A 72,089-nucleotide genomic window follows, 5' to 3' on the forward strand; every position below is an offset into this window, starting at 1 on the left:
TGCGGGGACTTACGTGGAGATGCGGGTTTTTCGATCAAAATTCACTACCATGTGGAGCGCAAATCATATCATTATGATTTATGATGAAGAGTTTTGTATCTCAAACAAATGTTTCCCTAAGGACTTTTACGATACCTACGTGCACAATATTGCTGACTTAAGGCACACAATAACCGAGGATATGCTACGGTACTGCATGCCTAATTTTCCGTGAATGACCGAACTGTCAATTAATTACGGAATTCAAACTCATGTTGGTATTCTTTAGAGATTTACAAATGAATTTAAATACGTCCAAACTAAGTTTTTGGTCAAAATAATAACCCTCTGTACATCGCGATTTCTCGAAAATCTGTCTTAGAATCCGGTGAATCACGCAAGGTCGCGTCCACTTAGGTTGCATAACACGCGGCGCCGGTGCACACTGTGGTATTTGACCGAAAAACCTGGCCAAAACCTCAATTTTAAATTTTTTTTTTAGCCGAAAACCAATGTGATATTCGAAATCTACACTGTTTTTTAGACTGGTAGACATGTATGTACCATTTTTTGAGTGGCTCAATTTCCCGCGAAGAGACCACGAAGTTACCTATTTCTCAGCGATTATTTTGATATGTTTCGGCGCGCTACTCGTCGATCAGTTTACTTCAACTGTGCGATCATGAGAGGAAAGTTCGGCGATATGCAACACATTCTTAGGGGTATATTCTACACAACTATCCACAGTATTTTCGAAATTTGTTTTTTTAGTGATTTTCACAGGAGGTTGAAAAGTGATGTAAAAGTAAACGTTTTTTTCGAAATTCAGGGGCCGATATCTTTTTTCTCTCAACTGTTCTCAAGCAGTTTGAGGCGGGATGTTATAGTCCAAAGTGGGTATTTTCAGAATTCAGGGATGACAGACTGAGGAAAACTGAGGAAATTGAAATTTTTGACTTTAAAGATGGACTTTTGAGCGATTTTCACAAACATGAATGGGAAAAATTATGTCGATACTAACGACTGAAATTGTATTTTCCCAATAGCTCTGACCCATTTAGTACCAATTGGGTGATATTCGGTCACGCAACCTGTTTCTTTGGCCCCTACGCCCTCGAAAGAGGGATAAAGAAATGTAATTTGAAAGCGGATGGGAGGGTCAATTTAAAGTCTTTCAAAAATGTTTAATCCGTTATCTAACAATCTCTTCGTGCATTATCCTTGGGTATAGACATATTTATGCCATGATTTACTTTGACAGACAAATTTGAGTCCATGCGGCCCCGGTGATGGGGCTTTAAAAGTGGCCCTCTGACACCATGAAATTACGCTGTGAGGCACATTTGAAGCCTCGTAAAAGTGAGAGAGCCCGTAAAGCCTCGTAAAGTGAGTGAGTGCCTCACTTTGAGATGTGGACCATGGGTTAAGAAGGAACCCATCAAAATGAATCATTTTCCCGGGTGCTTCCTGTCCTTACAATGGTTCTTATTATGATAGAACTCATTTTCATCTTATAATTTATCCTCAAATCATCATATGGAGGTCCCGGCACTTTCATACTAGCACTAATTTTGATTCAAAACTGTCAAAAATCTAATATCTAGAATTATTCATATTAATTTTTTTGAGAAATGTAAAATTACTCCTCAATGTGAGAGATCGGCTGTTCCGTCAAAAATTTTGAAGTGACTTACGCTGTTTTTAAAAAAAAACCATTTATGAGGTTATAGAAAGTCCTTATTTCGAAAAGTAGACCATAGGTGAAGGAGAAACTCGTCTAAATGCACCGCTTTAGTTAGATACTTTGCGTCCTTTTAAAGGCTTTTTGGAGGGCTTCTCGCACCCTCTTTAAACTCTCCGCAAAGTGTCATATGATGTGTTAGGTGGTTAAATTATGCATATTATCACTTAAGAAGAAGTACTGATTGTAAAATATTTTTAAAACTCGGCGATATCTGGTGATAAATAGTTTTGGCCACCTTTTCAGGTCCAATACCACAGTGTGCGGCGCAGCGACGAATCGGGTCCAAACGCCTACCAACGGAAAGTGCTTGCCACGGGGGTGCGCTTAAAATTGAGCTCATGGATTTATTTATAATCGCACAAAAATGGTTATGGTATCATTTTACACGTCAGAGAATGATCTTTCTACAAAATACGAGAGGAGGTTTGTTTCTCCACCCGATTGAAAATTATTCATCGTTGTAAATTTTGGAAATATGAACATTTTCTGTTCTTTTGAAAAATACAAGGAAAATTCGGAGGAAAACCGCAAGTATTCCCGTTACTCTAGTTAACTTTCAACATAGCTTCGAAACAAGCCCAAAATAATGAAAATCGGACGAGAATGGGCCGAGATATAGCGCGCGTATGACTTGCGTAAGTAGCACGTTAATTGCCCGTGTTCCGCCGCCGTTTTTACCGCGCGCCGCGTAACGCGACGCTTCACTTAAATTGCTCTAGCGGGTGCAATTTTTGACACATAAAAATTGTTAGGGCATCAAATTGAATGTCAGATAATTTCTCATCGCCGTTACTTAAGGCAAAGAAGCCATTTTCTCGCGTGTTAAATAATTAAACGCTCTTGAAAATTGGGTGAAATTTCAAAATTGCAACATTTTCCTGATGACCACCCTAGTAGCACAACTCCCCTATATTATACTCATAATATACATATATATACATATTTTACAGATGTTTTATACTTATATTATAAATATATATACCTATTTTATACCTATTATCTACCTATATTATAGGTGTAAATATATATTTTATACCTATAAAAGATGTATTAGGAATTTGTAGGCCGGTCCTGCTCCCCACCCCCCTCCCTTCAAAAATTTCCTGGACAATGCCCCCTCCCTAAGCTATGTAAGAGGTGAATGGTCTCAATGGTCCTTACCCCTACTTTTGATCATGATTAAAGGCTTGCGTATTGAACCTGCAGGATGAAAATGTTGTTATTCTATTAGAAGGGTATGCATATGAGCTTTCAAAATATACTTGATGCCATGGGTTTCACTGCAACGGAAGACATTAACTTGTCGAGCTCTGGACATGCAACATAAAATGGATAGGTAAATGATGCAACTCACCTGCGAAGTTCAAAGTGGTTTTAAAAGGCGAAGTAGGCTGATGAATTCAACAACTGCGAAATGAATTTTAACAAAGTCTGCCTGGTTTGAGTTTGGATCAAACGGTCAGATTCTGTTAAAAATCTTATACGAACAGCTGTCCATTGATAAGTAGACATTCACATTTTGATCTGGTGTAATTTCAACATTCTTCATCTTACTTGCCACGGATCATACAATGGAGCAGATCTTAATACAATGAGGATGATGAGTAACTACAGATCCTGATTTACATTACCTACATATGGTACCATTAACCTTGATTTTCTTTGCATTTCCCAATCATTTCTCATTACGTAATCTGACTCTTAAAATTGCAACACTTATCAGCTTTACCTAATTCTAGCCATATTGAAAGTCAATCTCAGCCTACATTTCAATGAAAATCATACTCGCCTGAGTAAAGAAGAAAACAGAAACTGGTTATCGTCAAAGCGATCACTTAATCTGTGTCTTCTCTTAGCTGTGTCCAGGCACATTGAGCAATCTGCTTAAGGTACTTAAGCATTTCATTCTCTTTACCTCTCGGATTGTGAAAATGCTCAAATTGATGTTATTCGTAATGGTTTCTGGGGTGGTTAAACTAGACTGCGAAATACTGCGTTGATTAAATCAAGTATCTTGGCACGTCTCGAATTTTTCGCCCAAAAAAAGAACAGTTGCCCCTGCGCAGGAAGAATCATTCTGAACCAAAATATTGGCAACATTCAGAGAATTTAAAGCAAGATCTTTTTTGAAAAAAAAACCTTGCATTCGATGGAGTTAGCAATAACTGTATTCAATGCAAAGTTCTCTCCAAAAAGGATCCTGCTTTCATTTCTCTGTATTTGGCCGATTTTATGGATTGAATTATTTTTAAGGCTCATGCCCAGGGGCTGTTGTTATTTTTTGGCTAAGAATTCAAAATCTGCCAAGATAATTCACTTGATCATTGCGATATATTGCACGCCAGTTTTAACACCCGAGAATATGACATATCACCTTAATTAAATTTTTCTACTCAAAGAGCTTCCACTTCAAGGAGAAACCACACCGAAATACACTAGATTTAATGTGAGAAAATGACTGAACACAGAACATAACAGACCAATAGATTTACACCCATCATCAAATAGGCATTGATTAACTCTCATCAAGGGCATTACTCGCGGTTATAGGCTTAGAACAAAAGCCATCACAAATTGAGACTAAAGTCAAGTATTGTTCATGTCATCAACCATCAGTACCTATATAGTGCCATCTAGAGTACCCGTATAGGGAGGGTAGCGACAGATCTGAAACTCCGAAAGTCCATCAGGCCTTCACCGATGCCTCCGCGAATAAAGTTAGGGCCCAAAAGGGCAGCCAACCTATGAATTTCGAATGTCCAGAGCGATTTACAAATACAATTGTTACGAACCGTCGTTTAGAAAGCATGTATTTGGCTTACTTTTTGCATAAATTTACTTATTTTTGCGAAAGAACGCTCATTTATGTACATTCTTAGCCATCTTGGTTAGAATTGAAATCTGTAGGCTGGCAGTGAAATTGTGTGTGTTAGAAGTTGCTCAGAAGGGTGGCTGCACTTTGGGGCCCTAAGCCCTCCATGAACCGATCTGTCGCTACTCTCCCCATACAGGTACTCTAGTGCCATCTGACAGCATGAATTAACCTGTTAAGTAGTGCTGATTCAGAACTGAGCAGAGATTGACATTTTTCTCAGCATACGATGGCTCTGTTCTAATGAGCGGGCTTTACTCCCACTGCTTCTGTATCATGTGAATATACTTCAATGAAGCAATTTAAGAGAAGGCGCACCTTAATTTTGGTGCGCAAGCTAAATTTTGATGAATGCCCCATTATCATTTTTAGAATACTTTTGGTAATGCTTCTTGTTCACTGATGCGAACAGAGCCTAGCTTGCAGTGCTGAAAGAATGCGTCAGGCTGCAAGCTGTGCCCAAGTAGCAGTGATCGCGATAAATTGCGATTTAATTGGAGAATGTATCGCGATTTTATCGACGTCGCGATTTATTGCAATATTATCGGGAGAAAAATCGCGATAAATTGCAACAAAATCGCGATATTATCGAACGCGATTTTATAGAGATAAAATTGCAATAAATTGCAATTTTTCATTAACGCATGAATGACGCATATGAAAGATGTTTCTATTCCGCCGCCGCCGTTTTTACCGAGATCCGTTGGTAACTTAACCATCTCATTTTTTTTTATCAATTATTAGTATAATGTTACAAAGACAGACTGGTAAGCTTACCTGAAAACCGGTATTTTTACTGATTTTTTCAGGTAAGAATACCACTTTTATTGGTAATCAATCCCCGGTAACTTTACCATTTTATCTCGGTAATTCTACCACAGTCGATAAAAACTATTGGCGTTTTTCCCAAGGTCCATCGGTAACTTTGCCATCTCACTATTATTGGTAATTTTACAGAGACAGAATGATGAGATTACCAATAGAACCTTATTTCATACCAACCGTATTTCAAGGTATGAAATAAAATAGAGAGGAGGGAAAATTAAAAAAAAAAAAAAAAAAAAAAAAAAAAAAAAAAAAAAAAAAAAAATCCAATGAAAAATCGGTGTCAGTCAACGCAAAGACATAAGTTGTGAGGTTGCGAAGCGCCGATCCATGTATAAGAGGCTTCAATTCGCACACGCAAGTCATATAGCGGTCATAGCATAGTGACAATGTGCTGGCCTTCCACCGTAGCGATTGGGGTTCGAATCCCCGCGGAGGCTCCGGGGATTTTACGCTCGTCTTCGTCAAAGGACCTGACGGCTGAACCTAACGGCAATCGGCTGATAACTTTAACTCCTTTTTTTTGGCGATTTTATCAATCGCTAGGATCATCAACATCTGAGCGATCATCCTCGATCTTATCGCGATAAAATCGCAATTTTTTCGGGCCGATAAAATCGCAATAAAATCGCGAAAAGATCGAGGATAATCGCTCAAATGTTGATGATCCTAGCGATTTTATCGCCGATAAAATCGAGGATAATCGCGACTTTATCGGCGATAAAATCGCGATTTTTCCGTTGAAAAATGCTACTTGGGGTGTTGCTTATAACTGAAATACCTGCTACAGCTCTCTCTTATCTTCCTGCTCTCATTACCTGAATGTGATAACGATTTGATGACATTACCATGAACTAGCTTAAGAGGAACACCATGTACGTGCTTATGCAATAATAACCAAAGAGGAGTTGCTGAAAGTCATACGAACAATGGAATTAGCGCCTGTAGAGAAACATAGATACAGCCATTACTCCTAGAGAGATTGGATAAAAGGTAATAACTGATGCACATGGAAACTCACAGAACCAGAAAATTTTCCTAATCAGATTTCAACGAGTATGATTGTGTTATGTAGGTACCATAGAATAATAAAGCTAACGCTAAGGCGTAGCCTTATTATTCTATGGTAGGTACCACAGATTAGGTTAGGAAGATCAGATGAAGATGTTCACGCCAGAGGCTTCTAAATCACTGAGCACGTAAAGTTGCTTTGACCGGTGTTTTCGAATGAAATAATTGAGAATTACAGAGAAAAAAGACACACACTACAGAACCAAAGAATTCTCGCGGCCTCTGAAGGAGCCAGAATTCTGTTAAATTTTTGTAGTTTGAGGTTGTGATTTTAGTTACGTTGTAATGGCAAGGTAGATTTACACAGGTATGGACAGAACTTAACAACTGGCCTCTGATTGGCTCTCCAGCGGCCCCTTAACGTCAGCCATTTTGATTGTTTTGATTATTTTGATTTATTATGTTCGGTTTATCGTTTGTCAAAATTTTGTGGGATTTTTTGCACAATTTTGATAATGCGATATGAATTTTAACGTTTAAACGCACAAACGTTTGAATGTTAATTTGATTGTAATTTAATTAAAAAACGGGCCCCTTAACCTACGTCACGTAGTCATGTGACACGTACTGAGGCTCACATGACCTCGTGACGTAGGTTAAGGGGCCCGTTTTTTAATTAAATTACAATCAAATTAACATTCAAACGTTTGTGCGTTTAAACGTTAAAATTCATATCGCATTATCAAAATTGTGCAAAAAATCCCACAAAATTTTGACAAACGATAAACCGAACATAATAAATCAAAATAATCAAAACAATCAAAATGGCTGACGTTAAGGGGCCGCTGGAGAGCCAATCAGAGGCCAGTTGTTAAGTTCTGTCCATACCTGTGTAAATCTACCTTGCCTAGTTGCACCACCCGCCACAAGTTCCTACTTATAGGGTGGTGGTAAAATTCATTTTAATTTTGTTATAAAATTTTGATATAACTGGCTGTGCTATTCATGTAATCTGAAGTGAAATAAACATATTATTATATTATTATTATTATTAGAAGCACATAGAATTGAGTTTTAGTCTGAGCTTTAGAGCTCAGCATTTACCCTAGGGTAGCAAACCATTCATCACGAAAAAAACCACAGATCCACAAAATAGTAATGAGACTGGTAAGTATCTATGAACCGAACCACACATTTGTGAAATTACGAATTACATTACACAGGTACTTGATACTACACTTTCAGTATTTACACGCCAACGGCCAAAATTGAGTGTATTGAAAAACCGTTACCGTTGGCCGTTGGTTGAACCGGGTTGGTTGAACTAGAGTACCTATATTAAGAGAGAGTATGGCCACTGGAGTTACCACCTCTGATTGGCTCAGCCATCTTAGGCTGAATGGAGCCCTTAGGACCCAAAAATGGCGGACGCCATGAAGTTAATGTAATGCAAAATGATTCAAAATGTAGTTGTCTTTGCTTATCGTAACGAGAAATTTACCAAAATGCACTATTGCGACTTTTTTCATATTTTTAAGGCTATTCGTGTGCAATTTTTGAGAAAAATGATCTTAGATGTAGTAAGGTTGGCAGCAAGTGCGGTTGGTGATAACCGTCAAAAGTTGGCGCCCCCCCCCCCCCCCCCGTTAATGACCTTCCTCCCATCCACAAAAACCATAACAAAGCACCGCCATTTTTGGGTCCTAAGCCTCTCCATGGGACCCAGTGGCCATACTCTCTCAATATAGGTACTCTAGGTTGAACCGCTGGCTTGAACCATGGCAGCCATCTTGAAGATTTGTTGTGACGTAGAAAGGTACACGGACTGGCGCGCTGTTCAAATTTTCCGCGATCCTATTGACCAATCAGAAGGGTGGCTTCATTTTTAGCTGTGCCGTAGAAATTATAATGAGACAATAAATCGCATTTTTAGTGATGCATGTATATTCATAGATAACCGTCACAGCTGCGCCCGTAGTACGTACGTGCAAAATTCAATTTTAAATTCCTGCAGTGGAAACTAGTAAGACTGTAATACATATTCTAACTCTTGAACCCTGCAAATTTTGGGGACTTTCAGTCTCGCCTCCAAAAAGCTACACTGGAGAACACGTTATTTTTTGGGGGGACGGAGAAAAAAATGGGGGGGGGAGACAACTGAATTTGGAAGAAAAATCTTTTTTTTTTTGGAGGGGGGACATTTTCTCGGGTTATGGAGAGCACAATTATATTAATTCGTCATTTACAGGGAGACATATTTTCTAGGGGTATGGCGGGAGGAATTTTTCCTGGGGTGGGGGAGGGGAGGGGAATTCTCTTAAAGAAAAAGAAAAATTTCCTGGGGGTATTTCCCAAGAAGTCAAAAAAAATCTCCCTCCCCCCACCCCATTTCAAAGTTGAGGAGTATAGCTCGTTAGAAAAACCCTTGCATGGTACCCCTGGGGAAGTGAGAAAAAGGTGTGTAGTACCGATCCCCCCTGCCCTCCAACAATAAAAATCCTTACCGACTACCTACCCTCCCTCCCTCCCCAGAACCCAAGGAATTTCCTGACATTATATTATACATATATTATAAATATATTGTACATATAGTATACATATAATATGCATATAATATGGAATGGCCTTTTCAACCCTCAGCTCAAAATATATTATATATATTTTATACCTACTTATAAAATATATGTATTAAACATATATTATAGAATGCTCTATATTATATGTATATTATATGTATAAATTTTCAGATGTGCTACTAGGGCATTCCCGTGTGCTTTAGGCGAAAAAATTTATGAAATAGACAGAAGTCTATAAAAACATTTTAGCTTCAAAACGAGACCAAGAAAACGAAAATCGGACACGTAATTTCCGAGATATAGCGCGCTGAAAAAACGCTTGGCAGCCATCTTTAACGGCCGCCATCTTGGTTCCTGCACAGACCTTCTCCTTAGTTCTTTGCTCCGCTTTCCACTTTAGCTTATTGAAGTACGATGACATTGACTCACCTATTTAGATCCGGCGAATCACAATCAATGTCAATATATTTTTTAAATTTTTGCAGGACTCCTCAGCTGACAATAACGCATCCCGCACTTTCGGGTCAAAGAATTTAACTGAAATTGATGGTATTGCGCCTCTGGTTCTCATCGGATTACGATGCATACCTCAATATCATTAGGTACTTCCGACTTTCACATTTAAGTTTGCCGAAAGTTTGATAACTGCATCTATCCCCGAAAAATTATCACTAACTTCTACATTTCTTATTTCTAAACTAGTTTTGTAAAAATATTGCTCTAAGTTCACCAACCGTACCTACCGCTAAATCGTAAATTTGCCAGTCATTACTTCAGGTGTGGTTGGGTAACTGGGCAGGGTAACTGGGCCATGTCCTCTGTATTTCTACCCTATTACCTAGTGCTAAAATTGTTTTCACACTCGGTATACCTTCACTATGACGTAAACCATCTAGAACATAACCTCAGAAGTTTTTTTCAGTAAATGGTGAAGTGCCGGAAATTGAACAGCTTTTTTTTCAAAATAACGCCGGATGTGATCCCGGAAAGAGTCTCATATCTCACTCCAAATAAATATTTTATTCAACTTTGACATTTCCTCCTCATGTATGATGTATTTGTGTAATACGTGAACAATTACAACATTTTTGGATGAGAACACTGGCTGCAAAGGGTTGACGCCCAGTCATACCTTGAAAATTTCCCCTCCATATAATTATTTTATTAAGTTTCAATTCATTTTATTTTTGTTGTAAATGCAGTAAAATTCCTCAATATGTCCGACCAATTTGTAAACCTAAATGTCTGTTAAAAAAGAAATTCTCGTTTGAGGGGAGTTGTTTAACTACCAATCTCAATATTCTATTTGTTTACAACTTGGCAACACTGTTACACCTCACATGAGAGCTTATGTATTTTTGCCTCTGTATTTTTATTCTATGGATTAGTACATATTCTTGGGCGTGCTTAGCGTCACCCTAAGCTAAAAATCGGTTTGTTTTATTTCTGTCGAATCCGTTAAATCTCATCACGGCAAGCACGAAAGTCTAGTTGTTTAACATAGGTAAACCCAAAATCCCATGAAAATTTTACTCTTCTTTGGAGTATTTTGATCTTCGAAAATTTGAACACAAATAGATACTAGCCTTTCTGGACGCGCTTTGCGCGTCCGTCACGGCTAGCCAAGAGGCTGCGCCCCCTGGAACCCCGGTCACTCGCCACGCGAGTGATATTCGGCTCGCTTTGCGAACCATTTTTCTGAGTACCTAGTTGGACATTTGGACTGCATTTTGCAATTTGGACCTATAAATTCTGGCTCATCTGAAAAAACATTTATATGCAAAAGGAAACTAATGGCACATACGTTGTTTTTAAACCGGGCCGGAATTAGTTTCTAATTGCAAAATGTTGTCCATTTGATCCCTATGATGTATACATTTCGGAAGCTCTCGAGACAAAAATGATTATGTCAAGAACCTACTTACCGAAGCGTGCCATCATTTGCACATAAATAAATATTTTACGGAGATGAAGCAATGGTGAGGATCGATCATTTCATGAAAAACGCATTTGACTGGGACGTCTGCCCATAGAGTACATAGAGTCGTAATGTAAATGGGAGAGCTGGCGCCATGTTCTGCTCGACGAATTCCGAACCCGGTGTGCGCCGAGTTCGGGTCGCTTTTTCGATACATTTTCGATCCAAAATGGCGGTGTGGAATACGTGGTAATTCCTATCTCCTTTGTTGTTGTTGTTGTTGTTGTTGTTGTTGTCATCGGATGGCCGGGTACCCGTGTATCGCAAACAATCGATTATGTATCGAAAAAGTGACCCAGCGTCACACAGGAGTCTCGGAAGTCGGGACATGGAAAATGCTTAAAAGTGGCGCCAGCTCTCCCAATTACATTACGACTCTATGTACTCTATGCGTCTGCCCCATCGGGTGGAGGAAAGCGACAACCATGGATCTCCTTCCGTGATTTGACTTATTGAAGTAGCAAAAGTTCATCATTACTTCCTAAGAAGATTATTGGTGGCGTAGGGGTCTAAAAAAGTAATTATATCCTCATTTCATTTCCTTTCCCTTTCAATTTTTTCCTTTTTTGTAGCATAAGTGTCCATTTACAATATTATTATTCCTTTAAAAATAGCTTTCCCTAGCAATATTGCATATTTGATGTTTTAAACGGAACCAATTTCTTTTAATGACATTTCTGGCTAAATCATGTTTTTTCAGGGAGGCAGCCTTAGGGTGCGTCAAAAAAAATGAAAGTCTGAAATGTTGCTCCAGGGGCAATCGATGAGTTTGGTAAACAACATGTTTGCAATATTTGGGCCATTAACCATTTTAAATGGTGCATAGGTCAATTTGTGATGAAATTATTATTTGGTTTATTTAGACCTCGATTTCGTACAAAAAATCGAATTTTACGTGAAATCGTGCGTTTACGAGAAATATGCAAAGTAACTGACTTGTGAGGATGAATTTTTACATAGGAGAGCTTTGTAACGATAAAATACATGATAGAACATAACTCGGTAATTTATTTTATTGGTTCAGAATTTGAGGTTTAGAAAGTAGAGATTTACACGAATTTTCGAAAAAATACGTCGAAAGAGGGTTGTAAATGCTGTAGGCAGGTTGAGGATGAATTGTATAGAAACTTCACAGTTTCAAAAAAAGTCAATATTTGCACAATTCCAAAAAGTGCACGGTCGAGAGCGGATCGTGTATACAGTAAGGGGAAAGTGCGGTTTGACGGAAAAATTGCGTAACAAATTTCTATGAAATGTATCAGTAGGTCCCCCTGAATAATTCTAAAAAGTTAAAAATGGCCGACCCGGAATACTAAAAAAGTTAAAATTGAAAATGGCGGCGTATGAGGGGTCGTGACATCGGTTATTTTTAAAATGTATTCTGTCTCTATGTGAGGATCATTTTAGTAATTTTTGGTCGCGATTCATAAATGAAATTCACAAGGCCCTGGCAAAGGGGGGTCTAAATCAAAGATGGCGGCAATGGACGGGCAGAGGTTGCATTTTTTAATATTCACAAAAGGAAAGGAAGTGAATTGTCTTTATTTTATGTATTTATGGCCAAGAAACTTAAATTTGATGTTATAAGTGTATTTAATTAAAGGAAAATAAAGGTAACATACGTTACCGAGGAGAAACGTAAGTATAGAATGGGCTTGCGGAATTTCATTTATGATCTACGACCAAATTACATAGGAAATGATGTCAATGATGAGAAATATGAGCATTTAAAATACGATTTCAGGATCTTTCATTACGGCGCCATTTTCAATTTTAACTTTTTTTGAGGGGTATTCGGGGTGGCCCATTTTTAACTTTTAGGGAAGTTATTAGGTGGGACCTACTGATGACGATTTCATAGGGAAGTTTGTTCGCAATTTTTCCGGTCAACCGACAATTCCATTACTATTAAAGAGGATCTGTTTCGAGGTTGCACTTTTGGAGGATTGTGCAAAATAGTTGGGAACTTTTTTTGAAAGAGGAAGTTTTGATGGACATTTGTTCCTCAACCTTGTACAGTTCATTTACACCCTCTTTCGGATTATTTTGTGAAAAATGCGTTTTAAATCTTACTTTTAAGACTTGGACCTTCTGAGGACAAAAAAAATAAATACGAGTTGAGTTTTTTAGTTCAGGTTTGATTTGTTTATCGGTTACAAAGGGTCTTCTAGTGTAACATTTATCGTACAAGTCGAGTAGTTTCTTTGGATTTTTCGTAAACGCAGATGTAGGTAAAATCGAGTTTTTTGTACGAAATGGGTTAAACAAAAATATCATAATTTCATCCAAAATTGCCTTTGGCCATTTAAAATGGTTGAATTGGCCAAATTTTGGCCAAATGTTTTTTACAAAGTCATCGATTGCGCTGGGGAGCGGAACATTTAGACTTTATTTTTTTGAGCCCCTAATAGGAGCTATTGTCCCTCGCAGACTCTATTGTTGCCAGATAAGTTGCTTTGTCGACACTCTTCCCAGTTCAAGCCCATGTAAAATACTCACATTTATCGCGCAATCTGGCAACCCCACGAGTGAAGTAGAAAAAGGTGGAATCGACTGAAAGTCTGAATCCTACGAAGTTTATATTAATGATGATGATGATACGAACGAAGTATTCAATAATCACTTCTAGTTTATCATTTTCAAGTGACTTCCGCATCTTCCCGCTTTCGCAATGACTTTACACAGAACTGACATTCACCAAATAACAGAACAATTTTACGAAGAGCCCTTCAAGTTTTCAGAGATCATTCATTCACTTCGTTAGCCAGATTCATTGCAGCAACTCTTATAACCTCCAAAAAGTGGTTGATACCTAGGAAATCTCGGAAAATAAACGTGGCAGTTTAAAACAGAAAGATTTAAAGAGAAGACGGTAGCTTTAGAAACGATGTGCACACGAATTTGTGCAAATTACGCGTAAATTCACATGAAATAATGTAGATAAATAAAACCAAGCGCACAGACTTCGGACTGCAACGTGATGAATTCGTAACTGACAAAGGAAAAATGGCGGACCGCGGCTCAGTCAAGCGGGAACTCTCACCGCGCTGACTGTGCCTGATGGTTCGGATGTCTTTGTGACGGCCGGTACAGCTCTGTCAAGATGGTTAGTCCGTCCATCTCAGCCACAGCGACATCCGCCATAAGATTTTTGTTGGCTTGACCTACCTGTGAGGGTATGCTAACATACATTGCTGGTTGCACCACTAAATAATGCAACAGTCGGATTTAATTTAGGCGTATAGGTTAATTAGATTTGTGATTGGTCACATCAATCAACGTGGCTGGTGAATACAACTATTTTTGTTGGTTCTCACAGCTATTTACTCTTCAACCATACCGCATTAGCTGTTAGAGACAACCTATTTTTTTCTATGAACCGGCACAGCATAACCGACACTTGAAAATGTAAAATAAATGATGGTAGGTACAAAAGATGAAACTTGGCAATTCTTGAATTATGAGGTGGCATTATAATGCTGCCTTAAAAGTTTTCTAAGCTCTTCTGGAGACTTCTTTTTACTTTAATAATATTAAATTGAGGATTTGTGAAGTGTATTGAGAAATTAGTGCTACTTACACACCTAAAAATCACTATGGTTTTCATAAAAATTAAAGTTTTCACCGTAAAGAAAACTGACTTATCAGTGATGGTGCTGTCGAGAAGACTTTGGCGAACAATTTGGTGACAGCCTTGAAACTCCTGACTTCATCGGGCGAGATAAACACTGCACTTAATACAACTGCAAAAATTTGTTGGCAAATGCGGCGACGTCTCTTTCTAATGACTTTTCTTGCTTAATAATAAACATTTCAGTTCAAACTGGCAATTTTCTTGAACATTAGGGTCTCCTTTCAGCAAATATCGGCAAAGAATTCGTGATCAGTACTGATTTATTACCACAAATTGCTCTTTTGCTTCAAAATCGGGGTTGGCGACACGTAACCGACCGGACATTTTCGGCCTTTGAAGTCTCATACAGGGTGGGCCAGAAGTTTCAGGACTGTCGGCTAACTTTTGAACAGTTTGAGATAGAAAAATGAAACTTTGAGAATGTTCCTATCTCAAAAGGGACCATCTTTTTTTTTTGGGGGGGGGGGGTCAAAATTTTGGTCCCCCTAAGGGAGGGGGCGGGAGGCCCCCAACTTTTTTTTCAAATAGGAACCCCTATCTTGCGATACCTCATTCGAAAGACCATAAAAACCGAAGAATTTTCGCGCAAACCGCAGATCAATATCTTAATTTTTGACCAAGTTATGATAGGGTCAAAGGTCAAATTTGACATTTTTTGAAAAAATCACAACTCCGGCTCAAATTATCGTAAAGAAAAAAATAAAACGAGAAAATTTACCAAATTGTGTTCGCTTTTTTGTAAAAATTGCAGAAATCACTTCGAACAAACTTTAAGGGGGGGGGGGGGGTTCGGACCCCCAAATACGTCAACTCAAAGGTCATTCAATTTTCCCGCGAAATAAGCCACTTTCCCCTAGTTTTGCCTCCACATTATCTCAGTAAGGTCAAAATCAGTTCAACATTACGTTGGCAAGTCCCCAAATTTCAGGAAAAGTTAAAAAAACGCAATTTAAGAGGTCAAATTTAATTACCTTAAATTGCGTTATTTTAACTTTTCCTGAAATTTGGGGACTTGCCAACGTAATGTTGAACTGATTTTGACCTTACTGAGATAATGTGGAGGCAAGACTAGGGGAAATTGGCTAATTTCGCGGGAAAATTGAATGACCTTTTAATTGACGTATTTGGGGGTTCGACCCCCCCCCCCCCCTTCAAATTACTTTGAAGTGATTTCTGCAATTTTTACAAAAAAGCGAACAGTTTGGTAAATTTTCTCGTTTTATTTTTTTTCTTTACAATAATTTGAACCGGAGTTGTCATTTTTTTCAAAATAGGTCAAATTTGACCGTTGACCCTATCATAACTTGGTCAAAAATAAAGATATTGATCTGCGGTTTGCGCGAAAATTCTTCGTTTTTAATGGTCTTTTGAATGAGGTATCACAAGATAGGGGTTCCTATTTGAAAAAAAAGTTGGGGGCCCCCCGCTCCTCCCTTAGGGGGACCAAAATTTTGACACCTCCCCCCCCTAAAAGATGGTCCCTTTTGAGATAGGAACATTCCGAAAGTTTCATTTTTCTATCTCGAACCGTTCAAAAGTCAGCCGACCGTCCTGGAACTTCTGGCCCACTCTGTATTACTATAAATATAATAATAATTTATCATATTCTTTAGCATAGATAAGTTCAGGGACATCATTCCTCTTGATTTATCAACCTAGTTTTCAATCGTTTCTGCCCTATGTCGTTTATAACCCACGGCGACACCGGCGACACGACTCTTTTGTCAAGAATTACCCAAGCAATGTATGAGGCAGACCTAAAAAATGATAGAAAATACAAAAATTAAAAACTGTACTTTTTATTGTGGTGATGGAGTTTCAAACTCTATTGCCGCAATCACACGCTGAATATGGGAGCTGAATGTGGCTTGAATGTGGAAGTCATCGGCCCGATGCCTGAATTTTGCGCGTGATGCGCAAAATTCAGCAACAATTCTCAGCGACCATCGGATAATGTCGGATTTGTCTGAACTACTGGAATAGATTTGATACACGTTTGGATGAAAATAACTCGAATTAGTGAAATTTCAGCTGTTGAGCGCTGAATATTGACTGCCACATTCAGTCGCCAAATTCAGCGTGTGATTGCGGCATGCACCACGACGATCACCACAGTAGAAAGTATAGTTTTAAATTTATGTATTTTGTATCACTTTTTAGGTCTGTTTCATACATTTCATGGGAAATATATAACAGGTCATTTAGAGTCTTTGATATACTCCGTCGGTGATGGACTCTGATTACCAATTCAAATAGGTCCATTGGATGTAATTTGCAGGAGTTACACAGGTTTCAAGTTTGACAATGGGAAGTTCACAAATTTAATTAAAAAACTAAGTTTTAAATTTGTATTTAAAAAAAAACGGAAGAATGCAAAATTTGGGCTTACATCTAGTCAGAATACCATAAAATGAAATTGAACATGAAACACTTGCTTCAATGAAAATTTTGACTTTCGAACCTTCATAAAAATGATCCTTACAACAGTTTCAAAATGCCACTTAAAATGTGGAATTTTCTTATTGATCCTGTTTAGAATGCGGAGAAAAGAGAGACTTTGGCTGCCAGCCGTGTAAAATTGAATGTAATTTAAAAAACAATTAAAGCCATATGAAGTATGTACTTCATATGGGTATGTACTTCATAGGGTATGTACCCTAAGCTACAAAATGGTGTGATTTTCTTTGTTTTTAAAATGAAGTTTATTTACTGAAATCCACGGAAATTCTGGCGCGAGACGACCTTAAAAACCAACGAAAAAAGGAGGTCATGTTCACAAACACTTCGCCCGCGGTCTGCTGCCGTCCGATCCGGTCTGGAATAGATTGATTTAGTGCATGGCTACGTCATTTGATGTATTATCGAACTCTTGGTTCTAATGTACCTAAACAAACACAGAACCTCGTTTCAGACTCGCGCCTTTTGCGCCATGGTGGTAAAAATGCCTCCAAGTGTTTCTTACAATCGAAATTTCTCGTGTTTAATGACGTGTTGACTGATTTATGACCGGTCAATGACTAAATTTCTATAAATGAACACGATTGGCTCATGAAGAATTTGTAAATAAGGTTATGTTACTCCGTTTTTTGCTTTTTTTTTCCTTTTTCTTTTTGGCGCTTATACGTAGTATACCGCACCTTTGCGATCGTTTTGACTAGAGAACCTGTATAACGAGAGTATGGACAGATGTGAAACTCCGGAAATCCATCAGGCCTTCACCGATGCTTCTGCGAATAAAGTTAGGGCCCAGAAATGCAGCCAACCTATGAATTTCAATTATCCAGAACGATTTACTAATACTATTGTTACGAACCGTCGTTTATTAAGCACTTGTTTGACTCAGTTTTTGCATAAATTTAGGTACTCAATTTTGCGGAAGAATGCTCATTTATGTACATTCTTGGCCATCTCGGTTAGAATTGGAACCTGCAGACTGGCAGTGAAATTTTGTGCGTTAGAAGTTGGTTAGAAGGGTGGCTGCACTTTTGGGCCCTAAGCCCTCCATGAAGCGATCTGTCCATACTCTCGCTATACAGGTACTCTAGTTTTGACCTCCTACTCGATACAATGTATCGAGTGCCTGAGTTGCTAGCCGGAAAGTGACAGAAGGGCTTGTTCTGAATCTTGGAGCTTGTAAAAAAGTTACTACGTAATGCTTCAAACTTTTAGGTTGATCGCTTTTCGTCATTCTCTGTATTTTCTATATATTTTTATATGTATTTTCTCTATATTTTGTTTCTTTACTTATAAAACCGTGCCACGATTATTTAAAAATATACAGCCGTTCAGCCGCCCTCGAATTTGAATATCACTCCTCCATTTTGTTTAAAACCGTGGCTCCGAAGATTTGTACACCGTATTTCTTGAAAATGATGGCGCTTCTGTTGTGAAAGGGAGAATATAGCTGTATGTGCAATCTATGATGAGCCTCGAGACTCTTTAGACCATGTGTTAACCGTGGCCCATACAGAAATCTATTCCCCTACAGTGCCAAACGGCTGCAGTGTCGTCCTGATCCAGGCCTGCCTCGCCTTGTCGCTCCAACTAGAGAACAAAAGGCGACCCTGGCTCCCAAGTAGCAAGGATACATATAGATGGACATAAAATCGTAGGAATGTTGCTATATTATATTTGCCATGCGTATTGCCTACTCCCTCATTTGAAGGCGCGGAAATTATTGTTATATTGTTGCTATGATGTAGCAATAAATTCCGATTATTGGTTGTGTCACCTGTTGCCAATCTGCTAATTGCAAGGCGCAAAAATTATCGCAATAATCTTGCTATTAAGTATGATGAAAAACTCCCACGTGTTCCCCCCCCGTAACTTGTTTTCAAATCTCTAGCATGAATGCAGGAATGTATCGCAACAATTTGATGAAACAACCATTTTTCCTCAATTTAGTCTTCTCGAAATAGCTCAAACTCGATAAACCTGAAACTTTAAAAATTTAAATGCTTTTTTAAAAGGTTTGAATTTCCAGTCAATCGAAATAAATATCGTCTATGCTTTTAACTAAGTTCTGGGAAATTTAATTTTACTTCTTTCATGCCTTTTTTTCCTCCTTTTATTTCGTTTCTGTTTTTGTTACTTTTAATTCTTTGAATTTTTTATTTCATGCAAATGCGCCGGTAAGGGTTTCGTCTCATGTCGGAGCTATATAATGTGTGAACAGTGAGGTACCCGACAGGTAGCCTGGCTAGCTCAAACGGTAAAGGCGGCGCACGGCAGTAATCCGAAGGTTGCGCGTTCTAATCCCGCCTCGGACAGAAGAATTAGCTGCCCCCCCCCCCCAAGGGGCCCCCCCTGAAAATTTTAGGGGGGACAAAAAGTAGCTCCCTTTGACCTAGGAACATCCCCCAAGTTTCAAATCTTTACCTCAATAAAGTAAAAAGTTAGAGGGATTGGAAGGGACTTTTGGAGATATATATATATTATATATATATATATATATATATATATATATATATATTAGGGGGCCCTGCCCCCTGACCGCTACGCGGCCCAACCCCTTGATGGGCGCTTGGTGCGCGTATGCGTTTATGGGAGGTTATGCCAACGCCACAATCGAAGCCGGAAGAATGAGGAAAAATTGAGTAAAAACCTTATACTTTGGACCTTGAACCTTGAACCCTAAGCTATGCACCGTTCCTCAACTCTCGGAATGAGGAGCCCTACACGAGGTTTTCCATTGTTCTATTGTTTATTCGAGTCACTCAGGTAGAATCCCACACCTCGACGTTTCTAGCGGAAACGACATGTCTCTCCCGCTATTAACATTGGACATAAGTGACATGAGCTTTAAAAGCTCTACAACATTAACAGTTCGGGGTTTCATAATTTTTGCACATCTACAGCTATTACAGGTGACATCCATGTAAAGATCATCCTTATCGGTCCGGTAGTTCGCAGAAATAGTGCCTCCAAGATTTTGCTTGTAGCTGTATAATATAGATAGATATAAATTCTACCTCTCCTTCTCTATTGCTAATAACTTTTAAATACCTTCTTTTCATCTATTATTTTAATATAGTTGTATCAACTTTTTTGTATCAGTTGATTATTGCGATTATATCCGTGGCAGCATCACAATATTATCGAATAAAAAATTGCGATTTATGGCGATTAGATCGGTTTGCATCGCAATTTTTTGTTCGATAAAATCGCGATCAATTTTCGTCGATAAAATCGAGAGTAAATCAACATATACCGCGATTTTTGTTTCGATAATATCGCGATAAATTGCCGGGCGATAAAATCGCGATTTCATTGCGACAAAATCGAGGATAATCGCTCAGATGTTGATGTTCCTAGCGTTTTTATTGCCAATAAAATGGCAATATATCGCGATTTTTTCGTTGAAAAATGCTATTTGGGTGCCGGAATTCTAACCTGGAACCTGTTGGTCTAGAGTCAGACGCGCTGACCCCTAGGCCGACCAAGAGTTCGATATCATATCGAATGACGTAGTCACTATATCAGCCTACTGGTAGAAGAACGTGTACAGTCGGCAGTGGACCACCACCAACTACTTCCATTTAGCCCACGAATGTACCATGTGATTGTACAGTCGGACTGTGCGTGTGATAACTGTTTAAATACAGGGTGTTCGAAAAGTTCCCTCCCCCCCCTCTAACTTTTGACCTGATTGAGGTAGAGATTTGAAACTTGGAGGGTGTTCCTGGATCAAAGAGAGCTACTTTTTGAACCCCCCCCCCCAAATTTTTGGGGGCCCCCCTTGGGGGGGTTACGGACCCTAACTTTTTTTTTCAAATGGGAAGACCCCCTTTGTGATACTTCGTTTGAAAGAGCATAAAAAAAGGACATTTTTTGCGCAAATCAGAAGTCATTATCTCAAACCGTTTCAAAATGGCGGCCGGTCAAAGTTCAAAATGGCCGAAAATTGGCACCTCTGCTATTTGCACATGGATTTGCTTGAAACTCGGTATCTGGGGGTATTTTGGCACGAAAAAAACGAATTTGACGTTAGATTTTCAAAAAAACCCTAATTTTTCAAAATGGGCACCGGTTTAGGCTCAAAGTGGCCGAAAATTTGACAAACTTGATTTTTTGCCAATGGATTCACCTGAAATTCGGTACCTGGTGGGGGTATTTTGACCCGAGAAGAAAACGAATTCGACGTTAGATTTTTAAACAAACCCTATTTTTTCAAAATGGCCGCCGATTAAAGTTCAAAATGGTCAACAATTGGCAACCTCAACTTTTTGCCGATGGATTCGCCTGAAACTCGGTGTTTGGGGGATCTGGGTAGGAGACAAACCCAGATACCCCCAAACACCGAGTTAAAAATCTAACGTCAAATTCGTTTTTCTCGTGCCAAAATACCCCCAGATACCGAGTATCAAGCAAATCCATGTGCAAATAGCAGAGATGCCAATTTTCGGCCATTTTGAACTTTGACCGGCCGCCATTTTGAAACGGTTTGAGATAATGACTTCGGATTTGCGCAAAAAATTTCCTTTTTTATGCTCTTTCGCACGAGGTATCACAAAGGGGGTCTTCCCATTTGAAAAAAAAGTTAGGGTTCGTAACCTCCCCAAGGGGGGGCCCCAAAAAATTTGGGGGGGGGGGTCAAAAAGTAGCTCTCTTTGATCTAGGAATACCCTCCGAGTTTCAAATCTCTACCTCAATTAGGTCAAAAGTTAGAGGGGGGGAGGGGACTTTTCGAACACCCTGTATAAAATAAGCAGCATCAGGAGCATAAGTCTCCCATCACCCCGGTCTCCCCTACCAAAAGAATTTTAGTGGTATACTGAGGCTGAATATTCAATGCACAATGACAAAATTGCCAGATTTTTATCAAAGCGACTTGTATGTTTTACTAAAAAATTGTAGAGCGATGTTAATGCGTTCACATATGTTTCAGAAAAAGAGTGCGTTCCTTTAATAACTACTTCAAGAATGTTGAAGTATGCTTCGCTGAGTTTTCAAAGTTCAACTGAACCAAGCTCAAAAAATATTTGGGAGATGATCTCGTGCTTTAAATCATTTTTAAGTATCCTGCGCGAACACTACGACCTAGGTACATATAAGAAAGCAATTTCTCGACTACTTGCCCCCCTCCCCCTCCGCATTCTTTGTACATGGAAATGGTTCGATCTTAACCGTTCTGTCCCTATGGATGTATAAATTGTCGTACAAATGGAGCCTCCTTTCCTGATTGAAGTATTGCATTGCAGGCTGCTAAAGATCCTAGAAGTTTTCCTAGGAATCTTACAATCTACCGCGTCTCTGATCAGCTGATGGTTTCTTAGTCTCCTCCTAGAATTAGAAAATTCAACAAATTTCTTAGACCATGTAGATTCACAAATGTACGAATATAACAACAAAATTGGATCAATCTGACTAGAAAAGCACTTCAAAATTCTGATCACAGAGAATTTACGTGACGAGGAGGCATATCTGAACAACAATTTTCCCCACGCGTTTGTAAATAATCGTAGGACGTCTCTGCCCAAAACGCAAAGAAAATGAAAAGGAACGTTTTCGGAACGAAAGTTACATGGTCAAACGCATTCACATACATTTGCATATTTCCCAGCGCATGAAGCAACCCGTACCTAGGTACATTAGGTGAAACTTTAATGAGAGTAAATTCGTCAGTAAAATTCACCTACAGCATTTCGACGGTGAAATTACCAAACCACGTATCTCGTTTGCGGTGTTTAAAAATCTACGCTCACATTTTATTTTTTTGAAATAGACCAATTCGATATCATTCCTTGAAATTTTCACAGAATTTTCTTCGCACGAAGAGGAAAAATCACAGAAATTCTCAAGACTGGACATTACTTAGTTTTTCATTTAAAAAATAAAGTATGACAGGAAGTCTGCGACGTCGCAAACCGAGATACGTGGTTTGGTAGTTTTACCATCGATTTGATGTTTAGGTACTCTCAGGGAATATGCCGGCATTGCCTCCCCTTCCAACCCCAGGTTTCGAGCGTAACTCAGTTTGTAATCCAAGTTGCGGGTTGTGCGGGATATTAAGTATGTCATTCGGGATTTTTCAACTCGAAATCATGTCGGTAAACCGTAGCGCTTAAAATTAATTAATTTATAATTAACATTTTTTATTTAAGCGTATGATCATACTAACATTTCATGCAAGGTGTTCCAGAAGTCCCGCTCCCCCCTCCAACCTTTTTCAAGATGAAAAAAAGAAACTTTGGGAAATTTAATCTCTAAAGGGACCGTCATCCGGGGGGTGGGGGGGGGGAGTTAAAATTTTTGCCCTTCTTTGGGGAGGTAGGATGGAGGCCCAAAACTTTTTTTTGTTCAAATGGTAACCCCTACCTTGTGTTACCTAATCGGAGGGAATACATTAAAAACTAAGAATTTTGTTGCAAACGCAGATAAATATCTTAATTTTTGACCGAGTTATGATAGGCCAAAGGTCACATTTGACTTACATTTTCAAAAATGCATAGATTTGGTTCAAATCATCAAAGAGACGGGAAAATTTGCCAAATTGTAACCAATTTTCAGTAAATATCCAAGGAAGCAATTTAAACTAATTTTAAGGGACCTTTTGGACCCCTAAGCACGTCAGATCAAAAGTCAAATGAGCCAATTTTCTCATTTTTTGCCCCAGTAATATCTTCGTAAATTCAAAGTTACTTCAACTGCACGTTCTCAAGTCCCTGAATTTCGGGCGAAACTAAAAAAAAAAACAAAAAAAAAACAAAAACAAAAAAAACAAACATAAGCAGGTCGATATCTGAAGTAGAACCACGGAATGCATGGATTTTTAGCTGTTTTGGGCTAAAAAGTTAGAAAAGTTCGATTTTGAACCTGAGCCCAAAGGCTGAGATCATATTCCAGCGTATTACGTGTCTAGGTGTACCTCACATCATATTCGAAACATATAACCAACCTCCTTTGGGCCCAGATCGAAATCTGAGGTAGAAGCGCGGAGAACATGTATGTATTTTGGGCTCCGGAGACATGTTTAGGCCCCCGTTTCGCATTAAAAAACTCGCCGTAAGTATCGGACAAACTCGACTTCTTCTGTTAAATATGCATCGTCAACTGCCAAATATCCAAAAATCCCCCATTTTGTGGGGGCTGATGGGGGGGAGGGCGTTAGGGGGAGGAGGGGCGGACGATTTTGGCCCAAAACGAAACCCCTCCTTTTAGGTGATTAAAATCGACGCAGATCAGAAATCAGACGGCAATCGCTGAAAGAATCGACAGAAAGCTAGAAGAATTTTGTGCGCCTCCAACAAAGGTGGTCCTCCCATTAAACCCCTTAACTCCCTCCGGTGCCGGACACAACCCACAAGTTCCGAAGAGAAAAAGAAGTTTTCTAGCTTTCATTTCATTCTTTAGGCGAATATTGTTTGATTTCTAGTCTGCATAGATTTTAATGACCATAATTTTTTTTCCTTTTAACCGAAAGTGCCGTATGCAAAAACGACTTTTTTCGCTTCCCCCCCCCCCTTAAAACTTATTCAAACTTCGTCTATCAGTTACTAATACAGGAGCGCTTCTTTCCCCAAATTTCCAGACCCCCGAATTTTTTTTTTTTTGGGGGGGGGGGCGCTCGGAAGGTGGAAGTCAAAACCTGTGATCCTCGATATCTTTCGACCGGAAAAACATTTTGAGGCCTGGTTTGGCCAAAAAATCGTCTAAAATTGTGTAATTTAAGATTCTTAGTGGCAAAATCCCAAAATTACATTTGAAAGTTAACTTATATACTTTTTTTCAGTTTTTGAGGAAAAACAATTTCTTTTAAACAGACTAAACTGAGAGATCACATTTTTGTATTTGAATCAAAACCAGTTTTTTAAAATGTTCGTCTTTTTCCGCATCCAACGAGTGGTCATGAAGCTGGGGAACCGAACGCCTCCGGAGTTAAGAGCGATTGAAGTTTCCGCTCAACGCGCGCCGATCGATTTTCGTGCGCCAAAATATGGTTCCAAAGCCGGATTTGGGTGTTAATGAATCAGATTTTATGTCCAAACCGTGCAAAATATATTTTTAGGTATTTTTGAGGGTCGCTGAGTTCAAAAATTACAGATGCTTCCAAAAATTCACTTTTTTCCCCGTAGCGTTACTTGAGAGGCCCACCGAGTGCCTCGAGTGCCGACCGACCTGCCGCTCAGTGGGCCTCTCAAGTAGTGCTACGGGAAAAAGGTGAAATTTTGGAAACGTCTGTAATGTTTGAACTCAGCCACCCTCAAAAATACTTAAAAATGTATTTTGCACGGTTTGGACATTAAATCTGATTCATTAACACCCAAATCCGGCTTTGGAACCATATTTTGGCGCGCGAAAATCGATCGGCGCGCGTTGAGCGGAAACTTCAATCGCTCTTAACTCCAAAGGCGTTCGGTTCCCCAGCATACATGACCACTCGTTGGATGCGGAAAAAACGAACAATTTAAAACACTGGTTTTGGTTCAAATACAAAAATGTGATCTTTCAGTTTAGACTGTTGAAAAGAAAGTATTTTTCCTCAAAAACTGAAAAAAAGCACATAAGTTAACTACAAATGTAATTTTGGGATTTTGACCTTTCGGATCTTAAAGTATGCAATTTTAGACGGTTTTTTGTTCAAACCGGGCCTGAATATCTTTTTTCGGTCGAAAGATATCGAGGTTCACAGGTTTTGACTTCCACCCCCCTAGCGCCCCCCCAAAAAAAATTTTGGGGGGTCTGGAAATTTGGGGAAAGAAGCGCTCCAGTATTAATAACTGATAGACGAAGTTTGAATGAGTTTTAAGGGGGGGGCGAAAAAAGTCGTTTTTGCATTCGGCTCTTTTTGGGGGGCTTGAAACTTCGGGAAAAGATGGGGAGTTGTTAGGTGAATGAATAGGGCAAGTTTCAAAGGTATCCGCCCCGAGCCCCAAATGACCCTTTTTGCACGTACCTACTCCTTTTTTTCGCAGTCCCTCAGCCTCAACCACGAAGTTAGCACGCATCTAGTAGAACACTATCACACTATTCTCCCAAAAACAGAATGAACAGATTTTATACCTATCCTCTTACCTTGGATGAAAGTATCAAATCGTGGTTGCGGTTGGATATAACCTATTCTTTGCGAGTGATGGTGGTGTTCAAGGCAGACGCGTTGTCCATTCGGCCACAGGTGCTTTGATACTGAGTGAAAGATACAGTCTGGTTTTAAATTAATAGCATAGGCCTCCTCACCGTTTACATTTAATACTGAATAATATTGACTTGATAAATTCTCAATCAGCTGGTGTAAAGGCAGTCAATAGTTTTTAATGAAATGTTCTCCGACATCTCTGATCTCCATAAGCTGTATGTGATACTGTATTAGCATTACTCTTTGTCCAATGAGATGAACCTATCAGACATGATAAAATATTTTTTTGAGTGCTGTGCGGGGAAAATCGATTCAAACTCAGGAATCACAAAATAATCATAAAGCTGTAAAGAGAAGATTGCAATCTGGTAGGTGGTCATAGAGGCTGCTCCCCTAAGAGACAGAAAGAGGGTTGGGTTGTGATGCTTTCAGCCGGGCAGAGTCTACTGACGATACTAGGTTGACATGGATAGCACTATGGGAGCAATCTGGCAAACAAGAGTGTCTGGTGTGCAACAAGATCCAGGTGAGTTCCCAAGGCTACATCCAACTCGTCACAATTGATGTTCGATGGGTTGAATTTGGTTAAATGCAGAGGGAGTAGGGTATAACGTCGATTCTAGGTTAACATGAGCACAGCTATGGGAGGGGGGGATCTGGCAATTTTAACAGTATTCGGTGTGTAAGAGGAGCCGGGTGAGTTTCCATATCCGCGTCCAGCTCACTGTGTTCGATGTGATCAGCGTGGATTCGCGGTGTTGCCATTTAACCGCAGGCTTCTGCGGCGAAACGTTTGGGGAAGCCATCTTATTGGCTGGGAGTGCTTTCAATTCCTGCAACAGATTCCAATCGTGTGTATAAAGAAACCGTATGAAAATCGCAATTTCCAACAATCTTAATGAGTGCGTAGCGAATTTTTGCTGGAGCGAAAAAAAGGAATGCCTCTATTGGAAAATGACTCAAAAAATATGATGATCATATACTTCAGCATGATCTGAAATTCATGCCTATATTAGGGTGATTTCACGATAGGAGATTTTAAAGTCGGGTCACCGTGGGTCATAAACAACTTACGGCAAAACGATTGAAAACTAAGTTGATAAATCAATTTGAATGATGCCCCTGTGCTTATCCATGTTATAAAATAATAGCTCGCCGAGATAGCCGTAGCATCAGACGCAGCATATAGCCGGGATCTGCTCGCTGTGCAAGCTGTCACGCCTAGCCAGGGGGTGCCCCTGGACACCCGGTTTCTCGCTTTGCAATGAACTTGCGACTCGCTCCGCGAGCCCACCTCATAGCTATTGTCTATTAAAATAATATTAATAATAAGGAATGATAAAAATAATAATGATATTAATAATAATAAAAATAATCCTGATACCGAATTTCAAGAAAATCGATCGGAATGCAGCCAAGACATCATATCAGGCCACGGCTGCCATCGTGGATTTTACAATTTTTGAAATCGGACCAAAAATTCGAGTTTCCCGTCGGAAAATACCCGCTCATGTCGAGTTTCACGAAAATTGATCGAAGTGAAGCCAAGACATCATATCAGGCCAGGGTCGCCATCTTTGATTTTCTAATTTTGCAAATCTGACCAATCATTCAAGCTTCCCGTCGAAATGGTATTTTTCGACGAGATACTCGAATTTATGGTACCACACTTCGATCTTTCGCTGCTCCTCGATCGATTTTCGTAAAGTTCGGTAACACGGGGTTTTTCAACGGGTCAAGTTTTGGTCAGATTTTCAACATTTCCATGGCGGTCGCGCTATAAATTGCGGTCCCGGCTCCTGGAACATAAATTTCTATAAAACTTGGTGAAAAAGAAGATGAAGACGAAGATGTTAGGTATCTTCTCGTCAATGTTAAAAACTATGTACTTAGGGCGGTGGCAGCCCGCGGAGCGAGTCGCAAGTTCATCGCGAAGCGAAGAACTCGGGTCCATGGGGGAACTCCCCGGCTAGGCGTGTCAGCTCGCCAAGCGAGCAAATCACGGCTAGTTACTCCATCTAAAGCTGCTGTTACCTTTCACTCTGCCCCCCTAGAGAAAAATTGGCCAAAGCGATTTCCCTGAAACTTTATACACACTTGGCAATTGCCGTGAGGAGTTGATCAAGATTATTCCAATCAGAAAACGTAGCCCAGGACGCCCGCAAGAGAGAAAAGTTGTTTCTCCCTATACTAATGCATTGGGGATACGAGGTTATTCACACGCACCGCGCCGAACAGGTTCAATCTTGTCGCGTAACGTCACAGCATTATATACGAAATTTCAGGTTTTAGGGGGTATTTTTCGACGGATTTTTGTGGAAATTGGTCGCGGGGGGTACTTTCCGGCGGAAACTAGAATTTTTGGCCAGATTTTCAAAATTTTCAAAATCCAAGATGGCGGCCGTGGCCTAAAATGCTAAGTCGGCTCGTGTTCGAGGGATTTTCGTGAAACTCGATATCCGGGGGTATTTTTCGACGGGGAAGGAGAATTTTCGGTCCGATTTTCCAAATTCCAAAATCCAAGATGGTGGCCGTGGCCTATTATACTGTCTTGGCTAGAGTACCTGTATAGCGAGAGTATGGACAGATCGCTTCATGGAGGGCTTAGGGCCCAAAAGTGCAGCCACCCTTCTAACCAACTTCTAACGCACAAAATTTCACTGCTAGTCTGCAGATTCCAATTCTAACCAAGATGGCGAAGGATGTACATAAATGGACGTTCTTTCGCAACAATGAGTAAATTTATGAAAAAACTAAGTCAAATACGTGCTTTATAAACGATGGCTCGTAACAATTGTATTAATAAATCGCTCTGGATAATTGAAATTCATAGGTTGGCTGCATTTCTGGGCCCTAACTTTATTCGCGGAGGCATCGGTGAAGGCTTGATGGACTCTCGGATTTTCACATCTGTCTATATACTCTCGCTATACAGGTCTAATCTTGGCTTCATCACATCGATCGATTTTCGCAAAATTCGGTATCAGAGGGTATTTTTCGACGGGAAACTAGAATTTTTTCATATATTTTCAACATTTCAAAATCCGAGATGGCGGCCGCGCTCTATCTTGCGGTCTTGGCTCCAGGAACATAAATTATTGCAAAAAAAATGAAGACGAAGATGTTGTCTTCTCATCAATGTTAAAAACTATGTGGGGCGGTGGCGGCCCAAGGAGCGAGTCGCAAGTTTATCGCGAGGCGAGGAACTGGGGCCCAGGGGCACTTCACGACTAGGCGTGTCAGCTCGCGAAGCGAGCTAATCATGGCTAGTTAATTATATAAAGCTACTGTACCGAGATTTCATCAACACTTTACAAAAAAAATCTCGAAGCGATTTCCTTCAAACTTGGCAAGAATGTAGCTAAAAAACACCTTTACATGCCTGAAAAATCAAATTCAGAAAAAAATACCGCTGAAGCCAAAAAGAAATAAGGTTGTTTCTCCCTATACTAATGCATTGCACGTACGATACGAGGTTATTCACGCGCACCGCGCCGAATAGGTTCAATCCTGTCGCGTGCCGTCACAGCATTATAGACAAAATTTCAGGTTTTAGAGGGTATTTTTCTACAGATTTTTGTGAAACTAAATATCCGGGGTACTTTTCAACGGGAAACTCGAATTTTTGGCCAGATTTTCAAAATTCCAAAACCCAAGATGGCGTCCGTGGCCAAAAAAGCGAAGATGTTATATTCTCATTATTATTGTACTTTTCTCAAAAGAATACATAGTTTGTGGAAATAAACTCATTGAAAGATGGACCGTAGCCAAGTCTTTCAAAGCTAGAGCCTTTTAAAATTGCTGAAATTTGAGGGTTCATAAATATTTTTCAAAAGGTGTTAAAATCGTAAAAAGTTGTTAAAAATTTAAAAAAGATTGTTAAAGTAAAAGAGTTGTAAAAAAATATATAAATAAATCTTCTAATAATAATAATCTAATAAAATCTGATTGGTTTTTTGCATTATTTTAACCATTTGTGTTAATGTATTAAAGTTCATGATAATTAATCCGTGGCAGTGATAAGCTACATACAAATCCATGTATGTATGTTAACCTTGTTTCAAGTTGCAAATTGAAAATGATAAAAAAAATTGTCACGTTACATTATAACCCAATGCAGAGTTATCGTTGAGTCAGGAGTTTATCTCCTTAGGATTCCACAAATTTCTCTTTAGGTGCTTTAATGCATCTGTTACCTTTAAATATTTAAAAATCAAGTTGGTACAACTGGTATACCGCGCTTTTATTTCACTTATCTCAGGTGAGCTTGTTTCGGAAGTCGTTTCCATAGAGTTCACAAATCTGGACAGTTGATATTCCACGTTTTCCTTTCGCATTTTTATTTCTTCTATAGATTCTTTTTTTGAGGTTTCTGCTTCATTCGCTTTCATCTGCACTGCATTTTCTTCTTTACTCCGTCTACCTGTCGGTATGTTATGCCTAAATGCACTTTCGCGCTTAGATAGGTAGGTATTTTATGCCTAAATGCACTTTCGTGCTTAGATAGGTCTATGCCTAAATGCACTTTCGCGCTTATGACTTAGTTAGGTATTTTATGCCTACGCTTTGATAAGTCTTTTTGTGAGACATGGAGGTGCAAGACCACCATGGACCCGAGTTCTTCGCTTCGCGATGAACTTGCGACTCGCTCCGCGGGCTGCCACCGCCCTAAGTACATAGTTTTTAACATTGACGAGAAGATACCTAACATCTTCGTCTTCATCTTCTTTTTCACCAAGTTTTATAGAAATTTATGTTCCAGGAGCCGGGACCGCAATTTATAGCGCGACCGCCATGGAAATGTTGAAAATCTGACCAAAACTTGACCCGTTGAAAAACCCCGTGTTACCGAACTTTACGAAAATCGATCGAGGAGCAGCGAAAGATCGAAGTGTGGTACCATAAATTCGAGTATCTCGTCGAAAAATACCATTTCGACGGGAAGCTTGAATGATTGGTCAGATTTGCAAAATTAGAAAATCAAAGATGGCGACCCTGGCCTGATATGATGTCTTGGCTTCACTTCGATCAATTTTCGTGAAACTCGACATGAGCGGGTATTTTCCGACGGGAAACTCGAATTTTTGGTCCGATTTCAAAAATTGTAAAATCCACGATGGCAGCCGTGGCCTGATATGATGTCTTGGCTGCATTCCGATCGATTTTCTTGAAATTCGGTATCAGGGATCTTTTCAACGGGTCAATTTTTGGTAACCCAAACCAAAAAATGCGCGCGAAGCGCGCACCCCGGGGTGATTGGGGGGGGCGAAGCCCCCCCCCCCCCCCCCCCAAAAACCGCCGCGGAGCGAAGCGGAGCGAAGCGGAGCGCCGTTCTTTTCTTAACATAAAATGAGGGTATTTTCGAGATTTTTGGCGTAAAACGAACCTTACTGAGCTTTAATTTCGACGAGTGCGGGCAAATTCAATATTTGATATGAACGGCAACTATTTGGAATGGCGTGAGGCCCTCCTGCCTCCCATAACAGAGAAAACCACTGGAATCACGTTTTGCTTTTCAAAAATGGAGCTGAAATATAACTTCATTTTATCGTAAAAATGGCATGAAGTGGTAAAAAGGCCTTAGAAATTGTGTCTTCTTCTTTAGAAACCAATCCTATATTATTGTTTGGTAATATTTTGCTTAAACCTTATGGTGACAGCACTTATAAGTACAACCCTGCTAAAAATGACCATGTTGGTAACAAATTGGTCTGGCGCAACATTGTAGCAACAGGGTGAATGGAACCTGTAATCATAAATGATATCAACATGTTATCACCATGATATCAACATGTTACCAATATGATGTCACACACTGGAAAAAAAAGTTCAAAAATGCCAATATGCTTCTTAAGCGCGCTGCACGTTCTTGGGCTTAATTTTCATCATGGACACCAGAGAAGTGACGCTGAGAACCCGACAATCAATGTTCACCGGAATTAAGCCGCGCTGCGCCCGAGTTCCCCAGCGATCACCCATCGAAGTACTAACTACGCCCGACGTTGCTGAACTTCGATGGTCGCCCGAGTGTCGCTGCCACTCCGCCACGGACGCTCGCGTGGGGGAGGAGGCTAATTTAGCACTAATAAACGTCCTCAGATCTGGTTCAATGATTAGAAGCAATGATATTCTTGCAATTCTGTACAACATTCAGTTTCTCAATGAAGGATACAAAAATAATATAAAGTAGATCAAGTTTTGGAGAGAGAGGAGTACGAACAACACATGAAAAAAATAAAATAAAATATGGACGGATGAATAGTTATTAAAAATGAAAATATTAAAAACGAAATAAGATAAATAAATAGGTAATATAAATTGATGAAAAATGGATAATATAATAATTTATCAAATTAATAATTCATTAATAATTTATTATAATATATTATAACATATATCATATTTATTTTATTATGATTTATCATATTAATAATATAAATTCGTAATATTATTGAATAATTTTTATAATGACTGCCTGGTCCCATCTTAATCAAGCAACATTCCTTTGACTTTAAGCCGCAGATTTAAATGAAATTTTATTCAATGCACAAATGAGTTTCGAACGTAAGATAAATAAAAAGAAAAGTCTAAAGGAAAATTTACTCCCGGAAAAAATATCGACATGGATTTCAAAAATTAATAAGGCCACAAAAGTATGAATAGGAAAATCATATTTGAACATATCTGTAAATCAACACATACAATATGGATTACATTTTGCAATAAAGAACCACTATTTCTGGCTCATTTGAGAAACAACATATGTGCCATTGATTTCCCTATGAAGATACGTGCTTTTATGAGAGAGCCAGAGATAGTGGTTCCTTATTGCAAAATGTAATCCATATAATAAGACGCCATCCGAACGTTTCCGAATTTCTCCGAATATATACTGAAAGTTCGATGCGAATAACCGAATGATCGGTTTCCGTGACCTTAAAAGTTCGGTAAAACCTTACCGAACTCGGTTGGTCGTGTGTTCCAAACGCCGTAATGCCCTTTGGTTCACAAAACCCAATACTTAGGTTTGTGCCACCGAACAACCGTATACCGAAGGGTTCGGTAAAAATCACCGAACTTTTTTTTTTTAGTGCAATGATATCAGTATGTTCCCATGATGCGACAGATACCAACTTTCCATCAACTCTTTATCATCATGGTAAGAAAGTCCAAATTGATATCATCATGTTAACATATACTTGTGCAATGTTGTTAACAACTTTTTTTTTAATCATGTTTATATCATATTGGGACTTGCCATATTGCTAGCATGTTGGTATCGTGTTTGTCTTTTACCCCAAGTGTTGATATCATGTTGATACCACGTTGACATCATCATGATACCAACATGAGCGTTTTAGATCCTGTTGGTAATAACATGGTCTCAACATGTTACCAACATGGTCATTTTTAGCAGGGACAGTTTTATGCACAAGACACTTGCCCTCAAAGCAGCGTATACTGACCATTTTTCAGTTGGGACACTAGATGATTGCCAGGATGCCGGGATTTTTGACGTCGCACGTCGCGGCAACCGTGTTTTATGGCCTATCAGTCTAGGTTGGAGCGAAAAAACATTTTTTTCGAAATCTGATGGCGGGTAGTGAAAGGAAGTTGCCTTTTATAGCAGCAAATGGACGAGAAGAAAAATCCTGGATCCATAGGACAACAATTTCGTCGAAAACATGAGGGTCGAATTTTTAAAATCTCAAGTTTTCGTTTATTTTACCGTGTTTTTTAATAAGATAATTTCTAAATGATTAAAAAGACACAGCTGATACGTACCGTACATGTAAAAAAACTGACTTATCAGTAATGGTTTTGTCGAGAAGACTTCAGCGAACAATTTGATGGCAATTTTGAAACTCCTGACTCCGTCTTTCATCCATAATTTTAGTCAGGGTATCGATTTTAGTGGTCGAAAAATTGAAATATCGATATAAAATATCGTTTTTTGCGATTCTTTGTAAAAAAAAAACAAACTATTTTTTGTGTATAGCCCAAGAAATTTTGATTCATCGATAGGTACAAGTCTTCGATAAATCAAAATTTTAACATCTAAAATAGTTTCCTCGTGAAAAAATACATACAGCGACGGGTTGACACCTGCATAAAGTAATTAGAAATGTCGACAACTAAGGTACGATTCGTACGGGTTTCCAAAGTGAATTCGCTGAAGAGTCATTCCACGCGAAATCGTCCAGGGACTGTTGCTTGACCGACCCTGAGGTTTTTCTTTTTTATAATTTGGTTATTTGTTAGTTCATCCAATAGAAGCACAGGAACTACTTTTTCAAATTTTTTGAACACCCTGGTATCCGTGGCGGTTTTGTACAGTTGAGGTTTTCAGCTGAATTTCGATAAAATTGGCCTTCAAGGAACCGGGCGTATCTCCAGTTCTGTTTGATTCACGGAATTGAAACAAAACTGACGTAGGTAATACAACTTTTTATGATCTACTTTTCTAAAATTTCTGTATTTTTAAGGGAAAAGAAGTTAATTTTGGACTGAATCGAGATGTATGTGGACTGCGAAACGGTGAAATCCTCTATTTTAAGGATTTTTTTAAAGAGACGAGAAAAGTTTGAGACCTGAATTTTTCGTTGATTACCATGCAATAAGAGAGTACGCAAAAAAAATTTCTGCAAGATGCGGTTTGTTGTTTTGTACAATGACACTTTATCTCTCGTTCATGTGTTAAAAAGCTCTGAAAAGGACAATACCGAGAACTCAATTTCATTAACGGAACACGCTCTAAAAATCTGAAAACTGAAGGCAAATGTTTCCATGAAGGCCGACTTTATCGGAATTCAGCTGAAGACATCAAATCTATAAGGCCTAGTACATTACCAAATACAGGGATTTTGGGTCTACAGAGCCAAGCAAAATCCGGTGCGTCTCTCCTACATTCGATGATTATAAAATGATTATATTAATATTTAATTATCGAATCCACGCTGAAACTGGTGCGGCCTCTAAATATCGTCGAATCAGCCTGAAGTTTCTCAGGAATCAGTTTTTTGCCATTTCGAACCGATTTGGGTCCCGTCAAAATTTCAGATCCTCGATTTTTTGAAACACCCTAGAGATCCCCTGTCATTCCCTTCGAAGCATAGGGGCTTCCCTCTCCATTCCCCAGGGAAAATGTTTGTCAGGGTATAAGTTGTAAAGCATCGAAAGTACCCACATAGCACAAAATCTTATGTCAAAACTGTTACATATCGTTGGATGTTGACTTGATATCACCAACACTAATGCAGTATGATATTAAGATTGTCGGATAAAAGGTATACCGCGTCAGCATTAATTTAACACTGATACCTTCAATTTATCAAACAACAGTATTGAATCAATGCTGACGAGGTAAAAAAATAACCCCCCCCCCCCCCCAAAAAAAAAAAAAAAAAAAAAACACGAAAAAAAAAAAATACAGGAAGAAAAAGAAGCCTAAGAAAACACGGTGTTAATCAAAGTTATGATGAAAGTCGAGCCGCGCACTGACGTAATGCATGCTATAACAGCCTTAACAAGCGTGATTTTAACCCATTCACCATCAACTCTCTGTGACTCAGTGACAGAGTGCTGGGCTGTCACATCCGCGGTTCGGGTTCAAGTCCACCCGAGGGCGTCCGGGTATTTTACGCTACTAAACGTCGCAGGAATTTAAGTAAGTGGTTTATAATATTCAATACTTGTATACTTGTGTAATTCATGTTTCAAATGTAATAGATGTGCAGTACTATGAAAATGACGGTCATCGTCTGAACTTTCATATCTACTTGGCAGAGTGCGCTGAGTGTACAGACGTGTATACAGAAGCAAATAGTGCCGTTAATCGTTGATAGAGGGCGCATGGTATTAATGGGTAAACATTCCGATAAAATATTTTTAAAATATTTTCAAAATAACTTCGGTAAAATATTTTTTAAATATTTAAATGGTGGGAATATTAATATTTTAAAAATATTTTGAAAATATTTTTGTGCTATCTGGGAAAACAATGTTTCTTTAAGTGCAATTTTATAACCTCAGCTTTTAAAAAGCTGGTGCTGTAAAATAGCATCCACAGAAATGCTGGTATTCTTTCTAAACTGGAAATAAGAGTAAAAATTTTGAAATACCACAATGCGGTTTTGTATTTTTGCGCCCAAGCCATTTACCTATGCCTTCTTACAGTAACATCAAGGTTACTGCAATATCATCAATATTATACGAAGAACAAACTAGTATTGCATACGTATTGTCATTGTCAAGGTAGTATTGCATACATATTGTCAGTGTCCTGCAGTGTTCTGATGACCTTGTCATAACCCTGATTTCCATATGAAATCAACCTTTTCGGTCAATACTGTGACGATATTTTGACTGCTCCAAATCAGTGACTAATAAATACTGACAAAGTCGCTTGATATAATATTAAATCAGGATACATCAGCATTATATAATTACTGACACCACTGACGTGTCAGTGCTATTGTAGTATTATATCAATATTCTGTGCTATGTGGGAGATAAAGACGCAGTTTTCTGTAGCACTGTATCCGTTCCCAACTTCGGTGACGTCTTTGCAGGACACTGTAAGGTCCTGTATACGTTTCCCATGAATATAGTTCTGTGATGCTCCGCTGTACATGGTGAGCTGCAGTCATAAATGTTCCTGTGGCATTTTCCCTGAAGTTCTATGATGATCCACGAGACACCGTGAGAGGTCCCACGAGAGAACATACAGGGTTATCCAAAAGTCACCTACCACCCCTGTAACTTGTTTCCTAACTGAGATAGAAGCTTGAAACTTTGGGAATGTTCCTCGGTTTAAGGTAGCAACTTTTTGGTCCCCCCAAAATTTTGGGGGGTGGGGGCTAACTTTTTTTTTTTCAAATGGAAACCCCCCTTTTGTGACACCTCATTCGAAAGATAATAAAAAAAGAAAAATTTTGGCGCAAACCGCAGGTCAAAAAGTTGATTTTTGACAAAATGGCGGCCGGTCAGAGTTCAAAATGGCGGAAATTTGGCATCTCCGTTTTTAATCGGCGGATTGGTCTGAAACTCAGAATCCTGATGTTTTTCAGTACGAGAAAAACGATTCTGGCATTAGTTTTCCAGAAATATCAGTCCTTTTCAAAATGGCGGCAGTTAAAATGACGACTTAGAGCAGGAAGTGGATATTTAGGCTGCTCATCGTCGGATTTGTATGAGACTTGGTATCCGGGGGCATTTCAGCGCGAGAAGAACGAATCTTTCATTGGATTTTTTAAGTTTTTAAAAACTTCAAAATAGCGGGAAAAATGCGTATGGCGATGGTGGATGTGGATGTTCCGTTATTTTTCCGCCACCATTTTGACGATATTCAATGTTTCAAAAATCAAATGAAAGATTAATTTTTTTCGAGCCAAAAACCACCAGAGTATTGACTGTTGTGCAAATCCATCGGTGAACAGCCGTGATATGGATTTTCCGTCATTTTTTCCCCGCCATATTAAAGTTCTTAAAGCATTCAAAAATCTTATGAAAGATTCGTTCTTCTCGTGCTGAAATACCCCCGGATACCAAATCTCATACAAATCCGACGATAAGCAGCCTAAATATCCACTTCCTGCTCTAAGCCGTCATTTTAACCGCCGCCATTTTGAAAAGGACTGATATTTCTGGAAAACTAATGCCAGAATCGTTTTTCTCGTCCTAAAAAACATCAGGATTCTGAGTTTCAGACCAATCCGCCGATTAAAAACGGAGATGCCAAATTTCCGCCATTTTGTCAAAAATCAACATTTTGACCTGCGGTTTGCGCCAAAATTTTTCTTTTTTTATTATCTTTCGAATAAGGTGTCACAAAAGGGGGGTTTCCATTTGAAAAAAAAAGTTAGCTCCCACCCCCCAAAATTTTGGGGGGACCAAAAAGTTGCTACCTTAAACCGAGGAACATTCCCACAGTTTCAAACTTCTATGTCAATTAGGAAAAAAGTTACAGGGGTGGTAGGTGACTTTTGGATAACCCTGTATGAGTCACATGTACACTCCCATGGGAGAACACGGGTCACATGTCGGCTCCCAGGGGAGCACATGTGGTGTCTTGTCATTCCCTGAGGGAGCACGTACATGTGATGTCGTGGGTAATGTTGCATCGTGTCAACAAACCCAAAATCTGATCATGTAGTCAACAATTGTTGACGCCGTGCTCTGGAAGTAAAACGAAAAAATGGGCCCTGAGCATGTTTTTTTTTATTTTTTTATTTTTTTTTTTATTTGCACAAAATAAATATCACTTGTACAGAGGATGCATTTAGACATATAAAGTCTTTAAAATGCTTATTTTTAAATTAGCTTATAAAATTCTAGCTATTACCTTAGATTTTACATATTGTATACTACCTAAAATTATCTGGAGTAAAAATAAAACATATTTATTATAAAATAAAAATGTCTTTTCATTTTAAATGAAATACGACGGGCTGACTCGTCCTAAAATCAATTGTCTCCTGACAAGTCCATAGAGCAATAGGAGGCGCTCAAGATTTTATTTATAGAGTACCCTGAGCATGGTGTTAACGATCACGGTATTAACAGACAGAAAAATATCTTCCTCACTAGTAAAATTAAAAAAATTAAGTCTACAGGAGAAGTTTGGGTCACGTTTAGTTAGAGTAAGTTAGGCCAGGTAAGGTTCTAAGTGGGTAAGGTAAGATCGGAGAAAGATTGGTTGAGTGAAGTAGGGTTACTTGTAAAGTAAAGTTAGGTTAGGTTAGGTCAGGTCAGGTCAGGCTAGGCTAGAGTAAATGACACAAGAGAAATAAGACTTAAAATTTAAGTTTTGTTGACACCGTGATCGTTGACACCATGATTATCTTTCATAGGAGTCAGAATTTTTATTTTTTGATGATCATGGTGTCAACAATAGGTACTTAGAAAAACTGTTGGTTGACATCATGATCATTGACACCGTGCTACGTAATCATGTCGTGCGTCATTCCCCTGGGAGCATATCGACGGTGAAACTACCAAACCACGTATCTCGGTTTGCGACGTCGCAGACTTCCTGTCATACTTTATTTTTTAAATGAAAAACTACTTAACATCCAGTCTTGAAAATTTCTGTGATTTTTCCTCTTTCTGCGGAGAAAATTCCGTGAAAATTTCAAGGAATGATATTGATTTGGTCTACTTCAAAAAAATAAAATGTGAGCGTAGATTTTTAAACACCGCAAACGAGATACGTGGTTTGGTAGTTTCACCGTCGATATGTGATCACGTTTCATTCCCCTTGGAGCACATGTGATCACGTGTCATTTCCCTGGGGAAATTGTTGGCAGGGAGAGCGATATAGGCGATATGAAAATATTACAGCTGAGGATCATAATCTTAATCTTAGGATTTTGTATCGCCCCTACGCTGGCTACCTATAGAAAGTCGTATCGCCTTTACAGCCGGACTGTAAGATTTCTATCGCTCAAACAGCCGAGCTGTAGAAGCTCTACCTATCGCGGGCAATCAAGAGGCGTATCGCCAGCGATAGAGCGACCTATCGTCGCTACTGTCACTGTCAGCGATAGAAAGGCCGATCGTCGCTACTGCTTGGCGATTGAGTCGCTGGCAGCAGCTGCGGTAAGCCTCTATATTATGTACTGTTGCTCAGCAAAGTTGGACTGCATTTTGCAATTTAGAACTATAAATTCTGGCTCTCCTGAAAAAACACTTATGTGCTTAGGAAAACTAATGGCACATACGTAGTTTTTGAACCGGGCTAGAATTTATAGTTCCAAATTGCAGAATGTACCTAGTCCAGTTATCCCAGAAAAATCATAAATCTGGGAACTCCTTGAAAAATTTAAAAAAAAAATTGACATCCCAAGAAGAAGTGATCGCGATAAATAGCGATTTTATCGGTTGGTTATTGCGATTATATCGGTGGCAGTACATCGAGATATTATCGCATTAAAAAATTGCGATGGATGACGATTAAATCGCTATACGCACCGCAATTTTTGGTTCGATAAAATCGCGATCAATTTTCGTCGATAAAATCGAGATGTAATCATCATTTATTGCGATTTTTATTTCGAAAATAGCACGATCAATTTTCGTCGATAAAATCGAGATTTAATCGTCATTTATCGCGATTTTTATTTCAAAAATATCGCGATAAATTGTCGGGCGATAAAATCGCGATTTATCGCGATAAATTGTCGGACGATAAAAGCGCGATTCTATCGCGATAAATTGTCGGGCGATAGAAGTACGATTTTATCGCGATAAATAGCGATTTTATCGGTTGGTTATTGCGATTATATCGGTGGCAGTACATCGAGATATTATCGCATTAAAAAATTGCGATGGATGATGATTAAATCGCTATACGCACCGCAATTTTTGGTTCGATAAAATCGCGATCAATTTTCGTCGATAAAATCGAGATGTAATCATCATTTATTGCGATTTTTATTTCGAAAATAGCACGATTTTATCGCGATAAATTGGATTGCATTTTGCAAAAAGGAACCACTAGCATTGCAATGATGCTAAGATTGTGCAACTTCATCCTTTGCAATAAAATTGCGGAAATCGTGAAAAACTATGAAATTTAGATGGTAATTTTTGTCTTAAATTCACAGTTTTTAGCGAGTAAAATAAAAACTGTTAATGGATAATCGGGGTTTTCCTCCAAGACAAAAGAAGTTGCACAATCTTAGCAACATTGCAATGCTAGTGGTTCCTTTTTGCAAAATGCAATCCAATTGTCGGACGATAAAAGCGCGATTCTATCGCAATAAATTGTCGGGCGATAGAAGTACGATTTAATCGCGATAAATTGTCGGGCGATAAAAGCGCTATTTCATCGCAATAAATGGTCGGGCGATAAAAGCGCGATTTTATCGCGACAGGATCGAGGTTAATCGCGCAGATTTTGATGATCCGCCGATAAAATCGCAATGAATAGCATTTTTTACGTTGAGAAATGCAACTTCCCAAGTAGCAGTGATCGCGATAAATTGCGATTTAATTGGAGAATGTATCGCGATTTTATCGACGTCGCGATTTATTGCAATATTATCGGGAGAAAAATCGCGATAAATTGCAACAAAATCGCGATATTATCGAACGCGATTTTATAGAGATAAAATTGCAATAAATTGCAATTTTTCATTAACGCATGAATGACGCATATGAAAGATGCTTCTATTCCGCCGCCGCCGTTTTTACCGAGATCCGTTGGTAACTTAACCATCTCATTTTTTTTTATCAATTATTAGTATAATGTTACAAAGACAGACTGGTAAGCTTACCTGAAAACCGGTATTTTTACTGATTTTTTCAGGTAAGAATGCCACTTTTATTGGTAATCAATCCCCGGTAACTTTACCATTTTATCTCGGTAATTCTACCACAGTCGATAAAAACTATTGGCGTTTTTCCCAAGGTCCATCGGTAACTTTGCCATCTCACTATTATTGGTAATTTTACAGAGACAGAATGATGAGATTACCAATAGAACCTTATTTTACCAACCGTATTTCAAGGTATGAAATAAAATACAGAGGAGGGAAAATTAAAAAAAAAAAAAAAAAAAAAAAAAAAAAAAAAAAAAAAAATCCGTAAAAAATCGGTGTCAGTCAACGCAAAGACATAAGTTGTGAGGTTGCGAAGCGCCGATCCATGTATAAGAGGCTTCAATTCGCACACGCAAGTCATATAGCGGTCATAGCATAGTGACAATGTGCTGGCCTTCCACCGTAGCGATTGGGGTTCGAATCCCCGCGGAGGCTCCGGGGATTTTACGCTCGTCTTCGTCAAAGGACCTGACGGCTGAACCTAACGGCAATCGGCTGACAACTTTAACCCCTTTTTTTTGGCGATTTTATCAATCGCTAGGATCATCAACATCTGAGCGATCATCCTCGATCTTATCGCGATAAAATCGCAATTTTTTCGGGCCGATAAAATCGCAATAAAATCGCGAAAAGATCGAGGATAATCGCTCAAATGTTGATGATCCTAGCGATTTTATCGCCGATAAAATCGAGGATAATCGCGACTTTATCGGCGATAAAATCGCGATTTTTTCCGTTGAAAAATGCTACTTGGGTTGGGATCTTCAGAAGTCCGCCTTTCGTACCTACAGAAAACGGAAACCCTCTTCGGGTCCTTCTAGAATCCAGCACTCACATAAATGCCTAAGATCTAATTATTTGTATCAGCTTGGGGGAGGGGGTTGAATAATGAGAATATAAGCTCAATTTACGCAGGCGCACGTAAGCATATAAGCTCCAAGAGTTTTTTTTAGCAGGGTTTTGGAACCTACGGGCGGCTTTTTTTAGCAGGGTTTTGGAACCTATAGGCGGCTGCAGGTACAGCATTTTTAGGGCTGTGGGAATTTTCTACAGCCCGGACTGTGTTTTAAAATACTATACTTATACAGGGTTATCCAGAAGTCCGGGACCCCCCTTATAACTTTTGAACAAAAAATGCTAGAGATTTGAAATTTGGGGAATGTTCCTAGGTCAAAGAGAACTACTTTTTGGCGTACCCAAAATTTTGGGGGGCGCCCCCCCCTGAGGGGGGCGGACCCTAACTTTTTTTTTTCAAATGGGAACCCCTATCTTGTGATACATCATTCGAAAGGGCTTGAAAAAAGAAAACTTTTGGCGCAACCCGATTGTCGATACCTCAATTTTTAACAAAATGGCGGCCAAAAAATGGCGGAAATGCGTTTTTTGGTTATTTACCGACGTATTCGCTTGAAACTTGGTTTCCACAGGTTTTCGGGCACGAAAAAAACAAATACGATATTGGATTTTCAAAATACCCGAGCTTTTCCAAGATGACGGCCGAAAAATGGCGGGAAAATAAGTTTAAATTGGAATGTGTCAGATTTCCTGTGCGTTGCTCTCAGCCAGTTGAAAATCGTGTTTCCTGATTTGTCATTTCAACTACCCAGGACTCACCACGGGGAGGTGGCTACGCGTCGAGTCCCACCCGTGCCTCCCCTTCCGCCCGACCACTGAGGCACATTTCAATAGCGTTCGCTAAAACGCGGGACTCGACGCGTAGCCACCTCCCCGTGGTGAGTCCTGGGTAGTTGAAATGACAAATCAGGAAACACGATTTTCAACTGGCTGAGAGCAACGCACAGGAAATCTGACACATTCCAATTTAAACTTATTTTCCCGCCATTTTTCGGCCGTCATCTTGGAAAAGCTCGGGTATTTTGAAAATCCAATATCGTATTTGTTTTTTTCGTGCCCGAAAACCTGTGGAAACCAAGTTTCAAGCGAATACGTCGGTAAATAACCAAAAAACGCATTTCCGCCATTTTTTGGCCGCCATTTTGTTAAAAATTGAGGTATCGACAATCGGTTTGCGCCAAAAGTTTTCTTTTCTTAAGCCCTTTCGAATGATGTATCACAAGATAGGGGTTCCCATTTGAAAAAAAAAGTTAGGGTCCGCCCCCCCCTCAGGGGGGGGCGCCCCCCAAAATTTTGGGTACGCCAAAAAGTAGTTCTCTTTGACCTAGGAATATTCCCCAAATTTCAAATCTCTAGCATTTTTTGTTCCAAAGTTATAAGGGGGGTCCCGGACTTCTGGATAACCCTGTATAGCCGGCTGTATAATTTGGTATCCAGCTTTTTTTTTTACCAGGGTCCCAAGTAGCATTTTTCAATGTAAAAGTTGCAACAAGTTGAAACAATTTTGGTATTAGTTGCAACAATGTTTCAACTTTCGGTCAACTTTTGGTCGATAAGTGCCGATTTTCGGCAATCTGATCGGAAGACAAAGTTGCAATCTGCTGAGATTGCAAAATTGCTGAACCAAAGTTGTTTAAAATCTAAATATAGGCAACCAGCGATACTCTGAAGTTGGAACATGTTTCAATTTAATTGCAACTAGTTCCCACAATTATAGCTCCTTCGGGGGAGAGAGTAGGCAATCTGCACATCGATCTATTAGTTGCAAGAATCAAACGATTTTGTTGCAAGTTGTTGCAACCTCTCCTACTTATTGGGGTGTCTGAACTAAGTTTTGATTTGTTGCATACCTATCCTGCTAAACAAATTGGAGGGGCGTACTTACGTTTGTCGTTTTTACGTGCAGGGCTGAACGGAGAGACTAAGATGCTCGAGGTAACTCGAGAGAGGTAAAAGTAAAACTAATTGCGCTCCAAGGCAAGAGCGCAATTCCGGAATTTGCGTAGTAATGAAGCGACGAGCACAAGCTGGACCTGAAAGAAGAGGGGAAAATGGTGCTAGAGGGAGCACTGAAAGGCACCAGTGCTTATGCGCATGTTCGCCCCAATTTCTAATACGGACATCGTTGCTAAACGGAGCGCAACTATCTAAATTGTCAGATATCAAATCGAGTTCAATTTGGCAGCTTTCGGCTTTGCGTTTCCACCACCGAACGGCAAACAAACCTCATGAATGCAAGCAACTTGATCATCGATCCGGGGACGTTAAATGCATCAGCTGACCGCGACCTCCCCACCCGCTCTTGGCTGGGAGTTATCCCGTGCCGCCTTATGGACCCCTGAAATCTCTCTTCCAGTCCCTTTTATAGGTTACAGGGCCAAACAATAATCATGTTCTGTTTGGACTTAGGAGTGCTTGTCCAAATTCGATCATCTAACGGAGAGAACCTTTTGACTTTTAAAGGATGTTAATTTCTACGCTACAGGCGTGTAACAAAGGAGCTCCCTTGTTCAAAGCTACCATCATTTGACTGAGTTGTATTTTGGCGCGTATACGTAGTATACCGCCTTTGCGATCGTTTCGACCCCCCACTCGATACAATAACCGAGTCCCTTAGTTCCCTACCGAAAAGTGACTACCGCGAACTTCTGAGATTTTCCAAAGCGTGTAAAAAGTTTACTTATCCGTCAATAATTATGATTTAAAGTTTTTTCTGATTCTGGGGCTATCTAGTTTATGTGTGATGAATACCAAGAGTCTACGTTACTTGGTTTTTTTAAAAACAACCAAAGAATACGCCGCGCTAATTTAAAATATGCATATATAAGCAGAAGCTAAGGAACTGATTCGAGGATGGCTGAGCAGTTCGGCACTCTCCGAATGAGAATGTCACTCCTCCGTTTTGTTCATAACGTTGCTTTGACAGATCTCCACGCCCCTGTTATGCTTTTCAAAATTTGGTACCACTGCTCTGATAGCCAGGGCCAGCCAGGGCAGCCGTAAGTGCAATCTGTGATGAGCCTCGAGCTGACCTCGTTAGACCATATGCTAAACGTGGCTCATACAGGAAGCTACTTGCGCACATATAGAAATCTACCTACCCCTCTCTTCCCCGCGCACCTGATTCTAGCGTCGGCTTCTCGAAAGAAACAATAAAACCCGGCTCCCGGCGAGCGGTCGCCGAGACCCTTTTACTTACGCTCGATTAACCATTTCACCGGCACGCTAGGATTCGTCCAATTTTCAAAAAAAATTGTTTCGCGTGTTTTTAGCAATTTTTTCCTTACTCTCCGTTAAAACACGAATTAAAAGAGGTCTCATTCATAAATATCGGCCAAATAGAAGAGAAATTACAGTATTCGAAATCCGAAAAGACCAACAAAACCTCGACCTCCCCATGCAAAAAATAAAATGAAGGGGGAAAAAAAACAGTGGCGTGGCGTCCATAGGTTCGCAGTGTTCGCCGAACACCCTAAAATATTTTGAAACAATTAATAAATTATGGCTAAGAATGTGGGAAGCAATACAAAATTGTGAATAGTAGATCGCAAATAAGTATCGGGCGCTTGGCTTCCGACATCGGCATGTGGCGCGGCGGAGAGAGAAAATCCTGTGACGCGTGGTCCGCACCGGCTACCGAACCTGGATGATCTGCGTACGGTGAGGAGAGAGAGCCTGGGTGCAATGATGAAGGGCCAAAGGGTACACGAGAGAAGAGAGGCACCGGCGCGCGGCGCAGAGCGGAGCGTGAGCATTGGGTTCGGAGACGAGTGCGGACCGCGCTCGCGGAGGGAACACAGCAAAGAGAAAAGGGAGGGGAAAAGAACGAGAGAAAAGAGCTGCTCATCAGTCCAGGTGTTTCCTATAGCAGTGGTCCGCAGGGGTTTGCGAACCGCCGAATTTCCTCTATGCCGCGATTCGCTCTCCGCTTCCCCCCTGCGCCTGCGGGCCGCATCTCCCAGTTTCCCAGTCTCCCTCTCCCACCTCTCTCTGCAGGTGCGTGTTGCGAAAATACGTTATCATTTAACAAAATAAATTACAGGAAAACGATCAGTAAAAGGAACAAAATTTCAATGACAATTTACCGGCACAATTTTCACCAGAAAGGGTTAAAATCGTGTTCTTGCGGCTTCATTTTTTAAAAAGTTTCCGGGGGAGGCCCCCCGCACTCCCCTTTAAGGAAGGGGAGTGAACCTTTCTGAGCCCCCCCCCTCCGTCCTAAAGTTAACACTCCTACCGAACGCCTACCGGATATAGTCACGCCACGCCACTGAAAAAAAAGAAGTGTATAAATTACAATTAAATGTAATTGACCTCAGAATTTGACAAGCAATTTAAAACTATAAAGGAGAGGCCCCAATTTTGTACCCAATGTTTCAGCGACTTCCCGAAGGCGGATTTCCTTGAAACTTTGTACGCATGTGCGGTTCGTGCTGAAGGGGTGCAATTCGTCGTCCGATTTTCGAAATTTTGATTCTAAGGGTTGAAAACACGCTAAAATAGGGTGACCCGTGTGTTAGAGCGGTGTTGCGCGATCGATCGTCGTCGTCTGGTCGTCGTGGTTTCCCTTCTTTTATTGCGTCTCGATCAGCTGTTTTTTCTGTCTAATTTTGGAGATTCCGAACCGGAGCAGTGTTGCCGAAATCACGAAATCTGTAATTTCACGAAATTGTTCGTTCTCGGTCACCTGATGACTCGGCTGCCCGAGGCGTTCGTCGTCATGGATATTCGTCGTTTATGAAGAATTCCGATTTTTTCGTACAGTGCGCGTCGTCTTTTGAATTTTGTTAATATTTGTCGTGTATGAAGAATCTCGAATTTTTAGTAAAGTGCGCGTATTCGTTTTAATATTGAGAATGGATCGGAGTCGAAAACGTGGGCGTCCGGCGAAGCGTGGCAATGTTTCTCGCAATTTATCCGCGCGACGCAAAGTGCGGCATGATGGCTATCTCAGTGAGATAGATAATGTACGACGTAGGGGTGAACAAGGAAATAACCTCAATTCATTTCGGCAGAGCACTGATAATATTATCGAAAATGATTATCCGGAAAATAATTTCGGACTTTTAAATGTGAAGTGCCAGTATTGTGATGGAAAAATTATTGAAATTTTAGTTTTCCATCGAGAAGCTGGTCATCATAAAACTTAAATTCTCAATGATTTTTCGTATTCGATAGCAGAAAATTTGGTTCAAAATTTAAAGTCGTAAATTTGGATTGTTTCTCATGGAAGAGATGATTTAAGAACGGAAATTTTGAAACACCGCAACGGAGATACGTGGTTTCGCACTTCAGTCGTGCGATACGGACATCCATCAAGTTTAAAAAAATGCATCAAGTCCCCGTCACCGCCGACCAACGCGTTTGTCGATCGAATCAACTACAGGTAGTATGAGCAGGGGGTCTAAACGCCTTCAATTTTTTGAACGCAATACGGACATCCGTCGAGGTTGTATAGTTGTATCAAGGCGCCGTAGCAAACGCGTCCCATTGTTTTTCGTTACAGACGAATATAAGTTGAGAGAGGCCAGTCATGATGCCATCAATTTTATATATACATATTTTTGGGCAAAATGAGAGACGACGTTTCTCCATTTGCGACGTTGCAGACTTTCTTTGAAATTTTATTTTTCTTTCGAGAAGCTGGTTAACAAAAAAACTTAAATTCTCCATGATTTTTCGTATGCGATTGCAGAAGATTTGGTTCAAAATTTATAGTCGTAAATTTGGATTGTTTCTCATGGAAGGGATGAATTAGGAACGGGAAATTTTGAAACACCGCAACGGAGATACGTGGTTTCGCACTTCAGTCGTGCGATACGGACATCCATCAAGTTTAAAAAAATGCATCAAGTCCCCGTCACCGCCGACCAACGCGTTTGTCGATCGAATCAACTACAGGTAGTATGAGCAGGGGGTCAAAACGCCTTCAATTTTTTGAACGCAATACAGACATCCGTCGAGGTTATATAGTTGTATCAAGGCGCCGTAGCAAACGCGTCCCATTGTTTATCGTTACATACGAATATAAGTTGAGAGAGGCCAGTCATAATGCCTTCAATTTTATACATACATATTTTTGGGCAAAATGAGAGACGACGTTTCTTCTTTTGCGACGTTGCAGACTTCCTTAGAAATTTTATTTTTCTTTCGAGAAGCTGGTCAACATAAAACTTAAATTCTCCATGATTTTTCGTATTCAATAGCAGAAGATTTGGTTCAAAATTATATGAGCTTCGGAAGCAGACAGAGATGCAAAAGCCATACAACTGTTGTACCTCAAAATGTTGGTCATGAAAATAGGTTTGGAGAAGAGGTCGCGAAGTTGGTCTTCGATTCCAGGCTCGGCAAGTCTGAGAAGACCATTATGACAGCATCTGTTAAAATGGCCGTTCACCTCCTCTTTTTTGAAATGCAAGGCATCACAATACTGGTACTTCACATTAAAAGTCCGAAATTATTTTCCGGAATAATTTAATTTTTCCAGATTATAAATTTAAATTGTTATTAAATGATGATAAATTCAAAATTCCAATTCCAATTTCCAAAATTTCAGAGCATGTTATATCTTCTTTCAAAATTTATTGTCAATTCAAGTTGCTATTCAATTAAAATAAATAACTTGACTACTTTTTTAGGTCTAGCGCAAGATCTCAAAATGTCTGTCACACTCATGATTTTATATTTTTTAAGTTTATTCTTTTGTATGATTTTTCATTTAATGTTTTTAGTGTAGAGCAACATCTCAAAATTTGCCTTTTTTATTTATTGAAATTAATAAATACATCTTCTTACAACAGTTATTTATTTTTTAATTTCAAGACTGCTGGGTCTATAAATTACTACCATATTTACAAAATTGATACTCGCAAACATGTTTTTTGTTTTTGCTGATGGGTACAACAACAGCCCCCACATGTAAAAATATTTTGTAGCTTCTGAATAATTATATTAAAAAATATAAATATGGGCATAATAGGTATAGTAAAATATATTAATACAAAAGTTATTGTTATAACATGGTGTAATTTCATTAATGACGGTTTATCACCGTGCGAAGCACGGGCTGGTTGCTAGTTCCATTATATAACGGAAAAAAAAATTGGGAGTAATTACAAAAAAATTCGCCTCTTGCAAGGGGCTTCCCTGTAAGAATTTTGACCTGAAGACAAGGGTCGAATACTGCCGTGCTAAGGAAGAACGCCGTATGAGCATTCGATAGTCACCAAATTTCCTTCGATAAAATTTTTATTTTTAAGGAAAATTATACATTTATTCCTTTGAAAATGGCAGACACTTTAGATCAAATTACAAACAAAATTATCTGAGAAATTGGTGGAAAAATATTCAAAAATGTTCCTATAAATTAGTGATTTGCCTGAGGAAATTTGGCAACGCCTGAAGGCTCATACGGCGTTTTTCCTTAGCACGGCAGAATAGCAGCAGTACTCCATACAATACACAGTGTGCCTCAACGAGCTAAACATGTTTTATACAGGGTTATTCAAAAGTTACGCACCACTGGCCATAACTTTAGTTCTAATTATGATATCGATTTGCGGTTTGTGGCGTCCTTCCTCATATCGAGGGGGAAACTTTTTGAGGTACTTTTCAGTTCTTCACCCCCCCAGGGGGAGGGGGGGCGGGGGGCAACTCAAAAATTTCAAATGGCAACCCCCATCATGTGATACATCGTTAGAAAGAGCATGAAAAAAGAAAATTTTTGGCGCAAACCGGAAGTCGATCTGACCCCCCTGTCAAAAGTTAGGGGGGTCCGAAGGTTATTTAGGGGGTCCGTACCTTCATTTTTTAGAGTAGCTTCGGCAGCTCTTGGACATACCGTTTCTCTTTTCAAAGAGTCCTCGAATACCCCAAGTCTGATACCGAAGTCTTCATATTGCCCCCGGGCCACCACAGCCCCCCCCCCGTAGGGGGGGATGGGCCTGTTACAATGAAACATTGCATTAAAATGCGAAAAGTCACAGAAGAGCTTCAAACTTAGTATCAAATCCGAGTGGAACTTCTTGCCAATGTTAACGCAAACGCAGCCTGCGACTTTAAAGGGAGTTTTCAAAACTCTTAGCCCCCTGCCCCCCCCCCCTCATTTTTGGTTGCAGAGCGGGTAAAAACCGGGAAATTCACTACAAATAATGCCCGAAACTAATGTCCAACTTGAGGAGGACCCTTGAAACGTTGCGATCAGTCGGAGAATTGAAATAAAAGGACTGCCACCCCCTTAAAGTGCGGAAACATCCAAAACACCCCCGCTGCCCCCCTCATTTTTCGTTGCGGAGCGGGTAAAAACCGGGAAAATCGCCAGAAATGATGCCCGAAACCACTGTAGAACTTGACGAGAACCCTTGAAACGATGCGCTCAGTCGGAGAACTGCAACACAGGAACTGCCGCCCAATTTAAGGACGGAAACATCCATAAAACCCCCGCTGCCCCCCTCTTTTTTTGTTGCAGAGCTGGTAAGAACCGGGGCATCATTTCTGGCGATTTTCCCGGTTTTTACCCGCTCCGCAACGAAAAATGAGAGGGGCAACGGGGGTGTTTTGGATGTTTCCGCACTTTAAGGGGGTGGCAGTCCTTTTATTTCAATTCTCCGACTGATTGCAACGTTTCAAGGGTCCTCCTCAAGTTGGACATTAGTTTCGGGCATTATTTGTAGTGAATTTCCCGCTCTGCAACCAAAAATGAGGGGGGGGGGCAGGGGGCTAAGAGTTTTGAAAACTCACTTTAAAGTCGCAGGCTGCGTTTGCGTTAGCATTGGCAAGAAGTTCCACTCGGATTTGATACTAAGTTTGAAGCTCTTCTGTGACTTTTCGCATTTTAATGCAATGTTTCATTGTAACAGGCCCATCCCCCCCTACGGGGGGGGGGGGCTGTGGTGGCCCGGGGGCAATATGAAGACTTCGGTATCAGACTTGGGGTATTCGAGGACTCTTTGAAAAGAGAAACGGTATGTCCAAGAGCTGCCGAAGCTACTCTAAAAAATGAAGGTACGGACCCCCTAAATAACCTTTGGACCCCCCTAACTTTTGACAGGGGGGTCAGATCGACTTCCGGTTTGCGCCAAAAATTTTCTTTTTTCATGCTCTTTCTAACGATGTATCACATGATGGGGGTTGCCATTTGAAATTTTTGAGTTGCCCCCCGCCCCCCCTCCCCCTGGGGAGGTGAAGAACTGAAAAGTACCTCAAAAAGTTTCCCCCTCGATATGAGGAAGGACGCCACAAACCGCAAATCGATATCATAATTAGAACTAAAGTTATGGCCAGTGGTATGTAACTTTTGAATAACCCTGTATGTCCAAATCGAAAATTCTTTATATTTTTAACTACAGTGTCTCTTGAGTCGTTTAAGCCCCCCCCCCCCCCCAAAAAAAAAAAAAAAGTCCGTCGAGATTCTGCATGGAACGTAAAGGCGCTTTAAAAGTATTCTGGGGCTATAGGTAATAGCGAAATCAACGGTAGTAAATCCCGTTATATTATTAAAAAGAAATTGACTCCATAGTTTAATGCCTTAGTTTCTTGAATACGATTATTTTAAGCCCTCAAACGTTTCACCAGTTTTAGCCATGAGGTGATTTCCTGAGAGCCGATATTATCACGAACTTCTCATAGAACCCTTCAAAAATGGCTTGCTTTTTGGGCCATCGAAATGGGGTTTAAACTGAAGCTGATAATAACACAAAGCTCTGAGAAAAATTTTGAGATGAGTATGGGAACGGTTAGTAAATAACGAGGAGCGGCGGGCAAAGTGGCTAAAATCCGATCTAATTTTTGCCGTTTGTCTGTTGAATTGATGTTGCCGCGGACTTCTACCCGTGTCCACACATGGTTTCTGTTCAGCATGTCGATAGGTCCATAAGCAATTCACACGTAGAATCTAATTTTCCACGTCAGGGAGTGGACATAGGTATTTTAATTTTTTCGATTTTATACGGAAAATTTATGGTTTTTCGGGATTGAAATTACTTCTTATTGTTTCATGAAAAATAAATGCACCCAAAATGACTATAGCATATTGGCTTTTACATATGTGCACTCACGAAATTGATTCGTAAATTCAACGAGTAGGTACATCGATGTGGTATATCAAGTTTCTGCGATATTTTACGGCAAATCGGTAGATTTTCGGGTTGTAGATTTCTTACTTTCGATTCATGAATGAATAAAGCATGGACATGATTGAGCTTCTGTGCATGGAAAGACGTTTAAAATAACAAAATCAAGACATATTTAATGCAATTGCATTTATATCGAGTCAATTTCTTTTCAGTAATATAACGGGATTTAAACTAACGGTGATTTGGGTATTTTAGCCCCAAAATAGGTACTCTTAAATCGACTTTATCTTTCAGGAGTTCGACAGAATTTGTCCTTTCTTTGCTTAAATTATTCCGTAGCACTTTGCTTCAAGAATCTGGTAAGATTTTGCTTTAGACAGATCAAAAAAAATTCGTTGGAATAGCTTTCTGCATTCACAATACACGGTCTCGTCAAGGTGCGTTGTTGACCTCGCAGTGTTGGATCGTGAATTCTCTTGTCGTGCTGCTTGCCTATTTTGAAATCTCTGTACCTAAATGAAAACTAAAGGGGTTGATATGTGCGAGTTAATGACGCGCCTTATCAACACATTGTGTAGGAGTTCACTATTTGTTTTTTTTTTACGCGGGCTCTTACGACCATACCTAGACCTGCACAGCAAAATTCAAGGATCCGCTTACAAAGTTAATGGACAAGATTCTTTCACCACAGAGAGGCGCAAACATAGGAGGATTAGAGAAAAAAAGAAATTCAAATGAAATTGAATTCAATGAATGAAATTCAATTGAAAAAGTACTTACGTAAATCAATAAAGCTGGTCGTTTCATCACTTACAATGTATTTCTCCATAAGAAATTGGCAGCCGCTTTTTAAATGTAAATATTGAGTCAGCCGATGATTTTTTGACCAAAATGGAATTCAGAAATGGATTCCTTGGACGTTTAAATGGTTGAAACCTTCATTAGATATATAAGAACCGACGGAATAAACCCAATTTTTAGGGAAAACTGTAGTCAATGGGCGATTGCTAACATCTGTCATATAGTGCAGATAACAGAAAAGGTTAGCTCAATATTTAATTTGCAATAGCCAATTTCAAGATTTTTTACTTTTTTGCCTTTATTCAAAGGTGAGTTATTTTTGTAGATCAATTGTTTAGTAGGTACCTTAAGATCTTGTTAAAAGCCTTAACGGTATACATTATTTTACATTTTACTTAATTTAGAACGCACTGCGACAGTCCAACGCTCAAACCTGAATGTAGCGAGTCAGTTGTTATTTATTGATATTTTACCCTTCAATGTTTCACTGAAGACACCAAAACGAAAGTATCAATCATTGATGCTCAAAAAACCTTACCGCAGTGACAATGGGTACTGATGAGATGAGGGAGATCGGTATGCTTAAGATGGAGGCAAGGTAGGTAGACGTAGTATCCTGCTCGGTTACCAGACTTATCAATACATGTTTCTGCATAGTTATACATTACAAATACACTGGATATTACAATTGGGGGAAACAAATTTAGAACGCACCTCAAAGAACCTAAAGTTGAGAGCGTGGCACACAATGAGGCGTTTTTCTGTCATTTCGCGAACTTCCTCTCCCCCCCTTAAATTAACGATACGGCTTTGAAATTTTTGGAAGTAAGTAATATACGTTTTAGGGTTGTTAACGAAAAAAATTACATAATTTACCTCGCCCATTGTAAAGTGCTCTTTTATCCCCCTCAAAAAAGCCACGTCGTGCGATTTTGCCGATTATCTGTAACAATACCCTCGCACGATGTATCTGCTCACTCCCCTGGGAGCACATGGTATCCCCCGTCATTCCCCTGGAGGCACAGGGGCTTTTCTGTCCATTCCCCAGGGGAGCCCATCTGATTTCATGTCCATTCCCAGGGGAAATTTTTGTCAGGGTGTAAGTTGAAAAGCATCGAAAGTAGATAGAGACGCAGTATTTTGTCGCACTGTATCCGTTCCCAACTTCGGTGACGTCTTTGCAGGACAGTGAAAGGTCCTGTCACAGATTAGTCCAGATCGCTAACATCGGCGGAAGAGCGTGAGTAGCTTTGTGAGCGCCATTGGCGGGAAAATCCATGGGCATTTAAAACTAGGAACCAAAACTGAAATTTTGGCTATTTTCAGCAGATTTTCGGCGGGAGAATACTTCTTTTTCAGATTTTTGTGGGATGAAACGTTCCGAAGAATTCAAGAATTAGTTTCTCAGTAGAATTTATGTGGTTCAATATTTCCAGATTAAATAATTAAGGTGGAAATAAATAAAGAAGGAGAATTAATTAAAATACGAGTAAACAAGGTTAAAAATTATTGAAACACTAAAAGGTAAGACGTTTCGAGCTGCTTCCAGCTCATTTTCAGCTGCAAAAACACATAAAAACAAGAAAAAAATTGAGTGGCGACCTGACCTCAGCCGTTATCACGTAACCACTCATAATAACGGCTGGGGTCAGGTCGCCACTCAATTTTTTACTTGTTTTTATGTGTTTTTGCAGCTGAAAATGAGCTGGTAGCAGCTCGAAACGTCCTGCCTTTAAGTGTTTCAATAATTTTTAGCCTTGTTTACCCGTATTTTAATTAATTCTCCTTCTTTATTCGTATAATCGGGCTATGTTTTTGTGCTTTATCGGTGGAAATAAACAAATCAGAGTTCATCAGTATACTGAGTAGATGACATTATTGAAAAAATTTGCAGATTATAATATATCATATTTTTGAAGTTGAAAGCCTTAGAAACCAAAAATTAAAGCAAAATCCTGCCAAAATGAGACTTATGGTTCCTAGTTTTGAATTCCCGCCAGGCCCCCATGAGAGCAGTTAATTGCTACCAACTGTTGTAAGAATATTGAAACAGAATACTTAGCATAACAGTAAGGTGAGGTTGGGTAACTGGGCAGGAGTTCGGAGAAAAATGTCAAAATTTCAACTTCATGATTTTTTTCCCATCATTATATTGACAGTGGAGGCTACTTTTAAATTTTTTTTTAGTAAGTACAACACCTTGTCTAAATGTAGGAAGAGTCAAAAGTCGAATTTCATCTTTCAATTTTTTCCCACAAATTTTCAAAAATTTCCCGTTATTTTCACCCAGTTACCCAACGTCGTGGGGTAACTGGACTACCCCCCCTTAATTTTTGAGGGGGGCATTATTTTTAATTCTCATTGGCCAGAAAGTTATGTCCTGCTCATGAAGGTTTAAGAAAATTTCATTTGAATGTATATAAACATGTTTAAGTGGTTAAGAATGATGTCGTAACAGTTAGCGGCAAAAAAACCCTCAAATCTGAGAATTGAATAACGGTAAAAAAAAAATGTTTCCTTGTAGATAAATGCTTAGAACTTCCTGTATTACTACTTATAAAGTAGTATTGTATACCAGGACTCTGTTTGGCCACTTTTAGTGAGATTAAGCATGATACATTTTTAAAAAATGAAAAAAAATTAAGCCGCAAGGCTGATCTGGGATAGAGTCAGGCGCCAAAAAGTTCCCTTAATTTTTAAGGGGGGCATTATTTGTAATTCTCATTGGCCAGAAAAGAATGTCCTTCTCATGAGGGTTTCAGAGAATTTCATTTGAATTTATATAACCATGTTTAAGTCGTTAAAAGTGTTGTCATAACAGTTAGCGGCAAAAATGTAATTAAGTAATGCTTAAGTTATGCTATAATTGACTTAAGTTAGAAGTTTAGTGTGCTGGGAACCCTGATTATTGGTCTTTGGCACTTAAAAGTCCACAATAGTCAATTAGTTTTGACATTTTCAGAAGTAAACAAACACCGAAGCACAGCAACCTTGCAATGGGTAACTGGGCAGGTGCCACCACTGCCACCTGCCCAGTTACCTTGGGGTGGGTGCCCAGTTACCCCACAAAGGGAAAATTTTCAAGGTAACTGGGCATCAACCCTTTGCAGCCAGTATTTTCATCCAATTATGTTGTAATTACTCACGCATTACACAAATACATCATACATGAAGAAGAATTGTCAAAGTTGAATAAAATACTTGCTGGGAGTGAGATATGAGGCTCTTTTCGGGACCACCTCCGGCGTTGTTTTGAAAAAAAAGCTGTCCAATTTTCGGCACTTCACCATTCACCATAAAATTTTTTTTTGAAGTTATGTTTACATGTTCTAGATGGTTTACGTCATAATGAAGGTATGCCAACAGTGAAAACAATTTTTGCACTAATCTGGTAGAAATACGGAGGGCACTGCCCAGTTACCCCACCGCCCAGTTACCCAACCTCACCTTACTTGATAAAATCTTATTTGATCAAAAACCATTATTACACATTACTATTTATACTTTTTTCAAGCTTTATAATCAGATTCAATAGGAAATTTCTCTCGATCCGGTCAAGTTCTTTCACTACTGGTAGTGCCATCAATTTTCTAAAGTTGCCTAACCTGTAGCAAAATTACTCACGCTTCTGAAGCATTGGCTAGATTGGATGTTAGCGATCTGGACTAATCTGTGGGTCCTGTATGCAAATCCCATGGATGTAGTTCTGTGATGCTCCCCTTTACATGGTGGGCTGCAGTCATAAAGGGCCTGTGGCATTTCCCTTAAGTTCTTTGATGATCCACGAGACACCGTGAGAGGTCCCACGGAAGCACATAGGGTCATATACAGGGTGTCTCACGAAAAAGGGGCCACCTTGAATATCTGCTGAATGCGTTAGAATATCGAAAAACGGTAAAAGACGTGTCTGTTTACACCGAGGGGGACAGGGGGACACCTTTTGGTGTATGTGACATTTTTCCAAACCGCGAGAGGGGCGCAGGGTGGGGGATGCCCCACCCGTTAGTCGAACTTTTCAAATGGCACCCCTACTTTTTTATTTCAGAAATCAATTTTACGGAAAAAAACAAGCCACCCTATCCAAACAGAATGTAAATCGGACAATTTTTTAGTGATTGGCAGAGGTTGAGACATTTTTTTCATGCTCTTTTCAGAAATAATCCACGCCAAATGGAATTGCCGTATCAAACCAAACCCTCCGCCAAAAAATTCTTAATCATTGCACTTTCAATAAAAAAAAAAAAAAAAAAAAAAAAAAAAAAAAAAAAAAAAAAAAAAAAAATCTGCACTCGAAATCTGGAGCACGCGGAGCCCTTCTCTGCGACATTGAAATTCGTTTTACCTAACATCTCCGAGGGGCGCTCATCGGGGAGGGAGTAGTGAGTTTTAGACAAGAATTATTATTTTTCTTTCTGAAGCATAAGCAACCGTGTCCAAGAAGAAAAAGCTAAGTAGAAAAACAACGCACCGCGGAAAAATAACGTCCTCAGAAGTATCGAGGTCCGGCTCAAACCGTTGCAACCCACCCCGAAAAAGCTAGTCTATTTGTTTTTCTACTTAGCTTTTTCTTCATGGACACGGTTACTTATGCTTCAGAAAGAAAAATAATAATTCTTGTCTAAAACTCACTACTCCCTCCCCGATGAGCGCCCCTCGGAGATGTTAGGTATAACGAATTTCAATGTCGCAGAGAAGGGCTCCGCGTGCTCCAGATTTCGAGTACAGCAGATTTTTTTTTTTTTTTTTTTTTTTTTTTTCCGTATCGAAAGCGCAATTTTTAAGAATTTTTTTGGCGGAAAGTTCGGTTTGATACGGGTATTCCATTGGGCGTGGGGAATTTTTGAAAAGGGCATGCGAAAAAAATGTTTCAACCTCTGCCAATCACTGATGAATTGTCCGATTTACATTCGGTTTGAACACCCTGTTCAAACCACCCTGGCTTGTTTTTTTCCGTAGAATTGATTTCTGAAATAAAAAATTAGAAGTGCCTTTGAAAAGTTCGACTTACGGGTGGGGCACTCCCCGCCCCTCACGCGGTTTGGGAAAATTTCAAATACGCCAAAATGTGTCCCCATCGATATAAACGAACACGTCTTTTACCGTTTTTCGAAATTCCAACGCGTTCGGCAGATATTCAAAATGGCCTCTTTTTCGTGAGACACCCTGTATACACTCTCATGGGAGCACATCAGGGTCACATGTCGGCATGCGCACCACTCTGATCAACTCGAAATTTTGACTTAAGGTAATTAAGTGGATAACTTAATAGGTCAGATGATAAAACCGGCAATTTCCTCCTACATTTCTCCACGCCTATTCATCAAAGGAGGCTATGGTGGCATTTTGGCCGTTTTGAGGTTAGAAAATGGCGTTTTTAAGTATGGCGCACCACTCCGATCAAAACGAATTTTTTTCTGTATCTTAATGGATGTATAACTTAGGAAGAGAGACAATTTTTGTTGTGTGCTCGTTTCCATACGTCATCTAGCCGCGAAAAAAGGAAAAAATGATTTTTTAAAAAAAAATTTACGAATTTTTTTAGAAGATTATCCGATGATAATGAATTTTCTCCTACAAAAACTAAGCTAATTGATGTAGATTCTGACAAATTCTGCTTCAATTCTATCGAAAATTACGAACGTTATGAGGAAAAGACGTTGAAATAGTCAAAAATAGGCGAAAAAAGCGGTTTTTGGGGGGTCTGAGGGGGGGGGCGGACGGGGTTGTTGGCTAAAATCCCCCAAAACCTAAGTTTAAGGACACCCTTGATGACTTAAAATGGTCGAAATAAAAATCCGTTCCCGAGGCTCGAGGGCATTTTGACATGCTTATACCGGGGTACCCTTTTCTTCGACTTATATTTTGATCAGTACCTAGACATTTCTGCTGTGAAATGGAGACCTCAGATTTCCATGTCAATCCAGTGATAAGAAAATACCTTGGTGTGCCTTCGAATTAACACTTGCTACATTTTTTGTGAATTTCAATTACTAGATATTACATTCGCATTGCACACCACAAACATTTTTTACAAGAAAACCACGTATGTTCCAAAGAATTTAAAACAAGTCATGTGCATGTTGGAGCAAAACTTCCGTTCTAGTTTTAACATTATTGGTACGTACCTTTCAATTTCAGGATTTAACGGATTTTGCCGAAGGGTCTGTTGGTGCCGGCACACACAGTTCCAGGGTAGAGTGTAGATCCATGTCGCAGAAAATTCCTTAGAACTGATTTTTTAGTAAATAAATGCTCAGATAACTGAGGCATAATTTACAACACTATCAGACTTCAAAGGGAGTTGGTCATGAGGAAGTATTCACAACAGCATAGGAAAGAATATGTGGATAAACAGGGTGGCCCAGACCTACCGTAACAGGCCTTTTTTTCGTTCAATTTGGGTCGCACGAAGTCCAGGATCGTGGGGATGGATGGGGAATCGACCTCAAGGTATCCGAGTTTCATGGTTCCAGAGCCCCCCTGGCGTCCCTGGGGGGGGGGGGGGTAAGAGGGGGGATCCGTACTTCAAAAGTCAGGGTTTATGACAAAATTTTGAAATTATTTTATCGGAATCAGAACGTATAAGGAAATTTTTAACTTGAATCGACACCAAGAAATCCAAAATTGGCCCATCCAGGTCCAAAATACCGACCCCTACAGGTGGAGGGCAGAGTCCCCGTTAAAAAAATTCAAGTTCGTTAAATTGACGTGTAGACTCGGAAAAAATGTGTGTTCACAGGTAATCGACCCCAAGGAATCCAAATTTGAGGGCCGCGTTGTCCTCAGAGAATTTTCTGATGGAGCACAGGGGTAACCTCACTGGTTAAAAAAAGTTCAGAGACCCCCTGTGCCCCATCAAAAGTCTCTGAGGACAACGGGACCCTCAAATTTGGAATCTTTGAGGTCGATTATACACATTTTTTTGAGTCTCCACGTTATTTTAACGAACTTGAATTTTTTTTAAGGGGGCCTCGCCCCCCACCTTTAAGGGTCGGTATTTTGGACACGGATGGGCCAATTTTCAATTTCTTGTTGTCGATTTAAGTTAAAAATTTCCGTATGTTCTGATTCCGATGAATAATTTCACAATTTTGTCATAAACCCTGACTTTTGAAGTACGGACCCCCCTTTTACCCCCCAAGGGCCACCAGGGGGGCTCTGGGACCATGAAATTCGTATTTCTTGGGGTCGATTCCCTCTTCATCCCCGCGATCCTGGTCTTCGTACGACCGAAATTAACCGAAAAAAGGCCTGGTACGGTAGGTCTGGGCCACCCTGTATAGGCAGAGGTAATGAGCAAATATACATACGAGTACTGACCTTACACTCAAGAAAGGAGGAAAAATCTTAGAGTAAGTGCTTGGTATCAGATGTTGTAGCGGCATAATACCCGTTCAACGTGAAGATCTTTGAATACCGAATGGGAGAAAGTGCAAGAATCTATGTATGATCGCATAAAATGTAGCATTAGAAGAACACTTATACAGGGTGTCTCACGAAAAAGTAGCCATCTGGAATATCTGGCGAACGGGTTGGAATTTTGAAAAACGGTAAAAGACGTGTTCGTTTATATCGCGGGGGACACTTTTTGACGTATTTTAAATTTTCCCCAACTGCGGGTGCCCCCCCCCCCCCCCCCGTAAATCGAACTTTTCAAATGGCACCTCCATATTTTTATTTCAGAAATCGATTCTACGCAAAAAAACAAGCCACAACCGGATGTAAATCGGACAATTTTTCAGCGATTGGCAGAAGTTGAAACATTTTTCTAATGCTCTTTTCAAAAAATCCCCACGCCGAATGGGATTGCCGTACCTATCAAACCAAACTCTCCGCTAATAAAACTCTTAAGCAGTGCCCGTTCGATAAAAAAAGAAAAAAATGCGCATTAGTTGCGCCCCTCGGAAATGCCGCCACTAATGTTTTTATGAATGTTTAAAATCAGTTGTTACTCATCAGAACATTTATTTTGAAAAAGGAGAAGTTTAAACTTTCCGTCTATTCTTCAACCGTCATTCAAAACCAACTCCAGAAAATTGCCACGCACCGCGGAAAAATAGCGTTCTTAAAAACATCAAGGTCCGGCTCAAATAATCAAAACGCACCTGAAAGAAGGTAATCCATTTAATTTTCCATATAGCTGTTTCTCCATGCTTCAGAATAAAGAATGCTGATTCGTGTCCAAAACTTACTACTCCCTTCCGATGAACGCCCCTCGGAAATGTTCGGTAAAACGCATCTTGATGTCGAAGAAAAGGGCTCCGCGTGCTCCTGTTATCGAGTACAGCAGATTTTTTTCTTTTTTATCGAAAGGGCACTGCTTAAGAGTTTTTTTTAGCCGAGAGTTTGTTTGATACGGCAATCCCATTCGGCGTGGGGATTTTTTGAAAAGAGCATTAGAAAAATGTTTCAACTTCTGCCAATCACTGAAAAATTGTCCGATTTACATCCGGTTGTGGCTTCTTTTTTTTGCGTAGAATCTATTTCTGAAATAAAAATATGGAGGTGCCGTTTGAAAAGTTCGATTTACGGGAGGGGCACCCCCCCCCCCGCCTCTCCCGCAGTTGGGTAGATTTAAAATACATCAAAAAGTGTCCCTGCGATAGAAACGAACACGTCTTTTACCGTTTTTCGAAATTCCAACCCGTTTCGCCAGATATTCCAGGTGGCTCCTTTTTTGTGAGACACCCTGTAGGTATACTAAGGGGCTACGCCCCCTGGTCGCAACGCGGCCAAACCCCCTGAAGGCGCTTCGCGCAATCAATGATTTTTCCCCTAAAAAATTACGATATGAGGTACACATTACTTTTAGAGTGAAATGATTTATGTTTTTGATGAATAAAGAAGAAAATTTTTTATGAAGTCAAAAGGACGCGTTTTGCAATGACTGATTAGTGAAATGTTGCAGTAAAACAACGAAAGACGATCAGGTCATAAATTAGGTAGCTGAGGAGTTATCAGGAATCGAACCCACCTCTTCAGACATGAGGGCACCTCCGTCGTCTTAGACGACTCGGCCGCCGCTCATCTTGTGAAAACAGGGGCGAATACTGTGTTGATAAGTAGGGTTGATGCGCAGGCTACTCAGCCACTGCGCAAGCTCCTCGGCTTCTGCGCATAGCGGCAGCAGGAGCGGAGCGTTCTGTTAATTCCCTCGACACTTTTATGACTTGATTGTAAAAAAAAAAAAACAGGGTCCTATTTCCAAAATCTGATTATTTACGCAAAAATCATGGAAATCGGCCCGGTAGAATGCTCAAACGAACCATGACAAAGAACAAAAATTTACATTGTTTCAATGGGAAAATTCGCAACTTTACCATTTAATATAAAAAAAGCTGGATCATATTTTGAAAATCTGAATAAAGCGGGCTCATCTAGAGACAATTGCCCGTCGACAGCCGCAAAAATAATGAAAATCGGCCCTGTAGAATGCTGGAACTAAGCGTTACCAGTCACGCAAAATTAGGAGGTCTCTGAGTTCATAGTATAGATTTTGACTAACACGAACACTGTAAAAATCGTGCGCAATGTTAGCCCCAACACCGAAAACACGGCGATTTCAACTGAAAAAATATCACCTTTAGATACTTAAGTGATAGGGACACACACAAATGGACTGAGTTAAGCGGAAAGGAACCAACCCACATTTTGGAAAAAATTGAGTTATGAAGGGTTTTGAACTCAACCACTGCTCTACTATCTATCGCCAAAAATTCAAAGTTTTTGTTGGAGCAAATTTTGCAGAAATTGAACTTGAAGTTTATCTTTTACATTGAGTCTTATGCAGGAGCCAAACTTTAAACCTCTTTTTCTCGGTTCGATCCCGATGTGGCTTGGTTTCTTTCTGTTTAACTCCGTCCATACAACTAACACAATTTTGGAAGATATTTCTGGATTTCCCAACGTTCCAAGGAGATTGCAGGTTGAGATATTTATAAAGCAGGGTTAGATATTTTAGTTGAACGAATAACAGTTCAGAAAATATGCCAAACACTAGAGAAATCTTTGTCAAAAGGTGAAATTGATAACAGCCAGTAGGTTGTTATATTCAAACGCGTAGAGGTCCCGGTGACGGCGCCCGGTCGAATGTGCGGCAAGAAGCCAAGGGGTAATGGAGATGTTGCAAGTGTGAGGAATTTGCGATTTGACTGATGATTCTTATGTAACAGTTCGCGAGAAACACGATGGTGCCACTGGTTTCCTCTGAAATCAATTCCCAAGCTCAAAAAAAACTTTTAAGTTGGGGCCAAAATGGAGGGGATATCCCACGCCTATCCTGAGAGTCCACCTCTACATCAAGACAAACTCTCCATGCAAAGATAGGGAACAAATACATTGACAGGGCTGCCACTTTACATACTTGAGGACTCCAAAACTGAAAACACGGCAACTCTACTAATGTATTTGTTCCCTATCTTTGCATGGAGAGTTTGTCTTGATGTAGGGGTGGACATTCAGGATAGCGTGGAATATCCCCTCCATTTTGGCCTCAACTTGAGAGCTTTTTTTGAGCTTGGGAGTTAATTTTAGAGAAAACCAGAGGCACCATCATGTTTCTCGCGAACTGTTACATAAGAATCAACAGTCAAATCGCAAATTCCTTACACATGCAACATCTCCATTCCGGCGCCGTATTGGATTGCCGCTAAAGCGCGGGCAAATGCGGTATTTTAAAATTTCGAACTTCAAAAGTCGTTTTCGGAGGGAAAAACGGCTCGAAAAGATCTGAACGAATTACTGCGTGATCAGGAGACAATGTAGTTTCTAAAAATTCAAGAATTAGACACAGGTTAACAAGCTCATTGAGGACTGCTTAGTACAGTATGCTCAGACTGATGGTAATATATAATATAACTAGCAACCAACCCGTGCTTCGCACGGTGATAAACCGTCATTAATGAAATTACACCATGTTATAACAAGAACTTTTGTATTAATATATTTTACTTTACCTATTATGCCCATATTTATATTTTTTAATATAATTATTCAGAAGCTACAAAATATTTTTTCATATGGGGGCTGTTGTTGTACCCATCAGCAAAAACAAAAAACATGTTTGCGAGTATCAATTTTGTAAATACGGTAGTAATTTATAGACCCAGCAGTCTTGAAATTAAAAAATAAATCACTGTTGTAAGAAGATGTATTTATTAATTTCAATAAATAAAAAAGGCAAATTTTGAGATGTTGCTCTACACTAAAAACATTAAATGAAAAATCATACAAGAGAATAAACTTAAAAAATATAAAATCATGAGTGTGACAGACATTTTGAGATCTTGCGCTAGACCTAAAAAAGTAAATGACAAATCCAACAAAAGAATAATTTAACATTATAAATAATAAATATTAAAAATTTTGGTAATCTCTTGTATTGTTTATATTTTTTGTAGCTCTGGTATTTATTAATTCTGTGACCGAAAAATATACATATTATGAAAAACATTACATAAAGAAATAAAATAATTTGAATATTGAGGTGGCAAAAATCACTGAAAAATCATTGATATATCAAGCTTTAATCAGCGGTTGACGAAATTTTAAGGAAAATCATGATTGAATCACGATTTTTTTTGTGCCTTCAAAAGGTCAATCATGATTAAATCATGATTTTTACCTGTTAAACACGTTGCATAGTCGGTTATTGAAGGCGCAAATAATCATGATTGAACGATGGTAAGATCCTGATTAAATCATTTTTCATGTCTACTTTTTTACCATCATGTTTGAAACCACGCAAGCATTATGCGACCTGCAGGATATGGTTGTGGATTATTTCGAATTTTTTTTTTTTTTTTTTTAAAAGTGACACAAGTAACAAATCTACAGATGCCCCATTAATTGATGTGCAATTACTAAAAATTATCAAGAAGGAAAAAAAGCTCCAGAAACTCGAACAGAATCATTCAAGGAGCAAAAAATAGTTTCTAAAAAAATCATGATTGTATCATGACAAAATCATGATTTAATCGCAAAAAATCGTTACTACGTCCCAAGAAAATCTCTACTAAATCTTGATTATGCAATGATTTTAAAACAACATGAAAAAAATTCAATCAACTCATTATTGTTGTTCATAATTGTTGAAGCAAATTTGAAGCGTTTTCAATTCTCTGTGAAAGTTTGTTTGCATTAAATTAACATAAAACTTTTTTATAAACAATATTTTTGGTTTTACAAGTTGGTTGTAGAACAAACAAATTTTCTGGAGAACTAACTCTTGAAAAAGCTACGTATACCTGTCCATGTGAAAAGCAATCATGCCTTAGATCTACACCAACTGTTATTAACGTTTGACCTTGTGATTTATTTATGCTGATCGCAAAACAAAGTTTCACAGGGAATTGAAAACGCTTAAATTGGAACGGCAAGTTTGATGGAATTATAGGAATTTGGGGAATGAATACAGTTTCTCCTTCATTTGGGCCTGTAATTATTTTTGCTTCAATTAAGTACGTATGTAAAGTATAATAATAATTAATCTGGTACCATTGCACAATTTAGGAGGTTTTAAATTTCTTAAAAGCATAATGGGAACACCAACCTTTAAATGCAATGCATGTGGAGGACAACCAGCAGGATTTAAAGTGTTTAAAAATTCAACAGGATAGTGAACTGCATTTTCAATCTTAGTTGTTGAATCAATTGATAAGTAAGTATTTTCCGGAGATTCAATATTTTTCAAACATAAGTTGTTAATTTCAAGAACGTCTTCATTCCTGGCAGACAAAATTGCTCTTTCTTTAAACCATGAATAATGAATTGATTGAATTTTTTTCGTGTTGGGATAAATTTTTGCAATTAACTCATAAATTGAATTAACAACTACACACGTGTTATCATCCAACACAATTCTATCGTCAACTTCATACCTTGTGCCGTTGCCAATCTCCAACAAAATTTGAGCAAATTTCTCCATATTTTTTTCAGACCCTACACGAACCCTCATATTTTTGGATAAGTGTAAAACTACCATCTTATTCCAAAGGTGAGATGACTTTAAGCAAGCATTGATTTCGTCTGCTGGTGTTCCTGATGGAATGACAGGAAGTGTTTGCCTAAAATCGCCAGAGAATAGAACTGTAATTCCTCCCATTGGTAGATTGTTATTGCGAATATCTTGGAGAGAACGGTCTAATGCCTCTACGCATTTTTTATGTGACATTGTACTTTCGTCCCAAACAATAAATTGACAGTCCCGTAAAACTTTGGCTGCATCGCTTTGTTTTGAAATGTTACCAACGGGGTTTTCGTGGGAAAGTATATCTATAGGTAATTTGAACACTGAATGTGCGGTTCTTCCACCCCACAGTAAGGTAGCTGCTATTCCAGAAGAAGCAACAGCAAGTGCAATTTTACCACATATTCGTACTTCATTTCGAAGTTCATTTAGACACTATTCAAATTTTTCTCTTTTAATTTACTTCATTTTCTTGTAAATTTTTTTTTTTTATTTGAAAGAAATAAAGAGACTTTAGATTTCATCACACATGCAGAGAATGAAGTAACTCCTGCCCAAACACGCAGAAAAAAAAGGTGGAAAGTCCATAGGGGGGAAAAAATTACGAGGGGCGTTCAATAAGTAAGTATCCCCCCTCTCTAAAATCCATAAGAATGGACCAATTTTAAAAAAAACTTGGGCTCAAAATCTTCCTTAGGATATTTTGAGTTCAACGAAACAAACCGCAACAAAATCGGACCATGTGCGGCCGAACGCGAGCCGTTTGAACGCGCCGAGGTGCTCGACGCTCCCGCCAAATCCGCGAGGATTTGAAGTCCGCTACAGGAGAAGAGCTTCTCTGCCAAAGCCTTAGTCGTTCATCACTGACGAAAAATCAAAGAAATTTTTGTAGAATACGGGGCTTACCTCACTTCTCCACATAACCAGCTCGATCCAAGCAAGTCTGATACTGAGACTAAGACTAAGAGAACAGCTTTTGGATGCCTCGTGCGTGGAAGTCTTTCAGCTGACCGCGGATGAAAGAGTGGACGGCTTGTTTGACCTCTTCCACTGATTCAAAATTAACTCCTCCAAGTTCAGATTTCAGGAACGGGAATAAATGGTGGTCTGGTTTGCTATTTATTATCGTATCTGAAATCTGAACTCGGAGGAGTTAATTTTGAATCAGTGGAAGAGGTCAAACAAGCCGTCCACTCTTTCATCCGCGGTCAGCTGAAAGACTTCCACGCACGAGGCATCCAAAAGCTGTTCTCTTAGTCTTAGTCTCAGTATCAGACTTGCTTGGATCGAGCTGGTTATGTGGAGAAGTGAGGTAAGCCCCGAATTCTACAAAAATTTCTTTGATTTTTCGTCAGTGATGAACGACTAAGGCTTTGGCAGAGAAGCTCTTCTCCTGTAGCGGACTTCAAATCCTCGCGGATTTGGCGGGAGCGTCGAGCACCTCGGCGCGTTCAAACGGCTCGCGTTCGGCCGCACATGGTCCGATTTTGTTGCGGTTTGTTTCGTTGAACTCAAAATATCCTAAGGAAGATTTCGAGCCCAAGTTTTTTTAAAATTGGTCCATTTTAATGGATTTTAGAGAGGGGGGATACTTACTTATTGAACGCCCCTCGTACTTTGAACTTTTCATGTTAGAGTGCATCAAAACAAACACATTTGATGGACCCAGAGTTGTCTTCCAAATCGAAATAAAAAAATGAAGAATTACTAGATGCCCTCCGAACGTCCGTTAATCGCTTAACTCGTGCAACCACTTTCACGTCGAAGGAATATTGGTTAATTTCCAAAATTTCAACTATACTCATGGTAAATGATATTTTAAATTCGTCAAATGAACAACTCACAATAAATAACCGCAAGCTACAGTCAACCAAACGAACTAACGAACGGATTGATGAACAATGGTAGCAAAATCCTTTTTGAAAATTAAATCCTCACTGAAAAGTAGATTGCTTCCATGGAAATTAATTTTCAAAGTAAATGCAATGTTGCCAAATATATATAAAAACATTCTAAAGAATATAGTGACAATATTAATGTACTTACGAATTTTTACATGATATAATGAAAAAGAAAACAGCGCGCCAGTACTTCCTCTTTTCTTTTTCCAACTACATTTTTCTTTAACTCCTCCTTACTTTCGTCAGCTCCAGCGCCTAATGCTCTTAGCTTCACATTGGACTGCATTTTGCAATTTGAACTTATAAAGTCTGGCTCATTTGAAGAAACACTAATGTGCAAAGGGAAACTAATGGCACATACATTGTTTTTAAACAAGGCCGGAATTTATAGTTCCTAATTGCAAAATGTAGTCAATTTCACGTTCGCTCTTTAACTCTTTGAAAATCATGTAAAAAGACTTTAAATAAATTTAACCTAAAGAGAGTTATTAAAAGACACGGTGTTCGACAAAATTTTCGCTGTCCACATCTCAGATTCAAACTTTAACATTTCCCCTTAAAAAACTAATTAAAAACAAATGTAATCTATCTTAGAATTATTACAACGCCAATCACATAATGTTCGCAACTCAAAAACGCGTAAAATTAGTTCTAGGAACAAACATTATATACCAATTAATTTAACTCAAACAATTTTATAAGTATTTTCAGTCTACTTGTACCTCTAAAAACTATTGGACTGATGAGGGGGGGGGGGGGAGAGGAAGATTACCATAGCATAGTTGAATGAGACCCACGCATAGGTCTTTATATGTAAAGGTCATAAAAAAAATACATATACAAAAAGTAAGCGTACATAACAAATAAACAAATGGATTTCGTGAAGAAGACATGCTGGCTAATAATATAATATTATAGTGTAATACTGTATTCAATACTTACGATGAAAAATGTCCACGTCAAAGTCGACATCCAAAATCAAGTTTTCAAGAGACTTGTAAAACTCTACTGGAACCTCACCTTTAATTGTCCACATACAGTTTAAGCCATTACACCTCGCAACAAAAGACTTGTCAAAAAAATTCACTTTTACTTCCACTTTTGCATTAAGGTGTTTCTTACTAATAAGAGGACATATACAATCCGTTAACTTAAATATCAGTATTTTTTCCAAGAAATTAAAATCAATCTGCGATTAAATACAACTTCCCAAAAAAAGTGATGAAATAAACTTTAAAAAATCACGTTCATCTTGCAAACGAACCATTTCACAGAATGAGAATCTTCTTTTAAAAAATCCATGGTAACTTTAAGAAATAGTGTGTCTTTGCTTTGAGTTTTTTTCTTTCCTTTTTTCGGTCATCTTTATTTAAAAAATGAATATGCATTAAATCTCCCTCCCCTTTCCCTCTAATTACATCAACTTTCAAGAATGAACGCAGAACATTCTTAACACATATGAAAATATAACGTGAAATTACAGATTTCGTGATTTCGGCAACACTGCTCCGATTCGGAATCTCCAAAATTAGACAGAAAAAACAGCTGATCGAGACGCAATAAAAGAAGGGAAACCACGACGACGATCGATCGCGGAACACCGCTCTAACACACGGGTCACCCTTTTTTAGCGTGTTTTCAACCCTTACAATCAAAATTTCGAAAATCGGACGACGAATTGCACCCCTTCAGCACGAACCGCACATGCGTAGAAAGTTTCAAGGAAATCCGCCTTCGGGAAGTCGCTGAAACATACATACATACCGGGTGTCCATAAAGTAACTGAAAAGTGGGTATAACTTTTGAACAAAAAAAGATAGAAGGTCGCGGTTTGTGGCATTCTTCATCATCCAAAAGGGGAAATTTTTCGATGGGGGGCTTTTCCTGGTGGACCCCCCTGGGGGGGCCCCAGGGGGGCCAACTTCAAAAATTCAAATGGCAACCCCCATTTTTTTAGACATGATTAAAAAGAACTTAAAAAGACAAGAAAAATGGCGCAAATAAAATTAAAATCGGTTATTTCGTTCAAAAGTTACAGCCGGTCAAAGTTTTAAATTGACCACTTTTCAAAAAATCGCCGATGAGCTCCAAATTATCGGAAAAACAAAAACAAACCGGGAATGAAAAGTTTGAAAAGTGCTTTTTAGGAAGAGGAAAAACAACTGACGTTGTCACAAGTCTGGATGGCATTGTTTAAAAACAAAATTTCGGAAAATTCAACATAGCGGCAAATTTGAGGAAACGCAAAAAATGAAAATTCCAGAAACTGTTATCTTTCAAATACCCTCTAGTGTAAGGAAATCAAAGGTATCAACTTTTATTCCTTTATTTGGCCAAGTAAGAGCAATAATTTGCTGACTTAAAAGTTGTCAAGCGGGGCGCCTTCAATCGTTGGAGTATGCGACATCACAGGATTAAGTGTGCTGTCGAAAAATGAAGCCGATGTGAAAAAGCGCTCCTCCTTTGGGATGCTTTAGAAATGTTTGAGGTCCTCCTCCTCAAATTTAACGAGAAAAAAGAAGAAAAGTATTTAGCAATTTTTACCCACAAACTTGGCGAGCCAAAAAAAACATGATTTATCTTGGTGGGGTAGGGGCGGTGGACATTTTTGACATTTCTATCTCTGAAAATTAAAAATCCAAGAATAATTTTAATTCTCTAACTCCTGGCACTCCAGTTCGGCAAGGAGGATATCTGCAACTACGTTTTTAAAATTACAGCTCCGTACAGGACCACTGAGCGGCCGGTCGGCGCTCAGTGGGCCTCTAAAATAGCGCTACGGAGCTGTAATTTTAAAAACGTGAATTTTTTGGAAGTATCTGTAATTTCTGGATTCAGCGACCCTCAAGGGTCCCTAATAATGCATTTTGCTCAGTTTGAACATTAAATCTGATTTAATAACAGTCAAATCCGACTTTTTTGCGCGCGAAAATCGGTCGGCGCGCGTTGAGCGGAAACTTCAATCGATCATAACTCCGGAACCGTTTGGTTCCCCAGCTTATACGACCACTCGTTGGATGCGGAAAAAGACGAACAATTTAAAAAACTGCTTTTGGTTCAAATCAAAAAATGTGAAATTTCAGTTTAATCTGTTTAAAAGAAATTGTTTTTCCTCAAAAACTGAAAAAAAGCACATAAGTTAAGTTAAAAATTTAATTTTGGGATTTTGACCTTTAGAATCTTAAAGTATGCAATTTTAGACGATTCTTCGTCCAAACCGGGCCTCAATATCTTGTTTCGTTCGAAAGATATCGAGGGTCACAGGTTTTGACTTCCACCCCCCCTACCGCCTCCCCAAAATTTTTTGGGGGTCTGAAAATTTGGGGAAAGAAGCACTCCAGTATTAGTAACTGATAGACGAAGTTTGAATAAGTTTTACTGGGGGGGGGGGCGAAAAATGTCGTTTTTGCATACGGCTCTTTGCCGCCATGTTGAATTTTCCGAAATTTTATTTTGAAACAATGCCATCCAGACTTGTGACAACGTCAGTTGTTTTTCCTCTTCCTAAAAAGCACTTTTCAAACTTTTCATTCCCGGTTTGTTTTTGTTTTTCCGATAATTTGGAGCTCATCGGCGATTTTTTGAAAAGTGGTCAATTTAAAACTTTGACCGGCTGTAACTTTTGAACGAAATAACCGATTTTAATTTTATTTGCGCCATTTTTCTTGTCTTTTTAAGTTCTTTTTAATCATGTCTAAAAAAATGGGGGTTGCCATTTGAATTTTTGAAGTTGGCCCCCCTGGGGCCCCCCCAGGGGGGTCCACCAGGAAAAGCCCCCCATCGAAAAATTTCCCCTTTTGGATGATGAAGAATGCCACAAACCGCGACCTTCTATCTTTTTTTGTTCAAAAGTTATACCCACTTTTCAGTTACTTTATGGACACCCGGTATGAGTCGCTTTTACAGCGCTCTACGGCGCTCTACGACGCCCAATCGCCACAAAGCTCGGTCTTCCCACAGGTCATCAGGGAGTTG

General features: G+C 39.4%; 1 long non-coding RNA gene across 1 annotated transcript; it reads right to left on the reverse strand.

Annotated features, from left to right (window-relative positions):
• Positions 1–16,953: 16,953 nt before the first annotated feature.
• LOC109032784 (uncharacterized) lies at positions 16,954–44,454 on the reverse strand. Its single transcript, XR_002008956.2, has 3 exons — positions 44,258–44,454; positions 26,134–27,027; positions 16,954–22,401 (listed from the first exon to the last, which is right to left on the reverse strand). It is a non-coding gene; the product is annotated as an uncharacterized lncRNA (long non-coding RNA).
• Between the last annotated feature and the right edge of the window lie 27,635 nt (positions 44,455–72,089).

The sequence above is a fragment of the Bemisia tabaci genome, chromosome 1 (genome assembly GCF_918797505.1).
Source record: "Bemisia tabaci chromosome 1, PGI_BMITA_v3".
NCBI lineage: Eukaryota > Metazoa > Arthropoda > Insecta > Hemiptera > Aleyrodidae > Bemisia > Bemisia tabaci.